The sequence below is a fragment of the Equus caballus genome, chromosome 9 (genome assembly GCF_041296265.1).
Source record: "Equus caballus isolate H_3958 breed thoroughbred chromosome 9, TB-T2T, whole genome shotgun sequence".
Classification (NCBI taxonomy): domain Eukaryota; kingdom Metazoa; phylum Chordata; class Mammalia; order Perissodactyla; family Equidae; genus Equus; species Equus caballus.
Genome location: NC_091692.1, coordinates 24198210 through 24263742, shown reverse-complemented (window position 1 = coordinate 24263742; position 65533 = coordinate 24198210). Strand labels below are relative to the sequence as shown.

General features: G+C 38.7%; 1 long non-coding RNA gene across 1 annotated transcript; it reads right to left on the bottom strand.

Annotated features, from left to right (window-relative positions):
* Positions 1 to 12182: 12182 nt before the first annotated feature.
* On the bottom strand, positions 12183 to 18233 carry LOC138915387 (uncharacterized). The gene is made up of 2 exons (XR_011421268.1): positions 18075 to 18233; positions 12183 to 13447 (listed from the first exon to the last, which is right to left on the bottom strand). It is a non-coding gene; the product is annotated as an uncharacterized lncRNA (long non-coding RNA).
* Positions 18234 to 65533: the final 47300 nt, after the last annotated feature.

Here is a 65533-nt window from a genome sequence, read left to right as displayed (position 1 = left end):
TTATGCAACGATTTCTCCTTAAGACCCCATCCATTTTGATAATGGGGAGTAAATGTTGAGCACACGGTAAATGCTCAATCAACATTCATTTGTTCCCTCCTCTCCCCTCCCCACCCCGGAATCTGCTATAACTTGTCCAACTCTCCTATTTCTATCAACATTAATATTTTTTCCCTAGTCTTAGAGTCCTAAGACCTTGAATTCTTCCTAAGCTATTCTTTCTTCACTCCTAATAGCCAGTCTTTCCTCTGTCCCATGGTGATCTTTCGTATGTCTCAAACACAGCCTTATCTCTCCATTTCCGCTAATGTCACATTCTAATAATAACTGGAAGTCCAGCAACAGCTTCAGATCTGAATTGTCCGCCCTTGATGTCTTATTGCCATCCAGATGATGCTCCCAACTTCTGCAGCCCTCCTCCTCCAAAATACTTGCAGCGTAGTCTCCCGCCAGGGCTGGTAAGGCTGCTCAGGTGTACTTTTTCATGTAAAGTAATCTAAAAAGTCTAAAGCCAAGCCTATGTTAATGCTGTTGTGAAACTAACCTTCTTAGGGGACCTATTGAGGGTTAAATAGCTAGGTAGGTGACCAGAAGTATGGTTGATAAGCATTCAGACGTTCAATGCATGCTTTACTAGGGCATTCCCTAAAGAATTTTCTAAGATTCTTTTCTCAAGAGATCTTCCTTTAAAAAGAAAGGGAGACAGAGACAGAGAAACTTTCATTTATCAAATAAGTTTGAGAACCCTCAAAAAATACTATCCTCCCAAGAGTAGGAATGAATATTAGCGTATTAAAGACTCTAGTAAGTTCTACAGTTAAGAAACCTGCTTAGGCCTGCCGGGTGGCATAGGGGTTAAGTTCACGTGCTCCACTTTGGTGGCCCGAGATTCACTGGTTCATATCCCAGGCACAGACCTATGCACCACTTATCAAGCCATGCTGTAGCAGGTGGCCCACATACAAAGTAGAGGGAGATTGGCACAAGTGTTAGCTCAGGGCTGATCTTCCTCAAAAAGAAAAAAGAAACCTACTTACCTTTTTTTAACGTACTATTCCACAAATCTATCTATTTAAATATTAAATGTCTTCTTTTTTGTTTTTATCCTTATCTTTAGCAAAATTATTAAAATCCTTCAGAATTTGTCTTTTAAAAAGTTTAGTAAAAGCTGCCTTCATAGGCACTATGGTGGACACAAATATTCAGTATTGTAAAGAATAATTATTACTAAATTACTACTGTTCATAAGAGTCTGGTAGATGAAGTCCAAAGTCCTTAACCTAGAATTCAAGATTCTTTACTATTTACTGCTACCTTATGTCCCTCCTTAGACTGCTGGCAGTGAAAATACTGGTTAAGTTCTGAAGTTCAGATCCCAGCTCTGGCATTTAGTAGCAATGAAACCCTCAGTTCCTCATTTGTAAAACGGGAATAATATCAGTACCTGTATTTCCTGGGTGGGCAGATTTCTGGACTCTAACACCGATCTACTGAATTTAATACTCTTGAAAAACGACCTGCGTTTTAACCTCCCCTGATGAACCTCAAGTGAGTAAAGTTAGAGAGAAACGCTGATCTAGAGGGGCTAAAGGATACTTAGTATCTAAAAGAGGAACATCACTGCTACTTTCAAGTGCTAGGAGAGGTAGTGTGCAAAACAAGAAGACATCTGTTTTGCCTGTGCCCAAGAGACAGAACTGGAATCTTGGTAAACGAGAGAAGAGGTAAATTTCAGCTCAGTATAAAGAAAGACTTTCTAATAACAATGGCTGTGCAAACACTGGGTAGGCTTCTTTAAGAAATAGATGTCTGTCCCTTGTGTCTGGGATTATTATTTAGTTGGAGCCTTTTCCAGGATATTTTAGAAGATATTCAGGCATCTCTTGGGGTTCTTAGACTACATGACTTCTAAATTTACTTTCCAATCTCAGGTACTATTATTCTGGACATGATATCACACGTGGAAGCAGACATTTACTAAGTAACCTTCACGCCCACAGCACTTGGCTCTTCCTCACCTTCACTCGTGATACAGTTGTTCAAAGAAGAATCTTTTTCAAAGATTTGGGTATTTGGAGTGTTCTTTAGAAGATTTCTCTGAATATTCTCAGCTCAAGACATTAAATCACGTATGCTAAAAATACTCTAAAAGCATAGGTTCATGTCTTTAAAAAAACACATAGGAAGCTCTCTCCCAGGAAACAGAACCCATCATGATGCTATGGGAGAAAACTCAGGAGCTTCCACTGGTGTCCATGTCCACCAGCCGCCATTCCTTAAACAGCTAGAACAAGCGCGCAAAGTTCTTGTAATTAATCCTTGAATCACAAAGGAAACAGTATGCTCCTCTCCCAGCTGCTGCCATGAGTCACATAAAACATCACCTTGGTTATGAGACCAGAACTTTAAACATGTATTAGGACTGAAAACACAGCTAAAAAGGCACAAAACCCAAATTGTTTCCATGCCACTGTAGCAAGTATTAAAAAAAAATACCTGCACAACTTTTATAATATAGATTTGTGAAATGATGAAAATGCTGCTATCATTTATACTTTTCTTTCAGAATGGACACATTCATAAATGAATGGTTCTGTAATAACCCAATGGCACCTTCATAAATCTCTCCAATGTATGGTACTCTGTAACACATCTGATGAGAAATGTGTTTACTCTTTCAGGATTAAAAATAGAAAAATACAATAGAACAAGTTCATTGGCAGGTTCAGGTGGCCACTTAGTTTATAATAGAATCAGGAAATGAAAGTGCCCTGTGGTGTAGTAAAAAACTCCGCTAGAACCCATTTTTAGCTAACGCAAGCAAAGCATGTTAGTGAGTTTCCTCAGTTGTCAGCATTAAAAAAAAAAATTAACTGTATACCTCCTTTCAATCAGCTAAATATTTATTCAAATCTTCAGCTTGTTATTTCTTCATTAACAAGGTTTCCCCTGCTGCTCAGCAGAATATGTGAGGAACTTTGCAAATGTCAGAAGCACTCAAGTTGAATCAACCAAAGGAAGTGATAAAAAAGCTCATAATCAAGTGGAGCTACAATAGTGGCACATTTCAAGCTGGGAAATAATAGATCAATACCCAAGGCTCTTTCCCACGGGATAATGCTGCTATTTGTTCTGATTTTGTGATTTGTTTTTACTCATCAAATCACAAGTACAATGCATTTCTGTGTTAACCTTCAATTTGTAAATGATCATTTGTATTCTAATCCTCAGAACAGACAACAGAGGAAAGAGCGTACAATTTTGAAAGAAAAGCTGAGTCTCATGAACAAAGCAGAGCAAAATAAAATAAGCAAAGCGTTTTAGGGAAAGAATTAGTGCTTTAGGAGCTCCTGGTTAGCGTGCGAATATCTCCTCCTAAGAGGTAAATCAAGTCTAATGATGTAGTTTATGAAACTACATTTGTATACAAATGAAACTATACTTGTAGACAAATATAACAAAGGTGCTCACAGAAAAAAGTTTTTAAAAGCTTCAGTCTAATCTGGCATTGAGAAGATCTAACATGTTCATTTGCTTGTTTTGAAAAAAAAATTGTGTATTATCTTGAAGTAGCAGATGTTTTACATTTAGTTTTGTGGTTCAGAGAGGATTTGGTTTGTGAGAGCTCTCCTGCTACTGGTCTAATATAAAATCTTATCGCACCAATTTCTTTTACATAATTCCATCTTAGCTTCAGCACCATTGTCCAATAATAAAACACGCCCTTGTCAATTTATCTTTTAAACCGGTTTCCTTACATCATTTCAGATGTATGTTACCATCTTAGAGTTACCAATTACTAAAAAAATCCTGGTTCATAAACATAAACCATAGCTATAAACCATAGATAAATCTATGGACTGCTATTTCTTCATAAAAAATAATGATTTATCAAAACTCAACTTCAAAATATGCTTCCAAAATTACAAAGAAGAAAAAGTTTCAATGTCTAGGTAAAGAAATGAACCCTCAAAAATTTGACAGTGTTGGTGCACATCTTCCTGGGTTACAAAAATTCGGTACATATATGTTTCTCTCTCCAAATATAGACTTTTCTATACTAGAAAGGTTCATTTAAAAAATAAGTATGTGACCCGCCATGAAAAGGAACAAGCGGCTCTTACTGCTGAGGACAGTGATTACAATGGGAGGACTTAACCACCTTCCGAAGGATCCCAACGCAAGAGGGAGAGTAGAAGCAAGGATGCTTAGCAGTGAAGTGCTGGAAAATCCCAAACTCGCCACATCAGTGTTTAGCAGGTTTTTCAAGTCTTCAAATACAGGAAGAAGAAGGAAGAGAGTCTGAAACCAGAGTTCGGGTAAAGGTTATTTTTCAGTCCCCAGTGCCCGTGTTCATTCATAGCCCACAGGAGTTCCCCTCAGCCAGGCCTTGGGGTACTTGCCTTGTTCCTCTGGGAGGGTTAGCACCATCCAAAAGGGCAAACTTTGTGGAAGGTGGATATGCAATGAAGGCAAGTTTCATTGCTCCCACCGTGCTGCCACCTGAAGATCCTGTCCGCAGGGCTGGACACACCAGCCCGATCTTCCCAGGCTAAGGTGACTGTTGATGAGATGGCAATATTAGGCCCTCGGTGAGGAGGGGAGCGATGGCTTACTTAATGAGAAGAAAAGGGGTATTTCAAGGAGCAGAGTTCAGTTACTCCTCTTTAGTATAGTGATTGATTTTACATGGCAAACAAATGAAATGTTAACACCACTTATAAACAAAATAATTGCAATGTCATCTTAGGATGAGGTCTGTGCATCAGCTACTTTGGTGGCCATAGGGAAAGTCAGCTAATGCTTAGATAAATGTCACCCTTTCCTTTGCATTCAAACTTTGTTCAAGATATTGCATAGGAAAGATCACTAAGTGGGTATTTTTTGCCCAATATTTCCTAAGGAAAGCAAAGATGCTTTACTGGACTCCAAGGTCCAGAGAGATCTGCCTTCAAGTGATGTTGTGAGTAGCTTTGTAGAATAAGCTGGTTTCTTTTGTCAAAGGAGTTCTCTTTCAAGGTGGCTGAGAGTTTATTTTTTACCTTGTGTGAAAATTCTACAGAGAGCCTAATAGCACAGAATGGAGTCCAGAAATCATCTGTAATACTCAACCGCAACATGGATTTTATTTTATGCCTCTTTCTAAATAAGTCTCTTCTAAATATATTTTTGAGGACTGACGGCACATAAAAAGGAGCTATTAAGGAGAACCACAGGGTGTCCGTGATGGGAAGGTCTGATTATCCCTGACAGCCTCCAACTTTGAATTCATGGAAAGGCAAACCACAAATATTTCACTGAGACTAGCATGCAGATAAATTTTATGCCACATTGCCCTTCTCCCCTTTTTCTCCTCTTTCCTCTCCCCTGCCTTCCCAGTTCCTTCTAAAATGGTACATCTGTTACAAGGTGTTCTTGGAAGCTTTCTTATGTCATCTGAATCAACATAATCTCAGATGCGTCAGTATCTCTTTAAAAGGTAAACTTACTTAGTCCTATAGCAGCATCCTAATTAGAAAGCACTCTATGCATTTATACTCTACATTGCATTATGAAGTGTTAGTTTGTAGTAGGTTATTCTGGGAAAAGCTCCGTGCTTTCCAAACACTGAATTTCAGGGAAGTCCTCTGCAAAATCTTGAAACGAATTTCAATCTTATCCTTCGTTCAGGTTTCAGTCTGTGACCTTGCACCCAGATTCCATGAATAGAACATTGTCCTCGCAGGGCAGAGGCTCAATAACTGGACATTTTCTGGGTCCCTGAATTTGTACAATGAGATATCAACTCCAATCTGTGAGCACAATGCTCCAGTGACTGCCAGGAATGGCTGCAATATTGATGCCTTTCAATGGAGATCACATCATTCACACTGCAGAGCTCAATAAAATGATACTGTAGTTAACAAGTTTTATAACACAAAGTTACTTTAAAACATGGAACTAATCAGAGGGAAGTCTGTTTATGCATGTCACCGCCACATTTAATTGTCAATAAATAAACAAAGATTTGCTTCACCTATTGTCATGTATATCAAGTAAGTCATTAATCTAAACTAATGAAGCTTAAGATATATGACAGACAGTTTTTACGGAGCGCCTTCTTAATGATATGTTTGCTTTTCATTTCAATGCCAAGAGCCCATTATCAAGAAAGCAGCACATTATGGCCCAAACGCATTGAAATCTACAGCACTACTCTTTGTTCCGAGTTCACAATACGCAGCGCTGGCACTTACATATTCATGTACTCTCTGAGATGAAAAGCATTAGTTAGAAATGAATAAAGGGAGGAGGGACAATGCATCGAATGCTCCTGTTCTGTGGTGGGTTTCCCCCCTTCAGATTTTTAAGCTCACCTGGAAAGAAAAAGGAAACTAAATCCAGCCCAATTCACGCACAGAGCCATTTTGAAAAATGTGAGTGAATAAGTATCATAAACACAATGAGTCCTAATCACTAAAGAACACCCTGAATCTCCGAAGAACGCAAATCCAGGATGCCAAGCTGCAGACAACGAGCTACTGGATAATGAAAGCAAGCATTCGACACTTATGTCAATGTTCACGTTAGTCCTAAAGCTCTGATGGTTTCCAAAGATGAGGTAATTATTGCTTATTCTGTTTCTAGTTTGGATGAGAATAATGTGGACAAATTAACATCTATCAAGTCATAATGATTCCTATACCTGGTGACATGGCAAATTCAAAATAGTTGGCCCTTTGGGCTGACGCCACCAAAAAACTGCTACAGGCTCCAAAGACCAAATGAACGATTCAGTCATGTCACAATTTGATTTACTTAAATCTGGAGACCTATGCCTTAAATGGGACCAGATTACAAAAGAACACAATTAATCTGTGTGCAGGGCAGAACAAAGGACTATCACTATGTATGGCCAGGGATCTTGATTATCTTGTTCCTCAATGTATTTCCAGCACCTTCTACAGTCCTGGCCCATGGTGAGTACTCGGTCAATATTTGCTAAGTCTATGAAAGCAACCATGATATAATGAAAAGAAGGATTTCTTTTTTTAAAGATTGGCACCTGAGCTAACAACTGTTGCCAATCTTCTTTTTTCTTCTGCTTTTTCTCCCCAAATCCCCCAAGTACACAGCTGTATGTTTTAGTTGTGGGTCCTTCTAGTTGTGGTATATGGATGCCACCTCATCGTGGCCTAATGAGCAGTGCCGTGTCCGTGCCCAGAATCCAAACTGGCGAAACCCTGGGCCTCCAAAGCAGAGCACATGAACTTAAACACTTGGCCCCGCGGCCGGCCCCCAGAAGGATTTTTTTAAACTTTTTTGGAAACACCTTCTTCTCCTCTCCTATCCCATTTTATCGCTTCCTCTGGTGAAAACAGGAAGGCCTTCACTGTCGAGAGCTTCTCTTCTGTATCTTCAGGCTCATGCGCAAAGGGCCTTTATGAAGTCATAAGTTCTTTCTTGAATTTTCTACCTGCTCAAACCAAAGCAAAATTCAATTCATTCCATCAAGAGATGCTCATGGAGCATACCATGGGCCAGACTGGTATGTGGCCCCTCGTGGAGCACAGAGACACACCCTCAGAGAATTAGAGAACTTGGTAAGCAGAATTTTAGAGCTGTGGAAATAAAGTCCTAAGTGACAGAAGAGGTTGACTGTGAGTGGAGGTTCAAGGAAGGCTTCCCACGACATGTCATATGAAGTCACCTGGAGGGTGACTTAGCTTTTGACAGTCCATGAAGAAGGGAAAAATGAGCAAATGAACAGAACATGATAAAGCACTGAGTGTTCAGGGATCAGGAAGTGGTCCAAGGGCCTAAGCAATGAGTATCATGACATGAGACTGAAAAAGTAAGCTGGGACAGATTATGATCAGTGATCACAATCATAGCCGTTGTTAACATTCCTTTAGTGCTAGTTATTCCAGGCACACAGGCATTTACTTTTCACAATAAACCTCATTTTCTGAGTGAGGGAACTGAGGCTTCCAGGGGAAAGAGCCTTGTCCAAGGTAACACAGCTGTATGTACGCTCCTGGACTCAAGTCCACATCTCTCTGAGTTCAAAGCCCAAGCTTAATCCTTGTTCTTTTCACAAATGCCTAGAGAGAGAAGCCTGAGCAATTGCAAGCCCTGGGCCTTTTAATGAAACTCCATAGGTTTCTACAGACCTTCTCAGGCCTTTGTGCAGAAGGGAATGCTGAGAAGGGAGATAAAAACAACGAAGAAAGGGTCCATTTTTATACTCATTGTTGGGTTTTACGAGGAAGGTTAAAATAGCAGGTGATCAAGTTGGCCATTTAAGGACATGTTTGGTTTTAGGGAAGTGCTATTTCCATGTTGTTTCCAGAACAACCATGTGTCTCTGAGGATGCCCAGTGCCACATCAGGTGCTCTGTGTGAAACTAGGTCCTAAGACTGGAAGTAAAAACAAAAAAACAAATATTAAAAACACCTGATAACCCCTCGTCCCTGTAGCCCAGCCTGTGCCACAGGCACCTTGGACACATTGAAACTGCCTCATTCTATAGAATTCTGGAAAAATGTCCCATATGTTCTCACTAATTTATTCCAGAACTTCTCAAACTTTGTGATCAAAAAGATATTCCTGATATGGAAGCCTCAAAATATATATTAAACTTATGATCCAGCAAGGTTGAAGAAAGGAGTTTTTGGTTAATACAGCATTGTGGCTGGTAAACTGTTTCTGGGTATAAAGAAAACTGGTTATAATTACCAAAAAGAAAAACCATAATATATTAAAATACTCTAGACCAGGCTTTCTCAACTTGAGCACATTGACATTTTAGGCTAGATTAGTCTTTGTTCTAGGGGGCTGTCCTTACACTGTAGGATCTTTAGCAGCATCCTTGGTCTCTCCCTGCTAGATGTCAGTAGCAATCCCCAGTTGTAACAACCAAAAACGTCTCCACTCAGAGCCAATGTCCCCTCGGTGGCAGAATCATCCTCAATTGGGAATACCTGCTCTAAACATTCATATGTAATGAACATAATATAATCTTGTTTCGGTGATTCAAAAGGCACATTAGAATCCAGTTGAGACTTTGATAAAAACACGAGAGCATGGTGAGAACAGAGGCAGTTTAGTGTTCTAATTAATGAAACATCAGATAACAGAGCTAACAGTAATAATAAGCAGCGAATATTTGTCTATTGGAGCACAATTAAATTTATCTATGAGCAAAACACTCATTATTTACATTATTTTGCAACTGAGAAAACTCAAGTCTCAGGGAGATGCCATAATTTATCCAGTGACGTATTATCAAGTCTCGGGTGAATGTTCTGGGCTCCCTGCAGGAATCCTAGGGGACTACAGATCCCGATTCCCTGTTTAAATAACATAGGGCTCTTGCATTTCCTTAAAATTATATGAGCCACGTGATGATGACCTCCACTCATATTGTCTTAAATTTCTTTTCAACTTTTCCTTCCCTATGTAACATATTTATAGTGCCAGAACTTCACTGGATGTGAGAGAGCAACTTGAATGCCAAGATGTGTGGGTACTTTAGTGCTTTGGGACAGGTAAAGAAAATTAAGATATCAAGAGCCCACAAAGATAAGAAGGCTTTGGACCTCCTTGGACAATGGGCAAATGTGTCAGGAGCCAAAGGCAAACCAAAATAGAAAATATATTTGGCTAAGACTTTGCAACAATATTGCAACATTGCTTTTGTCTTTACTATTGAAAGGGACATTTTCTCTATTATCTTCTTTATTTCAAAAGCACTTGATGTAGTACAAATCCATCCCCTCTTGTCCTAACTAGATGTCTTAAAAACAGCTATTTCAAAAAGAGCTATTTCAAAGTCTCTGTACTATCACCATTGAAATTGTTGAAGTCCATAGTGTATAATACTCATGGCTCAATGTTTAGCCGTGATCCAAGAAAATATGTCACCATCCATGACCATGAGTTGAGCCCAATGTCAGGAGTGTTTACAAGTGGACAGGTGCTGTGACCCCTGGGAACCCTTCTCCATGGCTCCTCCCCACAAATAGAAGCCATTCAACCATTTAGCTCTTCTAAACACCCTGCTGCTCCCATTCCTCAAAACTCACTTCTGGGTGATTAACCTCTTAGATATTTTTCTCCCAGGAGATAATGATCCAAGAAGTAAAATCTTCCTCCCTCAGCCTCTAGGAGAATTGGTCCCAAAAGAAAATGTCCCTCCTGTAGAACCAGTCAAAACAGAGAATTGCCAGGGCCTTTCACTCCCCAGGAGGAATAGAGTCACCAACACTGAAATAGTCCCCCTTGGTTTTAAAAGCTGAACTGCCTTTCTCATCCATCTAAGTATTTCTCCTCAAGGTCTTCCATCACCTCGCACTCACACTCTGAACTGCCTTCTACTGAGATCTCCCAGCTTACAGCTGGTGGGATGTGAGAAACTGGAGAAAAATCTCAGCTACCAGGTGTCCTCCGCACCTACCCTTTCAGGAGCTCTCCCATCACAGCTACACTCAGGAGTTGGTCCCACAAGCACCTTTTAATATTTCTTGATCAAGAGGAGAGTTAAACTCTTAGCTGCTAACTTTTACTACTTTATACTAACTTTTTTATATCTATTACTCTATGCCAGGCACAGCCAGCCCTGGTGACCTAGTGGTTAAGAGCTGGCATTCTCTCAGCCACTAGCCAGATTCATTTCCCGATCAGGGAACCAAACCACCCATCTGTTAGTTGTCATACTGCGGCGGTTGCATGTTGCTGTGATGCTGAAAGCTATGCCACCGGTATTTCAAATACCAGCAAGGTCACCCACGATAGATGAGTTTCAGCAGGGCTTCCAGACTAGGAAGAAGGACCTGGCCACCCACTCCTGAAAAAATCAGCCACGGAAACTCTATGAACAGCAGCAGAGCATCGTCTGATAGAACACTGGAAGGAGCAAGGATGGCACAAAAAGACCAAACAAGGTTCAGCTCTGCTGTCCACAGGGTCCCTAGGAGTCGGAATTGACTAATGTCGGAATCCATGACACTAACAACAATGCCAGACACGCTAAGTGCTTTATATGTATTAACTTATTAGGTACAACAATATTACGTGTAAGTTTCATTATTATCCTCATTTCACAGAGGAGGAAATCAGGTCTCTGAGTTTTAAGTACATGATTACACAGCTAGTAAGTGTCCAAGCTGGAAATCAAACCCAGGCCATCTGGGCCCAGAGTCCACAACCACGTGACCAGTTTCTCTTTGTTTTCTAGACTTCTCAAGGAGAATCTCAATGCACCGAGTTTTTTGTTCTCCTCACCAGGAAGCGCACTATGAACTCTCTCCACCAGACTGGAGGAGAATGTCAGCACCATAGGCACACATCAGAGATTCCCAAGAAGGTGGAGAGAGGCACACCTCAGAGGCTTCATCCTTTCTACTCCTTTCCCCTTAACAGTGGATCAAATCTGGGTTCTTGAAACTTGCTTAGGTTGCCTCCATGCGTTCAACCAGCACACATGGAATCACAAACTCTTTCCATGAAAAAATAATACAGGCACACTTTTAAGGTCTACATTAGTAAAGGCATCTTTGTCCCTTTCTTTTCAGGAAAAAAAAACACAGCCTCTGTACTGTGGCTCATGGTAGTTTCAGGTTTTGAGAGGATTAGTGAGTTCCAGCCTTTTACTCAAGGTCTCTCAACTATGACTTTCTCCACAAACCCTGTTGTGGTCCCCAGAACCAGGCATGGTCTCTCTCGTTAGAATCCCCAGCACACGGCATGATTTCCTAAGTCACAGCCGTAAGTTAGCCTTTGTCTAGCTATTTGAATTATTTGGCTGACCCCTAAATTTGTGTTTCCAGAGGACAGGTTGTTCATCTTGCTAAGCTTTGGAACAAAAACGGTAGCTGACGTTTATGAAGTGGTTCCAGCGTGACGGAACTTCTGCTCGGCACTTTAGATGGTTTCCCTTACTTGATCTTCATCATAAATCTGTGGAGTTGCTTTCATCATTATCTCATTTTTCAAATGGATAACTGAAGTTTAGAAGGGCTGAGAACATTCCCCAAGTTCCCTTTGTTGATAATTATTCAATTATTGCTCTTATTACTCAAGTTGCCTAATCTTCCATGCATCATATCTGTCTGTGTCTGTGGTTTGTGTATGAAATTAGATAATTAAAGTGCTTTTTGATGCAATTAAGGACATGCAAAATCATCCACAAGCAACTCAGTGAGAATTAATACACAAAGCTTTTATAGTTAATTGTATAGTTTCTAGATTAAATTCAAGTTAAGATAATATACATCTTCAGAAGTCATTGTAGGCCAACCAGCTTGCATTTCCTGAAGGGCAAGAACTCCTTCTTTAGCTTCACTTTGTCCTCAGGGTTGTATGAAAATGGATCAATTGAAGAAAAAATGGTGACATTCTCTGTTCATTCCTTTCTTTTCTTTGATTTCTCCTTTCTTCACTCTTTTACTCATTGGTGATCCTCCCCTCCTCCACAAAATAAAATTTTGCTGTCTATTATTTGTCTTCTTATTCACTGTCTACCCTCCTTGCCCCAAGAATGCCTCTCTCAATCAAGTCAAAAACTGTGGATGGCAGCCAACTATAATTCTTCACTGATTTAACAATTATTTTCCAGCATCAATGATTTTCAATATGTAAGCTCATCCACACTTTCAATCTCAACCAGTGGAATGAAAGGCCCTTTTTCTTATTAAAATAAATTTCAAAAAATGACATCAGTTGAGAGAAAGCATGGTCAGAAAAATTTTCCCAGAAAAAGTAAAGTCATCAAAGGACTTCCCTCAGCCCCGACCAGAAGTGCCAGGCCAAATGGTTGACTGCGATTCTACCACCTTCAAAGACCAGACGGCCTCAATGCTTCTTTAATTGCCCAAGGTATAGAAAATGAAGGAAATTTTCTAAATCCTGTCTATGAAACAAGCACACGCATTGTAATTAGTCTTTGGGTGGTGAACATCATGTAATCTACACAGAATTCGAAATATATTATGATGTACACCTGAAATTTATGTAATGTTATAAACCAATGTTACTGCAATAAAATAAACAAGTCCAACATATATACCTAAACCTGATAAAGATAATATGTACATACAAACCTACAGAACAATTCCACTTATAAATACCAGTGAAAAATTACTAAATAAAACATTAGCCAACAGAATCCAAGAGCCCATTTAAAAAATTATAAGACATCATGACCAAGTAAAATTTACTCCAGAAATATAAGAAATTATATCAATGTAATTCACCTTATTATAAATCCAAGTAAAATATAATATAATCTCCATAAATGCTAAGATATCTTCATTGAAATTCAATACTCATTTTAAAAATCCATTTTATATATGTTTACATAATGAGAAGTCACTAGACGCTTTCCCACTGAGACAGGAAGGAGGTAACATGCGCTCCACCACCACTACTATTCACAGCTGGGCTGGAGTCATGAGCATTGGCCATCTGAAAAAGAACACAAAGACCACAATTAAGAGCATAAGAACTGGGGAGGAAAGAAGGAAAATTCTCTCTCTTTTGTACATGACATGATAGTAGACCTAGAGAACCAATGATATAACTAACGCAAACATTAAAGGAATTGAATAATCTATCAGGATAGAAAATTAGCACACAAAAAGTAAATAGCCTTCACAAACACAAAATGATGCCAGTTAGAAGATTTATTAAAACAGAAAACCCGCTTACAGTAATGAAAATAAAAGATTCTTAGAAATAAATTTTAAAAAGAAAACTTTAAAACTCTCTTGAAGACAAAAAAGAAAAAGTATGAGAGAGAGAGAGAGAGACTAGCACAAATAAAAAGATATTACGTCTGCTTAGATAGGGCAGTTTAGCATATATGCCAGTTCTCCCCCCAGTTAGTTTACTAATTCATTGCAATCCTAAGAAAATTACCAACAACTTTATTTTTTTCCAGAACTATGTGAGTTAATTCTGAAGTGCATCTGGAAAAGAATCCAAACATGCCCAAGAAAATCCTGAAAAGTAAGAACAATATGTAAGTATTACTGCTACTAGATATTAAAACTCTAAAGATCAATAATTAAAACAACATTGTTCAGGTACATAAATAGACGGATAAATCAATGGAAGGGAATTTATAAATTTAAACTGGAACATCTTGTAACATAAAACAAGGAAGTATTCAAAAACGAACGACACAGATCAAAACAAAAGAGAGGCCAGCTTGAAGGGCTCCCATTGGCCAATTTTTCTAACGCTTTGAGTATAATAAAGAATAATGATCCTAACGTATGAGATATTAAAAAGAGCAAGAGAGAGGGTAAGGGAAGACCTTCCTTTCATGAGAACGCCAACTATGAAACTCAGAAGAAATGTTCTCTTGTAATTAATCTCAGAATACATTATTATTTTTGCTTAAAACAGTTAAAGACATTTTAAGAAGATGAATGAAAGGGAAAAAAGTCTTTTATATTTACCTACATATATACTATTTCTGGTATACTATATTCCTTTATAAAAATGTTTCCACTTCAGATCATTTTCCTTTAGCCTGAAAAACTTGAACACTTCTTGTAGTGCAATTTTGTTGGCAATTAACTCTCTCAGGTTTCGCTTTATTGAAATAAAAACACTTTTTGAAGGATAGTTTAAGGAATCCAGTATTCTAGTTTGACAGATTTTTTTTTCCTTTCAGCACTTCAAAGATGTTGTACCATTGTCTTGTGGCTTGCAAATTTCTGATAAGTCTGCAATTAATTCAATTTTTGTTTCTATACACAGTGATTCTCAATGTGGGTCAACTATCCCCCCAGGGACATTCAGCAATGTCTAGAGACACTTTTGATTGTCACTGGAGTTGTTTTACTGCCATCTAGTGAATAGAGGCTAAAGATGCTGCTACACATCTTACAATGAACAGGGCATTCCCACAAGAAACAACAATTATCCAGCCCAAATTTTCAGTAGTGCTGAGGTTGAGAAACCCTGCTCTGTTATAAAGTGTGTCTATATTAATCAAGCTGATTTTAACATTTTTCTCTTTATCACTGATTTTCAGCTATTTGATTACGATGGGTCTTGGTGTGTGTGCATGTGTATGTTCTGCTTGGCATTTATTGAGCTTATTGGATTTGTGGGTTTATGTTTTTCATTAAAGTTAGAAAATGTTTGGCCATTAACTCTTCCAATATTTCTTCTGCCCTTCTTTTCTCTCCTTCTGGGATTCCAATTACACAAATGTTAGACCACTTGATATTATCACACAGGTACCTGAGAATCCATTCATTTTTCAGTCTTTTTTTTTTTCTCTATAAGCTTCTTTGAGATTCTGTTTCTATGACTTCAAGTTCTCTGATCTGTTCTTCTGCAGCAGAAAATCCATTTTTAATATCATCTGGTAAATATTTATTTCATAAATTGTATTTTAGTTTCTGGAGGTTCCATGTGGCTCTATTTCATATGGCCTATTTTTCTTCTCCTTATGTGCATCTTTTCCTTTAAACAGCTGTACATTGTTATAATAGTTGTTTTGAGGTTCTTATGTGCTAGTTCCATCGATTTGCTCACTTCTGGGTCTGTTTCTACTGACTGATTTTTCTCCTGGTTACAGGTCATGTTTTCCTGCTTTTTGGCATGTCTAGTGATTTTAGACATTGTGACCAGATCCAGGACATTGTGACTGTTACATTACAGAGTCTCTGAATTTTGTTGCATCCTTTAAAGAATTTGCAACTTTGTTTTAGTAGACGTTGAGTTACCTGTATATCCCTTTGCTCCCTTCAAGACTTGTTTATAAGCTTTTCTAGAGTAAGTCTAGAGTAGCCTTTACTCCAGGAATGGTTCAGCATCCCTAAGTTATAATCTGTCTGAGGTCTCTGCTGAATGTCCTGGTGGATCAAACTCCACTTGACTGCTTGGAATCTGAAATTCCCCCACATTATGTAAACTCTGATAATTGTTCACCTTGCCGTTATCTGGTCATTTTTGCTCAGCCATGTGACACGCAGCATTCAGCAAAGTGTTAAGAAAATTCCTCTGCACATTCCTGGAGCTCTTTTTTTTGAGTAGTCCCTACCTTTCTGCAACTTCTAGCAACAACAGTCACCTTAAACTCTGATCTCCATCTCTTTGACTCTTGTGTGGTTCTTTTTGAGCTCCCCCTTCCTGTGCCTCAATCCAGAAATAGCTTCTGGGAAGAAACCTGGAGTGGTTATAGGGCTCACCTTGTTTGTTTCCCCTCTCTCTAGTCCTCTGCTATCTGTTGCTCAATGTTTAAAGCAGATGTTTTGTATATTTGGTCCATTTTTTAAGTTTCTAATGGTAAGAGGATAATTCTAGCCCTTCTTACTCCATCGTGGCTGGAAGTGGAGCAGCAAGCTCCTGTATTTAGGAATGAAATGTCACGATGCCTATAACTTCATTTCAAATGGTTTAGCCTAGAGACAGAGAGTAAAAGAGAGAGAGAAAGCCAATGTGAAAAAAAGTTAATAATTAGTAAATGTAGGTTAAGACTATAAAAGTAGTCATTGTATTACTCCTCAGCTCTTTTTATAGACTTGAAATTTTTCCAAATAAATAGTTGAAGAAAGAAATGGCAAGGCTATGCTATTGCTTATGGCAATAATCTTCTGAAAGTTTTGACAAAAATATTAGAAGAGTTTTCTAAGTATAATTTTAGTAGCTCCGTATAAAGAAAAACATCTGGATACTTAACTATGTTTTCTCTCATGAAATAACATCACCTCAAGTGCCATGAACAATACAAGAAGACATTTTATATCGAGACTATTGCCTGTCCCCTAGTAAAAGTCCAAGTCTATATTAACTATAAAACTTTGAAGGCTTATCCCCATTTTGTACATAGGAGGATGAGAGGATGGGAAGAGGTGTAAGCCAAAGTACTTTTTCTTCTCTTTCTCATTATTCATCTTTAAAGAACAATTCAGAAATTACAGCTCCCAGAAAACAAAAGGACTGCAAAAAGGGAGACTTTTTAGGAAGCTTTGCAATGAATTTCACAAAATTAAAGCTTTTATCAGCAAAAACTTAAAAATTTATAAATGGGGCCAGCAGTGCATGATGAAAAATACAATTTTTAGTGAATTTATTGCCGCTGCATGCCAGGGACCAGATATAAGGAGTCATGCAGGGAGGTGGTGGTTACAGAAGAATATCTCATCTTGTACAACAGAGCTGACTCAAGGGAAACTGCTAAACCTAATATCCTGGGATCTAGGTGCTCCAGCTGGCTGTCCACCTGCAAATCTGAGGAAGGAGTTCATCCTACTGTCAAGAAGTTGCACAGAAGTCAAGATAAACTGGATAGATTGTTTCACATTTTTGATTGATAAATATAAAAGAAATCAAAAAGAACTATGAAAAATAAACCATAGCAAGGAAAAGGAAATATCATCATGAAGGTGCAAAGGAGGGAGCAATCTTTAAAGAAACTTTATCACGGAAACCAAAAATAAATACTTTTCTTAATGTAGAACATCTTCTATAAATTACAAGGCAGATATCACCTCCATAAAGAAGTGCAGAAAGCCACAGGGCACAATAGGGTGATGTGTTTGGAAAGCGGGATGAGGTTAAAACACTAAGATCTAAGATCTGAAAAGGAAACAGATTAGGATGAGATAAAGATGAATTGAGAGAGCATTAAATTATCAGGCTTTAACCCCCATTGGAAGTTATTTATAAGAAACAAAAGAAAGTCAGATTAGTCATATAGAGGACAAACCGTAGAAGCATTTTCAAAATATATAGAACAACAAAATAAGAGATATGATAGAATGGAAGAATAAATATTGAGAAAAATAACCAAGACAATTTAAAAGAAGTAATAAACAGAACTGAAAGTGAAATAAGACTGTGAGATGCAGGCCAAAAGCGCTCACTGTGTCCCAAAGAAAATTAACACAAAGAAGCACATATCCTGACATAACATTAGGAAAAATTTTAATTTCAAGAATAGGAATATATTGATAAGAATACTTTCAGAAAGAAAAATTGTGCTATGAATCAGGCATTCCCAGGATCCTCTTCTTGGGTTCAATTAATTTGCTAGAGTGGCCCACAGAACTCAGAGAAACATTTTACTTACAGATTACTGGTCGATTATAAAAGGGTGTAATTCAGGAACATCCAGATGAAAGAGGGGCACAGGGCAAAACACGTGGGAAGGAGCGCACACCTTCCATGCCCTCTCCGGGCACACCACTCTCCCCACACCTCCATGCATTCGTCAACCCAGAAGCTCTCTGAACCCCAGCCTTTTGGGTTTTTGTAGAGGCTTCATTACGTAGGCATGGTTGATTACATCATTGGCATTGGTGATTCATTCACCTCCAGCCTCTCTTTCCTCCCAGGAGGTCTGGGGGTGGGGTTGAAAGTTCCAACCCTCTAATCACTTGGTTGGCTCCCCAGGCAACCAGCCTCCATCCTTAGGTTAACTAGGGGCTTTCCAAAGACACCTCATTAACATGACAAAAGGCCTTTATTGCTCTCATCACTTAGGAAACTCCAAGGGTTTTAGGAGCTCTGTGCCAAAAACAGGATGAAGACCATATACATTTCTTATTATAAATCATAATATCACAGGCATCTCATACACTATTGGTTAACAGCAATTTGTGAATAAGTATCATGAACCCCAAAGTCTTTATATTCTTAAAAATTACAGCTCCTTTAAAAAATCTAACCCTAGGAAACGTCGACACAAATAATCCATAATCAATGTATTAATCAAAATTGGGGTGAGTTTTATTACGAGCCAGGCCTAAGGACTAGACTGGTGCCTTCCTTCCTTAAGGAAAGAAGGGCATCAAAGAAGTGGGGCATGCAGAGTGGTTATATACTCTCTTGGAACAAAGAGCATACATCACATATGATGGGAATGTCCCTTTTACAATTGTCATGAGATTGCTCTGCCAGCACGGCAATTTGGTGAACACGGCAGGTCTATTGTCTCTAGGTGGGTGGTCACAAGGTGAGCACAGGTCAGCAATCAATCCCTAGTTTAGGGAGAGATGTTTATCCTTAAAGAAAGGTGATGTGGGGAAGTTACATCCTTATCTTTAAGGCTGTTGCTTTTGTCTTTGGGACACAGTAAATACTTAAAGCAGAGGTATAAGGCATCCTCAACCGCCACATCAGGCCCTTCGGAAAAACAAGTTCAGGCCAAGTTAGTTTTACACCAAATGGCTTCCTCAGATACTCCACTATATCCTATTGCTTGTCATTTATTCATAAGAAATAATACAAAATGAAATATTTCTGCACAAGGATATTCATCACAATAGCTCTTTTTTTTACTTTGAAGTATGTTTAAAATACGTAAAATAAGAAAAATATCTCCTTTAACAGGTATTAAAATTCTGTTATATTTTCTGAAGGCCTGTTTTATTTTTTATTTTAACAAAGTATTACGTATAGCTGAAGCTCCCCATGTTTTCCCTTTCCTGTCTCTCCTAAGATACCACTATTCTGAAGCTGTTGATGATCATGCTCATGCATGTATTAGTCTAGTTAAAAAAACCAAAAATTCAACTGCTTACATGTAAAGACCAAATTGGCTTTATAAAGTAATTCATGAATCGTGCAGCATCCTACCTAGCAAGTAGAAAGGCGCTCCTTCGAGCTGTGGACTAGGAAAGGTTTTTAAAGGCAGAGAGGTAGCAAAAAAAAAAGGAAAATTATTGGCAAAGAATGCACTGTTTCAGGCAAGGTCATCCTCCTAAGGAAAGGGGAGGGGATCTATCAGGGGATTACCTCCTAGTACAAACCAGGAAGTTCCAGGCTGGCTGGTTAAAGGTCACATTCTGGGGAGGTCAAAACTGAAATTAGGTTAGGCATTAAGTTTTGGTGGAGCTCAGTGTAAGTGGCTCCATTTGAGGCCTGCTGTCTCCTTTTCAACAGTTTTCTTGGTATATATGTATTCAGCAGTATTGGCTGAGAGTCCACTGTTGGAGCTGGGGCTTATTCTAGGTTTTTGAGAGACATCCATGAACAAAAGGACAGCAATCCTTGCTCAAATGGAGCCTGCTTTCTAGGTAGGGCGGAGACAGAAAATAAGCAACACACTTAAACAAATATATTCTAGAGTATTTTAGAAAGTAATAGACAAAATACAGCAGGAGGCGAGAGATTTGAAGGCTTGCACAACTGGTTACAGAGAATAGTATGTTTAGAGTCTGCCAAATTGGGAAGATGCCATTTGGACAAAGACTTAAAGGAGGTGAGCCATGTGGATATAAAGGGAAAGAATGTTGCACACAGAGGGAAGAGCCAGAGCAAAGGCCCTAAGGCAGGAACACACCTGGTGTGTTTAAGGAACAAGGGGCTGAGTGTAGTGACAGTTTAGGGAACAATAGGTCGGAATGCAAGCGAGAGACAGACTGAAGGCCTTTAAGCCTCAGTAAGACTCTTGACTTTAACTCTTAGAGAAATAAGGAGCCATTTGAAGGTTTTGAGCTGAGAAGTGATGTGATCAGGCCTACAATTTAAAAGCATCAATCTGGCTTCTGTACAGACTGTGGGGAGGCAGGGTGGAAACAAAGATGCCAGGTAGGAGGCTGGAGTAGTCATCCAAAGGAGAAATGGCAGTGGATGGAACAGGATGGTGGCAGTGAAGCTGCTGCACGTGGTCAGACACTGGATGTATTTTACAGGTAGAGCCAGTAAGATTTTCTGCAAAAACTGAATATGGGTTGTAAATGAACTGGAAGGAAGGCATTGTCATTAATTGGGATGGAAATGACATGAGTAGAAGATGTCTTGGGGAGAAGAACAGGAATGTTTTAGATGTCTTAGGTGACACATCCATCGGACATCTGAAACGTCTAGCAGGAAGACGCGTACAAGTCTTGAGTTCAGTAGAAATGTCTAAGCTGGAGATATGCATTAGAGAGTCATCATCCGCATAGAGGTGATATTTAAAGCCATGAAACTGGAAGAGAACAAAAGGATCAACTCAGACAAAGCAAGGAAGAGAAGCTGGGGTTGAGGCCTGAAGCACTCCAACATGAGGAGGCCAGGGAGTGGAGGAGGAACTTCAGAGACACCAGATAAGGAGGAGGAAAGGCAAGAGAACGTGGTGTCTTAAACCAAGTGAAGAAAACGTATCAAGGAGAAAGAATGATCACTGGATTTATCAATTTGGGGATTACTGATACCCTTGAAAAGAGCTATTTAAGTGGAATGAAAACTTGATTGTGGAGGGTTCAAGAGAGGATTGGAGGAGAGAATTGGAGACTTCTACAGATTTTGCTGCAAGGGGAGCAGAAAAAAGAGGTGTTAGCTAGCAGTGAGGGGAAGAAGGGTGAACAGTTTTTTTAAAAAATGATAGAAGTGGTCCATGAGGGCAGGAAAAATCGATGATGCAGAAAAGAGAGAGGAAAATTACTGGAGCAAAGTCCCTGAGTAAGGAAAAGGGCTAGCATCCTGGGCACAAATGGGAGGAGTGGCTGTCGATAAAATGTGGATATTTCATCTCTAGCATCAGTGGGGAAGGCTATTGGGTGAGTAGATGTGCCGCTGGGATATCCACAACAATATAAAGTATACCTGTGCTTTAACATTTTTCATAAATGATATACTACGAATCCTTTTGTCACTTTCTTTTTGCTCCTAACCTTAAGTTTTGGAGATTCATCCATGTTGACTCTCTATAGATCAAGTTTGCTCAATTTATACTCACTGTACTGTACTATTGTGTGTTAAACTTACCGTGCAAATCTATCCATTATTCTACGATATAAATAAACCCTAGTATATTCTATTATACCCTATTGATAGAACAATTAGCTACTGTAAACAATACAGCAATGTACACTTATTCCACAACACAACACATAGACAAGAGTTTCTCTCAAGTATACAACTAAAGCTCATTGCAAGACTATAGGCTAGCACACAGTCAGCCTCAAGATTTTATGGTGTTAGAAAGTAGCATCCACATTGTATCTGAGAACAAAAATGCAGTTTTCTTTTCCAGGATATAAACACTATCTACCTCAACCCACAGTTGTGTTGTATTCAGCTGCTAAATCTTTCTGTAGCAAATGATTCCCCAACATGTCAAAAAATTCAGGTAACAAAAATTACAAGTCACCTTGCTTAACACGCCAATCCTTCTCTAGAAAATGGAAGCTGGTCAAAATATAGCTGATTCAAGCAGACTTTGTGAAAATCCTGGGTACCAGTGCTGTCCCATTGACATTAGGAGGGCTCTTTCTTCAGAATCAAAGTAATGGGGTTTTTACTCTGTCATCAACAACAGAATAACACCTAAATATGAAATCATATCAGGGAAGACATATATTTTAGCTGTTTGAATATCTCTATTTAGAAGTATTCTATCCTCTAGCCCTTTATGGAAATGTCATACAAACTCACCATCTACTCTATTTTTGATACACAGAATTTAAACTATTTCTAAAATCATCTTTGGTTTGTGTGGCAATTTTCTCCCTTCACCTTTATTTCCCAATTTCCATGAGATAATAAAAAGAAACTTCCCTATTTTCATAGAAACATTTACATACAATCTTGAAGCGAACAAGAAGGCCAAAAAGTCTATTTCCATTTGTGCAAGAAACAAAGAAGAGCTTTTAACCTAGAAATGTCAGGCACCATTACTTTCTGTACGGTATGAAAATGCTACATCTGTTGATGTCAAAGATAGCAATATGTCTATCTACATATGAACATTGATGATTGTGGTATGCTTCAACAGACTCCTGACAGGCCACAGATAGTAATTGTTTTCATAAATGGCCAGCATAAAAACCAGTGCAAGATGGACTTTTTGCCACAAAAATCATCTACACTGACTTTAAAAAATTTACCAGTGAGCTTCTATTTATCATTAAAACATTTTGCAAAGAGCCAATGATAAGTGGAGATGATCTTAGTTTCAATAATGGCGAATTGCATCATTATGGGTTTCATTACAGGCGTGTGTGTGTGTGTGTGTGTGTGTGTGTGTGAGAGAGAGAGAGAGAGAGAGAGGGAGAGAGAGAGAGAAAGATAATATATATTTTATGATTCTACATGACAACAGATATATGTAGCGCAATAAAAATGCCCAGAGACAAGTCTAAATAGTTGTTGGTTATCATAGCAAGAATTCTCTTTATAAAGATAAAACTATATAGAATGAGAACTAGCAATAAAAAATACACACTAAAAAATCTGAAGGTCATATTTTAAGCTGCCTTCTCTACAGCCTGTTTATTTGTAGTTTCAGCTTCCGCCTAAAATGTCTACTACATATGCAGCAAATTAGTTGCATCTGAATGAAAGACAAACACAAATCAAGTATTTTAAAGTATCATTAATAAACAGAAATAAGTAATTTAAGTATGGGACTCAACCTGAGACAATAAACTTATCTTTGAATTTTCCAATATTTCTAAATAAATATGAAAAATATTGTTCATCCGCTGTGCAAATATACGATACAATCCCAACTCAAAAATCCATATTTTAAGCCTTGGTCATTTCTAAACTCAGCCAAAATGACAGTGCCAGCTCCAACTACCTGAAAGAATATGGATGGGGTCTCAAGGCCAGCTGGAATCAGGAGCTACTTCAAGTTCAAACTCCCACTCTGCTTCTCATGTCTCCCAGCAATTCATTATCTCCTATGCAGCCTAACCTCTTCCATGTAGGACGCATGGCTTCCTACATCTCCTGTACTCCAAGAGGGACTACTGCACTTTTATTTGCTCCAATTTAAAAAAGTGGAGGAAGACTCTGATTTGGGTCCTTTTGGATTATATATGTCTATTCCCAAACCGATGCCTGTAGCCATGGAATTGGACTTGAAACATTTACCTACTCTTCACCCGGACACTGTGGCGGGGAAGGAAATGTTCTGTAAAAGGATGGCAGCATTCCCTAAATCTCACGGTGAAGAATTGGGGGAAAGGCACTTTCCTAACAAGTGGATGGGTACTTTCACCAGACGCTGGGAAGGGTGTTGGCAAACCTGATAATGCATTCCAACAGACAAATACATTACTGCCAGCTTCGACTCATCAAAACAAATGTTCATACAATATGCTGAATTATATTTCCTTCCAATTAGTCAGGCTTTTAAAAAAGTAAGGAAATTGGAAAATATCTAAAATTCATTGAACATAGATTAGTCTTGCCCAGGCAACTCGTCTAGGACCAGTTTTCATAAAGTCCAATTTAAACTGAGTCAGATCATAATTATCTGGTCTAGAAAAATATAAATTTTGTATCTTCCCTGCTCCTTAATCTTATTTACTTCAATTTTCTTCTTTATCAATCTAGTTCAACAAATCTCACTCTCACGGTTACCTTGAAAATGTAAAAATCATAAATGCATTAGATACCCTATATGTTGTTTCATTGACATTACTAATAGGTGTGTTTACTTTGAAAAAAGTAAACTATCTATGATTTCAGGGATGTTTACTCCCATTTGTTGCAGACACCTTTGATGAATATAACTGCCACCACGGCCATAAGTCCTATCATAAAAAGATTGTCTATAGCTGTGAAATTCATCCTCTTCAACTGAATTGTAGATTCTTCATTTTAAGTATACTCTACACTCTGAAAATGCTTGCGACATAGTTGTGACCAAAAAGTCAATAGGCCTCATTGTTTTGCAGGTGAGGAAGATGGTGAGAGAAAAATAAATGTGCTAAAAAAAAATGAAATACGGTATTGATGGGTACATTGCTAAAAAATGGACTCCGGTTCCTGTTTAGGAGCTTGAAGAGTCTTCAACCAGCAAGACTCAGATCTAGCAAGTGTTGGTTAAACGCCTTCCTAAAACAAACAAAAGGAAAAACAAGAAAGCCACATTTTACCTCGCAGCTGGTTTTTTGTTTGCTTACTGTATCAAGGGAGTTTTTAAAATTATTGTTATGAATAGCAAGTGCTCATTTGCACACATCTCGAACCTTAATTTTCTGATTTTCTCAGAGATGAGTAGAGCTAGTGAGAAACATCTGTGAGCACAGAGGGAGTGGAAACCTCACTTTCAACATCACGGGCCAACTTCCCTCTTACTACAATTCTCTCTCGGGATCCAGGTCATACAGGAAACCCAGCAGGTGTGACTCTTTCTCTCTGATCAACTCGCTTTGTTTTCCTATTTTCATGCTCTCCTGAACACTGTATAATTAACTTCGCTAATGGTTCTAAAACTACAATGTAAATATACTTAATGAACTCCTATCCATGTTGATAGGGAGGAAATACGATGACTGTCAGATTTGCTCCTAGAAAATGCACCAATGCCAGCAGTTATTGGTAAAAATATCAATCTAGTGCATTGCAGATTCCAACCCAGTTTCAACCACACCCTCCAGCCTTGTAATGAAATGGTGTTAGCGACAAGGGAGTGGCAAGCTGGGGCAGGCATTTCTGAGAAGTTCAAAGGCATTTCTTACACTGTGCAAAGAGCAGGACACAATGGGACCCTGGCCCCAACACTTCATGCTCCCGCTGAAAGTGGAAGCATATGGGTAAGATCAAACCAAATCCTCGGTTCAACCAGCAAGCGTTTATTGAATACCTGCTGTGTGCCAGAACTAGTCTAGACACTTTCAAGGAAGTTGTCACAAAACCCTCCAATAACATCCCATCTCACTCAAAGTAAAGGCCAAAGTCCTTATATGGACCTGGAAGAGACCCCAGGATCTTTCTACCACCTCACTCCACTCTAGCTACAATGATGTCCTTTCTATTCCTCCAACATGCCTTACATACTTCCTCCCTAGAATCTTGGCACACGTGGTTCCCTCCACTTGGAAAGCTCTTCCCCAGGATATCTATGTGGCTTGGCCCTTCCTCCCTCTGGTTTTTGCCCAAATATAACCTTAGTGAGGTCTTCCCTGGCCATATTTCCAAAGTTGTGGCACTCGTGCACTTCTTAACACTTTTCTCCACTTTATTTTCTTCCCTAGCACCTGTCATTCTCTTTCATAGTATATAATGGTTCCATTATGGTCTGTCTCTATCAGTTGACAAAATCTTTAGGCAGGTGGAGATTTGGGGTTGTTTTGTTCACTGCTAGCTCTCAAAAGAGTGCCTTGCAGATAGTAGTCACTCAGTAAATATTTTTGAATTAATCAACCAATTAATACATTTTTTTGCATAACAACTATATGAGGTTGCTATTATTTCTTCACACCAATGAATAACAGAGGCTCAGAGATTAACTAACTTAAGGTTCCAGAATCCATGAATGGCAAAGCCCCTTGTTATCTCCAGATTTCTAGTCTAGGACTCACTCTTCTCTGCCACAACTACCTGGGAGTACAGCCCAAAGTTAAGGTGGGGTGGGGTGAAGTCAGATGTTAGAAATGGACACTGGGAGCAGCATCCGTGTCCTAAGGAGCAGGTGGGTTCCAGGGGGCCTGCACCATGTGGCAAGATGGATGAGTGAGGCTCCTGCACTTAGATTTAGATCTTGTGTTTATTGGAAAGTGGCCGAAAAATGTTTCAGGTTGCTATCTTATAAATTAAAAATATTTTAAAAATTATAGATATCCCCTTCTCTAACTAATTAGTAAATATCTACGCACAATCTAGACTTACTCCCGTGGAAAAGAAACTGCTTTCCCTCTCATCCACCTTGTGTAGTATGAACTCCACTGTGGATCAAATGAATACTCGTTTGAGCGACAAACCGGTTGCATTAGAATTCTTGTGATTGCCTGACACCTAACTCTTCTTTTAATTTCATATCAATGTAATAGTGCCATGTGGTGGGATGGGGGAGAGAAAAAGCTGAAATAAATACTAATCTCTCACATGTGGCAGGTTTTTAAATTTAATATCATTTTCTAGATCCTACACAACAGATTCATGTAGACACTACTTGGGTTTTAATCAGTCTTACGGTAGATCTAACACTTTGCAGAGTAGCATGTCACTCAAACAGGTGGACCAGCATTTTTAGTCAAGCAAGCTTATTTGGTTTAGCAGATCAATTTGCTTTTTCTAGTCCCTAAATACTTCTCCCTCGTCTATGTTTTTAAGGCTTTGTGAATCAAGACTCTCTTGTTTGAAAGTGGTTGAAGCTCAGTCAAACAAGCTTGAGAAAAAGAGGAATTTATTAGCAGATGTAGCAATAAAAAGGTCAAAGTATAGCTATGTCTTTGGGCACACCTGGAAGAGAAATGTGTCCCCTTCAAGGCTCTCCATCTCCTGCCTGTGCTGCTCTCTGGCTGGGTATATCGTTCTCTCTAACCAGCTTCTTCCGTGTTTTGAAAATATGGCCACCAGTTGCTTCTGTACCTTACACTTCATTGCTTTGCCCCCAGCTAGGAACTCTATCTCTTCCCCTTTTAATGTTTGCAAAATTTCTAGGAAGGGTTCTGATTGGGCTTGTTGGGGAGCCCACTCCTGGATCTCAACCGTCTGTGCCCTAATTGGAGTCAATAAGAAAATGGCCACACCATTCAAATTCCACGATTGGAGCGTCTAAGGGAGCCTTTCCCAGAGGATGGGGTGGTGCTGTTACCACAGCCCTCAGGAGAGGGAGGAGGCGCCTGGGGCTTGTTGGGTGACAAAACAATTGATGTTGCCTGAACAGGCCTGCCTTCCCAAAACCCATCTCATGCACCACATGCTCTTTCTCATTAAACTTTCCCTTCAAATTTCCGACAGTCGGCTAAATCATATTTCCATTAAAGTGCCAGAAAACGGTTTTGTCAGAGCCTCAGACATAGCCCATTTTCATCAATAAGTTAAATGAGTTACTATGAAGATTTCCAACAACTGATATTTAAATATGTCAATTTTACTTGAGCCCTTTTAGTCTACTTTTGATAATCCTTAGCACAATATAGTATACATGATTGAGTCTAAACTTCTTACTGACACAAGCTTTGTATGTAATTATTTCACCAGGATGTTTATATATATGTATACTCATTTACACTCTGTCCTCCTCTGTATACACTAAAACAGACCCAGCAGGTCTCCTGACATCTCACAGTGCAGGATGCCAGTACCTTTGGGTCACGCATGCATTTCTCTGGTATACCTGCTGTAGGCTCATAGTCACCTGCGTTGAGTCTAATAATTATCACATCTTGGAACATCATAAACTTGTAAAGATCCTTGCCTTAACATCATCTTCCTGTACGATTTATGTGGACAATGTTTAATCTAGGAAAATTGGAAATATATGCAAAATTGTTTTTATTTTTTGCCAGAAATGAGTCACAAGGTAAACTACATTCACAAATACTTACACACATGCGCGCACACACACACACGCACACATATCTACCTCTCTCTGTGCTTCACAATAACTACGTTAAGGAATTTCAGATTAGCTTTGGAAGAAAATGACTGTTTCTAAAGAGAAGCTTTGAGAACTTTTTTCCGGATTAAAAAAAAATGCCTATGAGCATGCTCAGCTTCTGATAAAGCTAGTGTTGATTCTATTCAATAATATGATTCATCTTATCCTACTACATATGAGAAAAATCAGAGTCCAACAATAGCTACAGATTTATAGAAGATGGCGTAAGGCACCAACTGAAAAATTGCACTTGCTGTGCTACAAATGACTACTCTTCAGAATACATAACTTTCCAAATAATAGTCACAGAACAAAGCAAAGAAAATTCCCTCTGTTAATCAATACCCAAAGAATACATTCCATTTCCATCTCAACCACAGAAATCCCTCTATTAAAAGGAGACACAGCCATAGTCACAGTCATTGGTGAACCCATCATTACTCATCAGTATTCATTATTTGTCATTTATTACCTTCCAGATGTGACGCATTTGCTAGGAACCATACAAAAGACACAGTTCCCACACCATAGGTTTACAATCAAAAAGAAAAGATGAGCTCATATTCAGTGAGATAAAAAAAAAGGAGTAAAAATAAATGGTGCAGGGAGAAGAGAAATTCAAAAAGGAAATCTAAGCCATAGAGGAAAGGGGCGTGGAAATTCAAATTCCGACTTGGGGTTAAATTCACCATCAAATATTAGAAGATCAATTCTAATTCAAGGGAGCTCAAATGCTTTAGGAAATATAATATTCCAGTGGACCAAAAGTAAAAGGCAAAAAATATAAGGAACTAAATGCCTTAAGCTCAGAGGTGATGGTTTATTCCTCTTTACATTCTCCACAGTCTCTAACAGAAGAGTAAGAACACAGAACACATAGTGGGCTGACAACAATTATTAAATAAAAGAATGAATAAAATCATTCTGTAAAGTAGCATGACTTAAACATTGTTCTGAGTCACATGATGCCAGCTAAGTGGTCTGTACACAGAGGGGTTTTTGGTCAAGTAAGCTCAACAGTAATGCATAATACCACATGCAAGATGCAGAAGGCCTATGGGTAAAACTCCTAGAAGAAAACAGGGATACAGATCCTTGCCATTGGTCTTAGCAATGATTTCTTGGATAAGACACCAAATGCACAAGCAAGAAAAGCTAAAATAAACAAGTAAGACTACATCAAACTAAAGCTTCTGAGCAGCAAAGAAAGCAATCAATAAATTGAAATGGCAAACTGCAAATCAAAACCACAATGAGATATGAACACCTGTCATCAAGAAGACAAGAAACAACAGGCGCTGGCGAGGATGTGCTGGAAAGGAAACCCTCATACTTGGTTAGTGGGAATGTAAATTAGTTCAACCACTATGGAAAACAATATGAAGGTTCCTCAAAAACTTAAAAATAGAGCTACCATATGATCAGGCAATTCTACTTCTGGGTATATACCTAAAGGAAATGAAAACAAGATTTCAATGAGATATATGCACTCCCATGTTCACTGCAGCATTATTCACAATAGCTAGGATGTGGAAACAACCTAAATGTCCTTCCACAGATGAATGGATAAAGAAAATGTGGTGTGTATATATATAAAATATATTATTCAGTCATTAAAAAGGAGAAAATCCTGCCATTTGTGACAACATGGGTGGACCTTGAGGGCATTATGATAAGTGAAATAAGCCAGACAGAGGAAGACAAATACAGTAAGGTATCACTTATACATGGAATCTAAAAAAAAAATCTGATTTCATAGAAACAGAGAATACAATGGCGGTTGTCAGGGACTGGGAGGAGGAGGCAATGGGTCATGTAGGTTGAAGGAAACAAATTTTCAGTTATAGGAAGAATAAATTCTGAGGATCTAACGTAAAGCATGGTAAGTACACTTGCTATTGTATACTGTACTAGAAAGTTGTTGAGAGATCTTAATCATTCTCACCACACATAAAAAAAGAGTTAGCTACGTGAGGTGATGAATATGTTAAGAATCCTAATCTTCGTAATCATTCCACAACATATATATGAATCAAAGCATTACATTGTACACTTTAAATAAATATATTTATCAATTATTCCTCAATAAAGTTAAAAGTAAAAGAAAATACATGCTCAGAGAAATGCAGCAATAAAGAGAATACCACATTTATTAATCCTATTTTTCTCAACTCATGTGACCTCAGAATCTGTATTTTTTTCCCCCATTTAACACCTACTGATGACCCAAAACTATTCCTCTATTGTAAGGCACACACTTTGGGAAATATTGCCTTAAAAATTCAAGGCATAAGAAAGAAAAGATTTAAAAAAAAATACTATTAGCTCCAAGAGGTCAGAGATTGTGTCTGTTTGACTTAATGGTTGTTTCTCCAGTGCCTAACAAAATAGTCAGGCACAGAAAGTGCTCAGTAAATATTTGATGAATGAGTGAATGGAGGGAGAAGGAAATAAGGTTAGGTTCGTTTGTTTAGCCTCATGAATTCTGGCTCTGTTCACCAAGATAAGGAAGATAATAAGTCCAGTATATGACAGGTTGAGTTTGAGGCAACTGTTGGAAATCCAGATGGAAATTTCCAGCTGAATGGGTGGGATTGAAATCAAGCTCAAGATCTGAGATGGAGCCAATGTGTTAGGAGTCACCAGTGTAGGATTAGTGTCTAAAGCTTTAGGATAGATAAGGTCACCCAGAAGAATAGAAAACTGAACCAAGGACACGTGCCTGAAGAAAACTTTGAGTTAGATGCTGCGGAGTGGTTAACGTCACAGGGAGGGATCCAGCCGTTGTCTTCCCACATGTTGTCCCACCTCTAGCCTCCATCTCCCTCCTCTCCTGCTCTTTGTCCTCTTTTCTCCAGCTCAGAAAATGGCACACAATCATCCTGTTCTAGAAACCTGAGAATCATCCTCACTTACAAGGGCCTCCCTCATCAACACTTCCAGACTCCAGCCGGAAATCTGTTTGACATTAACCGATTAGCACTAACAGATAGAATAAATAATACGAATGACCAGATTATTCTGCCTTTACATAGCACTCTAGAGCACATTTTCAAAGATACTACCTAATTTAGTTCTCACGACAATCCTGTAACTTACATCATCTCCAAGAGAAGAAAACTGAAGATAAGTAACTTTACTCAGATCACACACCAATAAGATCTAGGAATGGAAACAAGGGAACAGTTCATTGTCTCATTTGGAATTAATCAACAGATATCCATTTAGCACTTGCATCATAGAAACTCTATGAAATCAAAGAAATATAAGTCCTAACCACCTTCAAATGCTGGATCCCTGTAAATAACAAACCAGCCTGAAGATAAGGCACGTAGAGATGATGACTTACCATAGCACGGCAGAACACTATCTTACAAAGTCTTAGTAGCATCTTGGAGGGGACAGGCAAAGTGAGGATATTTATGAGCTTTTTGAATCTAGTTTAAGACAGAACTTTCAATGTGAAGGTTTGACTGGGATTAGCTAAGGATCATGATACAATAGTTTAGGATTGGTGGACAAAGCAAGAGGATGTTGATGCACAAGTAGGAGAGACTTGGGTAGTAAACAGTCATTTGACACTATCTATTAATTAGTTGAACAATGTGATGTCCATTTAAATAGAGTTTTCCACGAAGTTCCTGGTATAAATAATAAAGTTATTTTTATCTTTCTGGGCAAGAGTTTCCTGTAAGAGTAAAGTCGTGTTGATGAAAACAGCTGACTGATAAAGTTAAATTAGGGAAAAAAGCCAATAGTGCAATCATGTTACTATCGATGGCAAGCTGTGTGGATACAGATGGTTTTGGTTCTCATCGTCAAAGTAGTATTGTATGGTGGAAAGAACTAATACCTCAGAGTGATCCAGACTTAGGTTTGGAAAACCACTTGCCACATATTAGCTCGGTGAGCTTGGCCAAGTTACTTAACCTCTCTGAATACTACCACACAACGTAATCTTATTTAAGACGCTTTGTAGAAAAATGCAATCCATGAGAGCCTAGGAAAGAAAGAAAATAATCAAAACTAGGAGTATTTTGAAACAAAGGTGGACTACAGAGGTGGATCTAATTGCACACTCAGGTGAAGAAAGCATGATAAAGGTTACGAATTTCCTAGGAATCTATGCCTTTAGTTTCTGTTCCCTTTGAGTACCATTTTTTGATGGAATGGGATGAAAATCCCTTAACTATCATCAAGAGGAAAGAGGGCAAGGTGAGGCAATCCATCACAATTTATTGATAAACAATTTTTACCCAGGCTAGTGAGATTAATATTTTAAATCAAATATTGGAGTTCATTATAATCATAATTAGCACCACTTAAGTCCTATTAGTGTACTGACCCTCTCGACTGTGGAAATGTCAGCTAGTCCCAGGCATTAAAGAATAGGGACTAACTCCATCTCCTTTAAAATGTTAATTGAGCTCTACCAGAATACCTTTATTCGTAAGTACAGATTTTCTTATTGCTTTAAATGTGGAAAATACATGGCAGATTATATATAAATACCATCATTACTAACTGAAATATGAGACACTTAGAATTATAAAATGACCAACTTAACTAAAATTGTGCAAGAAAGTAAATGAGAAGACATTTCCTTTTTGAGTGACAAGAACACTATAAAGAAAAATATAAGGAAGCTAGTTATTCGATCAGTGCAATGGTATAACTTGTCACACAAAAAATATTTGAACAAAGCAATCCTGTCATATTTTGGAGAGGGGAGAGAAAGCAATAAATAAAGTAGTTTTGCGCTGTGGCAGCCTATCACCAGATCTGAATCAGAAAGCAACTGGGAATAGGGACTTTAGAAAATAAAGCTCTATTACCACTGAGAAAACTAAAGAGTTAGACACAGGGACTTACTGGATTGACTTTGGCGAAACTCAAACGCTTTGTTGTGACAACAGTTATTAACATTGAAACCAAAATTGGAATTGAAATAGTGCAGACACCAAGGACCAGAAAAACACTACTGAAACTGAGGAGCCAAAGCTTTCCTTAGAGGAAGTCAAATTGAACGTCGTTACTGTAATGAAACATGAAGAGATGATGTTTGGAATTATGTCCAAGAACTTTTTTGATTTAAATCAAAAAAGTTTTAAAGACTGTTTAGTAGAAGAAAAATAACAGTTTACTGGAAAGATATTCCCTGGATAACCAAAACAATGTTTTCCATGGCAATCAAGTGTTGATCAGGCTTAAGGAATAAAAGGTGAATGCGTGAATTACCAATGCAAATAAAGTATTTTTAAAATTAAGTCAAGTGAAGTTTCAAGGGACCCGAGAGTGCTTCACTTTACACACTGGGGTGTTTAAACAAAAAAACAATCATTTTCTGCCCATGGAATTAGTCTTGTCCAGGACCAGCCCTACAGTAGCAGAATTCCTGGCCATCTATGTGATCTCATCCCAAAAAATACCAAAACCCACCTGGCAAAATATAGCCCTACTAGTCAACCATCACCTTACTCTCCCCTTCTCTTTGGCCCACAGGTATTTCTCTGAGCCTCGATGCATTAATTCATTGACTCAATGGCTTTTGGGAGACATCTCAAATCATCTTATGTATGTAACTTCAGCAAAAGAGTTGAATGTAAAAACTGAAGAATGTTGAAATCCCGGTTATCTCACTGTGTAGTTGCCCTCATCTACAGCAGTTAAAACTCTGAGTTTTTTACATCTTGGGACAAAATACTCCGTCCTTCTCTATCCTTCTCGTGTTGCTACTTTTACGTTCTCTAGGAATCTCTCCTCTCCTAGATAGTTATCTCACACTCTCCTCTCTCCTCAAATCCCCAACACAGAACGCATTTCAGAGTATTTCTAGATTTTTTAATTGGCTGTGGGCAGGTTCTAATGCAATGAAAAGTATAATTCCACACTTTTATATCCAGGTGAATTTATGAAAGGTAATTTGACTTCCACTGTTAGGTCATCAGACAATGGCAACGTTTTAGTCAGATAAGGATCATCTGAGAACTAGTTGTAGTAAATCAAATCTATAGCATCAAATTGTAGGGACTCCCATGTTAGATAAATCTCCAAATCTTTAATTAGAATAAAGTAAGGATTATTTAAAATTGTCATTTCTCTGGCAAGCTTGTTAAATTAAACACAGGTGCAAGAATATAATATATATACATAGATATACACATACATACATACAAATAAAATCATAGACGCACCAAAAGAAACTATTTTCTTGGCAATTGAACATAAAGAATTCATTCTGAAAATTATATCTGTAGGAAATAAAGTCGTGTCTGATCTAGATAGCGTAAGTAAAATCTTGTGAATTGCTTTCTAAATTGTACACATAGAAAAGTGAAGGTGACAGGCATAGGATTATTTCCTAGCAAGCGAAATGTATACATATCAGGAATAAATGAGGATAGGAATAGAAATATAGTACATAAATACATGCATTAAAGCCATACGAAAAATAGCTTTAGGTAAACCAATTACATGGTTATAAAATTGAATTCTACTGTTAAGAAAAAGTTCTGTCCAAAATTGTCAGCAATAAATTTAAGGAGAAGCAGAGGAGAGTCCAAGCGGAAGTACCTAAAGCCTACAGATCTTTGAGAAATGTAGGTAATCTAATTTTCAATAAAAATATTTAATATTTATGGACTCGTCCCAATTTTAGGCACTTAGGAAGAGAAAAAGCAATGCCATTTTAAAGTGCAGGTTCCCAACCTTCAAGGGCTTTATCCACCTGGAAATAGTTAAAATCTCTGCATCAGGAGATGGAATTGGCTTTACTATTTTCACTGTTATTTCTAATTTATTTTAAAACCACCCTTTTCTTTCATATTGAGAAGAAAGTTCTAGAACAAACAGACTGACTTACTGTTAGCTGGCCAGCATTTCAAATATCTCATCTTTAATGCTTTTTTTCGTGTATAGTAACTGGCCAACAAAACTCAAACCAGTATTATTTATTTATTTATTTTGGTGAGGAAGATTGGCCCTGAGCTAACGTCTATAGCCAATCTTCCTCATTTTGCTTGAGTAAGAGTGGCCCTAAGCTAACATCCATTCCCATCTTCCTCTATTTTGTATGTGGGATGCCGCCACAGTATGGCTTGATGAGTGGTGTAGGTCTGCCCCTGGCATCCAAACCTGCAAACCCTGAGCCCTGGAAGTGGAATTCATGAACTTAATGACTGAGGCACTGGGCCAGGCTCAATATTCTTTTTTAATGCTTTTTTTTTTTTTCGGGGAAAGATTCATCCTAAGCTAACATCTGTTGTCAATCTTCCTGGACTTTTTTTCCTCCCCAAAGCCCTAGTACATGGTTGCATATCCTGGTTGTAAGTCATTCCGGTTCTTCTATGTGAGCCACTGCCACAGCGTGGCAACTGACAGACCGGTGATGTGGTTCTGTGACTGGGAAGCGAAACCAGGCTGCCAAAGTGATCGCTGAACTTTTAACCACTAGGCCATCAGGGCCATCATCAGTATTTTTGATGACAACATTTGAGAAACTGTAGCATAAGTCTCAGGAGCTGTCTTGGTAAGACAGACAAATCACCATGTGCATATCGTGACAATAGAGTCAAAGTTTTCAGTGCACTTAACATTCCACAGAGCATATCACGTACATTTTCCTTAGAAATATCAGCAACTAATACACAGCAAGTGGTTTATTTACCCCAAGATTAAGGGAACTTCCCTTTTGTAATTACAAGTTTTGTGATTTTACTTATTCTTTGGTATTCTCTCCATTAGGTTGCAAGTCAGAGAAAAGTATAAAACTTAAAAGCATGAACAGCAAAGTTGGCACTGTAAAACCCACAGTCACTCCCTCTGATACTCGATGGAAGCAGGATAGTAATACAGAGCCATCTGCAGTATTGCCATGAAAGCAACCAATCAGAAGAAAAAATAAACTCTGAGAAAACTTCCAATTGCTGTTCTCATTCATATCCACTAGGGTGAAGGTCCATTAAGTAAATGGACCATAGTTTCGCTCTGTGTCTGGAAATAGCCTCTTGGGAACCCAAAGTGAAAAAGAGACCAGTGGAGCAGCTGTTGAGTTGTACGGCTCATAGCAAGTGCCACCACGGCCCAAACGATGACTTCTCAAGCTTTTGGATGATTTTCCCAGCGTAGGAACCGATAGCAACAAATGAGAGCAAGCTTGGCAAAGGAGAGGGATCTAGAGGCTGAAATACTGGACCTTAGCCCTTCACGAAGGATGCTGAAGCAATAGCCAATTCCAGTGGGAAGAATTCACCCAGCCAAGATGAAAACACACAAGTAAGCAACACACATTAAGGTCATTTTGGTAATAGACTGATAAGCACCCATGAGAGAATTTATACCTTTGTGTGAAGCAGCAAAGGAACTCTTTCTGTAAGTGAACAGGAGATATTGAAAGAAATGCTACCCACTGCATTAGCAAGAGAAACGTAACATGTAACCAGATCAGATGCAATAACATATTAAAGCATTTATTACAGTCACCTGGAAACTAGTAGATAATTAGCAAATGCTAATCTCGCCACACTAAGATGAAAGATATAATTGAACATTGACATGGACAGAAGAACAGTTTTTCAACTCTCGCTTATTTTTTGTCTCTGTCTAGCCAGCTAAATCTTGCTTTTAAAACAAAGTCCTGGAAGAAATATATGCTTCCCTGATAATCCTCTCACAGCTCAATGTACATCAGATTAAAAATCCACTGACAGGTATGAAGTTCTAGAAAATAAACCAGACCTATAAAGATACCACTGAAGATGACACAAGCCAACTGAGACTCTGGATTATAGTAGATGTAACATCATGATGATCACTGATTTGCTCACTCATTCATTTATTCAACAGCATACATTCACTGCATACACAGGGCTGGCTAGGGGAAACTGAAGAGTAGGAACATGGAGCCCATAATGAGATGATATATGTAAAAATCCTTTGAAAAGTGTAAAGTGCCATAGACATGACAAAGTTGGTGCTGATGATGATGCAATCATAGCCTATTGGGGGAAAGGCAACATAGTCTCTTTAAATAAAGGAAAATCGTATCTGTCTATTAAGTATAGAAAAGGGATCATTTATTCTCATAACTTATTTAGATTTTCAAATAGCGACTGAAAAGATTCTGTAGAAAATCAATTTTACCAATTCAAATAGGTTAACACAGGATTGTGGGGAATGCTTTGTTTGAGTGAGAAACAGGTAAAAAGCAGACATTTCTTGGTATAGGGAAACATTAATTAGAATCATCTGAATTAATAGTTATGTAAATCAAAAGGAGATTTCAGGCCTTCCATTTAAAGACTACTCTCAACAAACTGGCAACTAAATAACAAGCTGGCTGGAGTCAATTAGATCTCCTGAGGCTGTGGCACGAAAATTGACAAATAAGTTTAATTATCAGGAATGAAAGGGGGTGTGTAAGGAGAAAATCATGGAACAATAGTTCTGAGAGAATAGGTTCCAGTGAAAAAACAGGAAAGAACCTGTTGTGATGTTGTTATTGCCTGTCTGTGCTTGAACTTGGTCATGGTTGTTCAGACTGTCCTTTCTTCAGTTGAGTTATGTACATTGTTGTTTTGACAGGTGTCATCAAAATATTTTAAAATGTTTTCGGTTTGCCATCAAAATGAAAGTGTGTTGTGAACAAGAAAGATACGGAAGCGGAGGAGAAGCGCTGGGTTTGATATTAGTCGAACAAATATTTCTTGTTGGAAGAATGACTACAACTCCAAATTTTCTTTGAAAGGGACAACAAAATGCATTTTTCAACGTAAGAAAAGAAGATGCTCACAGGTAGCTAAAGCTGGGATGTGTGTTGTTACTGAGGAACATGCAACAAGCTGGTATATCACACACTAAGTAATACAACTGAGGGCAGAAAACATTGCCCAGGCCCTTCAAATACAGGAAAGAAGTTCTACTGCAAAAATAGGCTCAGGAGGGGGCCGGCCCCGTGGCCTCGTGGTTAAGTTCAGTGTGCAGCCCAGGTTTGGTTCCTGGGCGTGGAGCTACACCACTCAGTGGCAGCCATGCTGTGACAGCCACTCACATACAAAACAGGAAGACTGGCACAGATGTTAGCTCAGGGCAAATCTTCCTCGAGCAAAAACAGGAAGATTGGCAATGAATGTTAGCTCAGGGAAAATCTTCCTCAACAACAATAAAAAAATAGGCTGAGGAAGCCTAATTTTGCATTCTCCAAAGTTCTTAATAGGACATTGAATCGTCTTTTAATAGCCAGCTCTTTTTCTGTCTTGGAAAAATAATGGTATTTCTTACAATCAGTAGTGTATTAGATCTAATAAAATTCAGTTGGTGAATATTTGGGGGGACAACATGTGAAAAGTGATGAAAATGTGCCGAGAAAAGGCCAAGGCAGGTGGGGCAGAGGCTGCAGAGGATGAACCAGCAAAGGTAGGGACATGCAGTACTCTCCTGCTTATCAGCGGTCTCACTTTCCACTCTTTCAGTTACCTGCAGTCAACCACAACCTGAAAATATTAAATGGAAAATTCCAGGAAAAAACAATTCATAAGTTTTAAATTGCTCACAGTTCTGAGTAGTGTGATGAAATCTCACATCATCCTGCTCTGTCCCACCAAGGACACGAAACATCCCTTTGTTGAGCGCATCCACCCTGTTAGTCACTTAGTAGCCCTCTTGGTTTTCAGATTGACTGCAAGGTATTGAAGCATGTGTGTTCAAGTAACTCTTATTTTACTTAATAATGGCCCAAAGCACAAGAGTAACGATGCTAGCAATCTACATATGCCAAAGAGAAGCCGTAAAGTGCTTCCTTGAAGTGCAAAGATGAAAGTTCTCAACTTAATAAGGAAAGAAAAAGAAAAGATCAGTGGTTGAGGTTGCTAAAATCAATTGTATCTTTTGTCACGGTGTGTTGTTATAATTGTTCTATTTTATTATTAGTTTTGTTGTGGATCTCTTCCTGTGCTTTGTTTATAAATTGAACTTTATCATAGGTGTGTATGTAGAGGAAAAAAACATTGTATAGAGAGTTCAGCACTCCGTAATTTCAGGCCTCCACTGGGGGTCGTGAAAGTATCTTCGGTGGATGAGGGAAACTGCCGTGTATCCAGCCATGCAGGGCCACATGGGAGTTTGGTGGTTGTTCTAAGAGCATCGGGAAGCCATGAAATGTTTCCAGCAGAAAGAGGGGTTATGGTGGAGGTAGTGGGAACAGACTTACATATTTAAAGCTGACTCTGGCTGCAGTGTGAAGGAACGGCCCCAAGTGGGCCTGGAGTGAATGGCTTGCGTGCTGGACAGAAGTTAGTCCCAGTACTCCAAGGCAGAGACAGGATAACTACGACTTGGGAAGTGGTGAGCAAAGAAGTGTATGTTGTCAGGAGATAGTTTAAAATATTTTAATAAGCATATGTAATAGGGTTTTTTAAACTTCTGCCTTGACCCAATTTTGAGGCTCTGACTAGAGGCTGGTCAGTCCTTCCTGAGCACTACGTCCACATCCCCACCCACCTCCCTTGTTGGGCTCTCACACTCCAGGCCATTAGTACACCTGCCCTAATCACCGCAGGGCAGATACAAGACAACAGCGACAGCCCCCACGCCCCAGAGCTCACTGAAATGATTCAGACTAGCCCATCCTCAGCTGCTCAGCCTGCCTCGCCTGTTCCATCCAGTGGAAACCACAATAAAGGTGCTGAATCACATTTTCCCCTCACTCCTTCTGCCTCATGACCAACCTCATTGCTTTCCCAGAGTGGTCCTGCGTGATGTGCTGTGTTCTCCCCAGGGAACCGTGAGCATGAGAAACTGTAAATCTCTTGCTAGCTTCTCTCCTTCAACCTGCATCTGGCCTCACCATACCTCACTCAAGGTAAATGGTTAAAACAGTAGAACCCTGCTAAAATCAAAGATAAATTTGAATTTCAGCATCTCAATTAATCAAAGTATTAGATGGTAGGAGGAAAAGGATAGTAGAAATCTAAATGTTGCTCACGAACTTATTGAAAACTCATAAGAGGGAGAGAATAACAACAACAACAACAAAAAACAGTTACAATGTCCTTTCCTATCAAATTTGCAGACAAGTAGCAGAATTACTTGATCTGATTTTCATTTCATTTCATTTCTCCTGTCCATCACCTGGCAGAGATGCTAAAGAACAATGAATAATTACATGTTCAAAAAGCAAGCAGAGAGGCAAGGAGGAGGAATAAAAGGCCTGTTTAATCTTCAAATTAGATAAGTAATAGTTGAATAATTGTGCTTTGACTAGAATAATAGCATAGCTCCTGTCCATAACAGACCCTTGATAAATGCTTGCTTGAGTGAATAAAATAACCGACAGGATTCTTCAATTGCAAAAAGTCATTAAATTAATGTTAATTATAGGATGGAAAGTTCATATAAAATATATAACTTAAAAATATATTACATTCAAGAAAATAAGACATGTCCCTTTGACGTGTTCATCTGTTAAGATTCCTAGAGTTGCATTCACAGTTTAATCCAACTGCCTTTATAGATCTACATATATACATATTCACATATTTGAATAATTTTGCACATATTCGGTTTGGGATGTATTCATTCAGCCTGATCACATTGCAAAGTCTGAGGTATTTGATGAGTATAAACCCAACAAGAGGACACGGAAGATAAAACCCATATTTCCAAATCTGTTTGCGATTCTAAGAAACTCTGGTTAGTTCAGAAGAGTTACTTCTGTTGACAGGGATCCAACTGGGGATTAAGATATTATGACATACACTCTTAACAGATCAAAGCAGGAAGAAAGACACCGGAGCTAAATAAGAATGTCAGGATGGATTGCACACCACTCTTTAGGATAAAATTTGGTCTTACCTGTGGGGAATCATCTCTAACGTATATGGCAAGAGAAATATAATTTGAGATTTTAAACTAGGGTTTCTATACATAAAATAAAATAAAGGTTAAAATGAAGTTCCTTCTGCTTTGAAAGGAACTCAAAAATGGCACAATTAACTAAATTTCTTGTGATTAGCTTGGTATCAATTGGTACCTAGACTACTTGTGCAGGGGGCACTCATGACCCTAGCCACATTTTGGCTGATCTTATAGGTGTCCATCTCTGGTTAGCTCAGTTTAACAGGATATCCTGCTAATAAGGCCACATGGAAGGATCTATTCTTCTTAAGCCATTAGTCCTTGCTTTGTCCTTGTCGCAGACTACAGCCGTCCCATAAAGTCATGCCTTGATCATAAACTAGGCTGGCTAAAGTCTGTAGCTAACAACTCTACCAACCAATTATAGAAGCAGCTCAGAGTGTATCTGTACTAATAACAATGGATGGCATCACCTAGCATGTGAAAGACAGCTCAACCTCGGCGTCACACTGGCCATCCATCCCCTATCTCCAGGAAACTGTTCAGAAGGTAAATCTGATCAATCTCTGCTTTAAACCTCTGAGATATTTCCCATTGCTCCACATGTCCTTGTGCATTACGCCCCTCAGCCTCATTTTCTATCATTTCTTTGCCTTCACGTGGCTCCTTCCCTTCCCACCCCTATTAGCCCCATCTCAGCCATACTGGTCTGTCTATGTTCCTTACATACATGAAACCCCACTCTTCGTCTTCCAATATGCCTTCTCTTTCACCTACTTAGAGGACAAAGCAGTGTATGATTTGGGGTGTACTGTTAGCTCCCCAGAGTAGCCTGTAACTCCATGAGAGTAGGGACAATGTCAATATCTGCCCCTGCTGTATGTCCAGGACTAAGCAGAGTTCCAGGGATTCAATAGGAATTTGATAAATATTTGTTGAATGAATGAACAACAACAGTTTCTAATGAATAAGCATCATTATTAAAGCCTTGTTTCCCCGTGAGACATGTCTTCATGGGTGTTCTCCCAGGACATCATTTTTAACATGCAACAATGCCAGGAAAGCATCTTGCCCCTGCTTTCTCCAGCCTTATTTCTCATCACTCTCCCTTACACTCTATATGCTCATCACTCTCTCCCCTCAAGCACACTAGATTTTCCCTATCATCTACCTGTAATTCCTTGCTCTCAACTTCACTGCCACTCTGCTTTCTTCACCTGGTTATTTTTTACTTATTCTTCAGGCCTCATATGAAATGTCCCCTCCTTGGGAATGCCTTCTTGGACAGCCAAGGCACCTCCAGCTCTCTGCATACCATGTTGTACATGCACTTATTCCAACATTTATCAAACATTGTTTACCTGAGTATATTTCCAAGTATAATTTTAGCTATTTGAGGGCTAGCAATATATCTCACTTCCCACAGATGTACACAATAACTTCTCAATAATACACAAATAACTCAATAAAAATTTTTAAAAATATATTTCAAGTATGTTTTCACAGTCTATTAATACTAAAATGTAAAATACATCCTGTAACAATATAAAATTTAAACCAGTGAATAAAACTGGGACTATTTTCTAATAGTATTTTATTCTATTTGCAAAGAAATAACATAAAAGATACTGTATTCACATAAACATAGCCAATCACACCTAGTCAAGCTCATTGAAACCCAGAGAGTCTCAAGATATCTGTGAATAGCTATCAATAATCAAAATTTTGCTTCAGTTGGTAAAGATCTAAGTGGTTCCTTTCATATCTCCAAACATCACATCAGCTATGTGACCATGCCACACACCCTGGCCTATGACAGTAGAGAAAATATCCAAGTCAATTCTCAAGTGATATTTTTGGTTTCTTTATTAAATATACATAAGAATGATCTGGAATAATAGTTTTCATAGCTTTCCAATAAAACCTGAAGAATGATGCTCATATTCCTAATTACTAGGCCAATTAAAAATGTTTTATACAACAAAAGTTAATGTTATCATCAAAATGTTAGCGCACTCTAGAGAGTATTTATTTTTCCAAAATGCATGAATTTTAGATTGGGCTAAAAGAACGTTCTGCACATCAGCTCAAAAGTATTATTAATAAAGATAGAATGATAGTTATCCTGGGAGATACTGGAGGGAAGATTTCATCCTAACAGTCTCCTGGGTTATTCAAGTTAAAGTCTTTAGCATGAGAGAATTCAACATTGACAGGAAAAGGAAGTATGTTACAGGGAGTGAAAATAACAGCTCAAGCCCAGCTAATGGAAAAATCATCCCATTTCCTTGCTTAAAATTGTACCTAGGCCAGCCTTGGTGGCCTGGTGGTTAAGTTCGGCACCCTCCACTTCAGCAGCCTGGGTTTGGTTCCCAGGCACAGACCTATACCACTCATCTGTCAGTGGTCATGCTGTGGCAGTGGCTCACATACGAAAAGAGGAGGATTGGCAACAGATGTTACCTCAGAGAAAATCTTCCTTAGCAAAAAAAAAATATGCTCCTGTCTCAGATGTTTCCATTATTTCTGTCCTTCCTGACATTTACTAAACTAGGAAAATAGAAGCTTCATAAGTTAACAAAATTACAAGCAACAATAATGTTTAAAGGTAATAGATGTTCACCGAACTTATAGTGGTGATTTCATGAGATATACATATATCAAATCATTATTTTCTACCCCTTAAGTTTGTACCATATGTCAACTATATCTCAATAAAACTGAAAAAACGTAAAGATCTGTAAACAGCAATACCATGGTAAAAATAGTAAAATAAAAAAGTAGAATATGATAAAAAATAGTTCTTAAAAATAATAAACTAGGGAGTGCCGTCAGCATCATGGCAGAGTGAACTTGCCTGGGACTCTCTAATCCTCCAACATACAACAAAAAGGAGCAACCATATTCCAACAGAAAATACCCTAACAGCACAAAAATCCCCAGAGAGAATGTAGCCACATGACGGAGGGCAGAGAGAGGCTGGAGCCCCCCTCGGAGATGCTGGAATGGGGTAAGAGAGAACTTAGCTCCCTCCCCTGAAGACTGGGGTTGCCACCATGGGAGGACCCATGAGGGAAGGATTGGGGGAGGGGTTGCACATTCACAGGATCACTTAGGACTCCCTAGGACCCTTGCTGCCTAGAGGGAAGCCCTCTAACGAGGTGAAAGCTTTGAAGCAGGGTGACTTCATCAAGCCAAGAACCCAGGAGACCAGATAGCAAGAGCTGATGGGAAACCCAGGACGGCACGCAGGAGAAAGTGCCCCTCCCCCCACCTGCCCTTCGCCATCTGGGCTGAAGGTGAAGGGCTCAGAATATGCAGCTCTTGAGCTCCACCCAGTGGCAATAAGCTGTAACTGCAACAGAACAATAGAATGAGAAAGACCCAACCTTCCAACATCAGACACTACAACATATCTCCAGGCCAGAGAGAAAAATAACAAGCACCCAGAGGTCAGTCTTGAGGACACAGAAATATGTAAAATAAACAACAATGAATTCAAGATAGCTATCATCAAAAAACTCAATCAGGTAAAAGAGAATATAGAGAAACAATTTGAGTTCAGGAGCTACTTCACAAAAGAGATTGACACTATAAAGAAGAACCAGTCAGAAATATTAGAGATGAAAGACACAATGGAAGAGATAAAACAAAATACAGATCTTCTGAATGCTCGTGTGGACATCATAGAGGAGAGAATCAGCATAATCGAAGACAGACATGTTGAAATGCTCCAGACAGAGGAGAAGAGAGAACTAAGACTAAAAAGAAATGAAGAAAGTCTCTGAGAAATATCCAACTCAATGAGGAAATGCAACATAAGAATTATAGGTCTTCAAGAAGGTGAAGAGAAGGAAAATGGAGCAGAAAGTATGGTCAAAGAAATAACAGCAGAAAACTTGAGGGAAATATGTGTGGAGGAAGCTTCCAGATCTCCTAGATTTGTCAATGTAAAAAGACCTACTGCAAGGCATATAGTAGTAAAACTGGCAAAAATGAATGACAAAGAAAGAATACTCAGGGCAGCAAGGCAGAAGAAAATAACCTGCAAAGGAAATCCTATCAGGCTTTCAGCAGGTTTCTCTGCAGAAACCTTACAAGCTAGGAGAGAATGGAATGACATGTTCAAAACTTTAAAAGATAAAAATCTTCAGCCCAGAATACTCTATCCAGCAACAACATCCTTCAGATATGAGGGAGAAATTAAATCTTTCCCAGACAAACAAAAGCAAAGGGACTTTGTAGCCATGAGATGTGCCCCCCCCCACCCCCCCCCCCACCCCCCGCTGCAAGAAATCCTCAAGAAGAAGGCCCTTGTACCTGAAAAAAGAAAAAAAAGGGAGAAAGGGGTCACAAAACACAGAGTAAGGAGATAAATAGGTAGACAGAATCAGAATAGGATAGCAAATATTCAACTACAGCATTAGGCTAAAGGGAAGGAAAACACCAAAAACCAAGACAATCTTCTCACTTTAACCACAAACTCACAACACAAGATGAAATAAGATATGAGAAAAATAACTTAAGAGGGCAGGAGGAAAGGGACTGAAGCAGTTTAGTCTAAGGAAATAAAAGGCCATCCGAAAATGGACTATGTTATACACGAGATTCTAAATAAAACTTCAGGGTAGCCGCTACACTAAAAAGCAGAACAGAGACACAAAAAATAAATAAGGAAAAGACAAAGAAACAGATAATAAAAAACTGCATAATTCAATGGATAGACCAAAACACACAGGATGAGAAACAACGGAAACCCAGGGAAACTGGAAAACGAGCAATATAGTGACAGCATTAAGCCCTCATATATCAATAGTCACCCTCAATGTAAACGGACTGAACTCTCCAAGAAAAAGACACAGAGTGGCAAGATGGATTAAAGAACAAGATCCAACAATTTGTTGCCTCCAGGAAACACATCTCAGCTCCAATGACAAACACAGGCACAGAATAAAGGGGTGGAAGTTGATACTCCAAGCTAATGGCAAACAAAAGAAAGCAGGTATTGCAATACTTATATCAGACAAAGTAGACTTTAAGATAAGGCAGGTAAAGAGAGACAAAGTGGGACAATATATAGTGATCAAAGGGACACTCCATCAAGAAGAAATAACACTTATAAATATCTATGCACCCAACACAGGAGGATCAAAGCTCATAAAGCAACTATTAACAAACATAAAAGAAGATATTAAAAATAATACAATAATAGTAGGGGACCTCAACACCCCACTCACATCAATGGACAGATCATCCAGACAGAAAATCAACAAGGAAACAGTGGAATTAAATGAAAAGCTAAAACAGTTGGACTTAATAGACATATATAGAACACTCCATCGCAAAACACCATAATACACATTCTTCTCAAGTGCACACGGAACATTCTCAAGGATAGACCATATGTTGGGAAACAAGGCAAGCCTCTATAAATTTTTAGAAATTTTTTTTTTTTAAAGATTGGCACCTAGGCTAACAACTGTTGCCAATCTTTTTTTTTTTCTGCTTTATTTCCCAACCACCCCCCCCCCGGGTGCATAGTTGTATATCTTAGTTGTAGGTCCTTCTAGTTGTGGGATGTGGGATGCTGCCTCAACGTGGCCTGACAAGCGGTGCCATGTCCACGCCCAGGATCCTAACCCGGGGCCACCGCAGCAGAGCACGCGAACTTAACCACTCGGCCATGGAGCCGGCCCTGAATTTTTAAAAAATGAAATAATAACAAGCATCTTCTCTGATCACAGTGTTATAAAGCTAGAAATTAATTACAAGAAAAAAGCTGAGAAAGGACCAAAGATGTGGAGACTAAACAATATGCTATTGAACAAGCAATGGATCATTGAAGAAGTTAAAGGAGAAATCAAAAAATATCTGGAGACAAATGAAAATGATAACATGCCATACCAACTCATATGGGATGCAGCAAAAGCTGTATTAAGAGGGAAATTCATCACAATACAGGCTCAACTTTACAAACAAGAAAAATCCCAAATAATCCCAAATAAGCAATCTCAAATTACACCTAAATGAATTAGAAAAAAGAACAAACAAAACCCAAAGCCAGCAGAAGGAGAGAAATAATAAAAATCAAAGCAGAAATAAATGCTATTGAAACAAAAAAAGGCAATAGAAAGGATGAATGAAATAAAGAGCTGTTTCTTTGAGAAGATAAATAAAATTGACAAACCCCTAGCCAGACTTACAAAGAAAAAAAGTGAGAAAGCTCAAATAAACAAACTAAGAAATGAAAGAGGAGAAATAACAACAGACTCTGCAGAAATACAACAGATTATAAGAGAATACTATGAAAAACTATATGCCAACAAAATGGATAACCTAGAGGAAAGGGATAAATTCTTACACTCTTACAACCTCCCAAAGCTGAGTCAATAAGAAACAGACAATCTGAACAGACCAATGACAAGGAAAGAGATTGAACAGCAATCAAAAGCATCCCAAAGAATAAAACCCCAGGACCAGATGGCTTTCCTGGGGAATTCTACCAAACTTTCACATAGGATTTAATACCTATCCTTTTCAAACTATTCCAAAAAATTAGGGACGATGGAACACTTCCTAACATATTCTACGAGGCCAACATCACTCTGATACCAAAGCCTGACAAGAACAGCACAAAAAAGGAAAACTACAGGCCAATATCACTCATGAACATAGATGCAAAAATTCTCAACAAAATTTTAGCAACCCGAATTCAGCAGTACATCAAAAGGATCATACATCACGATCAAGTGGGATTCATACCAGGGACACAGGAATGGTTCAACATCCACAAATCAATCAATGTGACACACCACATCAACAACTTGAGGAATAAGAATCACATGACCATCTCAATAGATGCAGAGAAAGCATTTGACAAGATCCAACAGCGATTTATGATAAAAACTCTTAACAAAATGGGGATAGAAGGAAATTACCTCAACATAATAAAGGCCATATATGACAAACCCACAGCCAACATCATACTCAATGGGCGAAAAGTGAGCGCCATTCCTCTGAGAACAGGAACAAGACAAGGATGCCCACTCTCACCACTCTTATTCAACATAGTACTGGAGGTTTTGGCCTCAGCAATTAGGCAAGAGAAAGGAATAAAAGGAATCCAAATAGGGACTGAAGAAGTGAAACTCTCGCTGTTTTCAGGTGACATGATCTAATATATATATAGAAAACCCAAAAAAAATTCATTGGAAAACTAATAGAAATAATTAACAACTACAGTAAAGTTGCAGGGTACAGAATCAAGTTACAAAAATCAGTTGCTTTTCTATACTCCAATAACAAACTTACAGAAAGAGAACTCAAGAATATAATTCCATTTGCAATCACAACTAAAAAATAAAGTACCTAGGAATAAATGTAAGCAAGGAGGTGAAGGACAATGAAAACTATAAGACATTACTGAGAGAAATTGATAATAACTTAAAGAGATGGAAAGAGATTCCTTGCCCATGGATGGAAGAATAAATGTGGTTAAAATGTCCATACTACCCAAAGCAATCTACAGATTCAATGTAATCCCTATCAGAATCCCAATGACACTCTTCACAGAAATAGAACAAAGAATCCTAAAATTCATATGGGGCAATCAAAGACCCCGAATTGCTAAGGCAATCCTGAGAAAAAATAATGAAGCTGGAGGTACCATAATCCCTGACTTCAAAATGTACTACAAAGCCATAGTGATCAAAACAGCATGGTACTGGTACAAAAACAGGCAAAGATCAGTGGAACAGAACTGAAAACCCAGGAATAAAACCGCACATCTACGGACAGCTAATCTTCAACAAAGGAGCTAAGAACATACAATGGAGAAAAGATAGTCTTTTCAATAAATGGTGTCGGGAAAACTGGACAGCCACATGCAAAAGAATGAAGGTAGACCACTATCTCACCCCATACACAAAAATAAACTCAAAATGAATCAAGGACTTGAAGATATGTCCTGAAACTATAAAACTCCTGGAAGATAATATTGGTAGTACACTCTTTGACATCGAACTGAAAAGGATCTTTTCAAATATCATGTCCTCTCAGACAATGGAAACAAAAGAAAAAACAAACAAGTGGGAATTCATCAGACTAAAGACCTTCTGCAAGGCAAAAGAAAGTGGGATCAAAACAAAGAGACAACCCACCAATTGGGAGAAAGTATTTGCAAATCATATATCTGACAAGGGGTTAATCTCCGTAACATATAAGGAACTCGCTGAACAATAAGAAAGCAAACAACCAGATCAAAAAGAGGGCAGAGGAGATGAACAGACATTTTTCCAAAGAAGATATACAGATAGCAAATAAATACATGAAAAGATGTTCAACATCACTAATTGTTAGGGAAATGCAAATCAAAACTACGCTAAGATACCACCTTACACCTGTTAAAATGGCTGTAATCACTAAGACTAAAAATAACAAATGCTGGAGTGGGCATGGAGAGAAGAGAACCCTCATACACTGCTGGTAGGAATGCAAACTGGTGCAACCACTATGAAAAGCAGTATGGAGATTCCTCAAAAAACTAAAAACAGAACTACCATATGACCCAGCTATCCCACTACTGGGTATCTACCCAAACAACTTGAAATTAACAATCCAAAGTAACATACGCACCCCTGTGTTCATTGCAGCACTATTCACAATAGCCAAGACATGGAAGCAACCCAAGTGCCCATCGATGGATGATTGGATAAAGAAGATGTGGTATATATACAATGGAATACTACTCAGCCAGAAAAAAAGACAAATTCATCCCATTTGCAATAACATGGAAGGACCTAGAGGGAATTATGCTAGGTGAAATACGCCAATCTGAGAAAGACAAACACCAGATGGTTTCATTCATATGTGGAATATAAACAAGTACTGGGACAAAGAAAACAGTTCGGGGGTTACCATGGGAGGGGGGATTGGGAGAGGCACAGGGGGTGAGGGGGAGCACTTACATGGTGACAGTCAAGAAATAATGTACAACTGAAATCTCACATTGATGTAAACTATTATGAACTCAATAAAAAAATAATAAACTATTTTTTTAAATAGTGAGGCAAAATTTAAAAGGCTTATAAATTTAAAATAAAAATTAATGAATTCAAAATATGTAGCATCAAATAAGAAAATAAGTGGCAGACCCTGTTAGCTGCCTAGACCACCATTTCTTCTCCCTTTTCTACTTAGTCACAGAGCCCTCATGGTCACTGGACACATTATCTCGCCAGAAAATAACATGATACTTACCAGCCTGACTTGTAGCCAGGTGCAGCCAAGTAAGGGTGCTCTGACCAATGAGTGTAAGCACAAGAGCTGTGTGGGCCTTCTGGAAGGCTGCTTCAAATGGTTACTCCACTGGGAAGGGCCCCTTTTAACCTTCTAATTTTATTCCTTTCCTAGGCTGGAGGTGCAGAAGCCATCGTGGACCACTAGTTCACCAAGAATGTAGAAAGCATATACTAGGATGTGCATCAGGAAGACTAGATCCTGTCCTTGATGCCAGTGGGTTACCCTGCCAGCCCTCAAATGCTGCCCACAGACATCTTTTGTGCAAGGGAGAAATCAGCTCCACTTCTATCTTCTTTCAGCTGATGCTATTTGAGATTTCCTGTTTTGTGTCCTTGAACATAGTCCTAACCAGTACAGATAGGAAGTTCAGAGAATCAGCGTGTAATAAGTAAAAATTAAAGCCGAAAATGAGCAAAAGTCTAAAACTATAAAACAATCACATGCGTTAATATGATAAAGCTTTAGAGCTATTAAGATGAAGAAAATAATCCAAAGACAAAAATTATAGTACATGAAACTGTTGAGTATAAAATAAAATTTAAACAAACTAAGATAAGACAAAATTTAACAAATGCGCTAGTTTAAGACAAATATGCTGGGTAAACAGGATTGAAAACAACCCAGTTATCCAACAGGATCACTTTCCTATGGCCAAGATTCTTTTTTTATTTTCTAAAGATTTTATTTTCCCTTCTTCTCATCAGAGCTCCCCAAGTGTATATTCAAGTTGTAGGTCTTTCTGATCATGCTGTGTGGGATGCCACCTCAGCGTGGCTTGATAAGCAGTGCCATGTCCGTGCCCAGGATCCGAACCGGTGAAACCCTGGGCCACCAAAGCAGAGCACACGAACTTAACCACTCAGCCACAGGGCTGGCCCCCCAAGATTCTTTTAAAAGAGTCTATTTTTGAGGTTCTCACATAAATCTCAAAGCAAAGGCTTATTATATAACTTCCTGCAACTTGTGAGGAAGTATAATTTTATTCTCTCTTCAGAGCAAAGTAATCCCACTATCTATGAGGTAAGGGGATATGGTCATAAATACAACTGCTCTAGAATATAAGAATATAAGAGTATAAAAACTCACATCTCTAACCAGCTGCCATGGGGCAAGAATAAGGCAAGACTTCCAGGCACATATTGGAAATTAATCTCAGATTGTCTTTCATGGATGCTTATGTTAATAGCTGTAACGTTTTAATAGAAGAAATAATACCTGTTAACTTAAGAAACTCAAAATTCAATTTGTTCTTTATTTGGAAGCAAAATAACACATTTGTTAAAAGTCCCAGATAGGATAGTCTTTTTCTAGCCTTAGAGTGTTTTCAAACTTGGGGTTTAAGAAAATGTTTAAGTAATATACAGCCTTTGGGATGAGTTTTCTTTCAACTTCAAAGTCTGTAAACTCCAAAGTTTTAAACAAAATTGCCTTTTCATAGGAGTAAGAACTTGATGGATCCTAAATTGAGCTTGAGCTGGCCGTGCGCAGAGATGCTTGATGAATATATCTGATGCTGGAGGGCTCCTAGCCCAGCAGGTTAGCTCACTCCCCCACTCCCATGGGATGCGATGGGCAACATTTTCCAAAAACTCAGGTTCTATTAAAATAAGTAATTTTTCTCCTCTAAGTGTCTCAGAGATACAATACAAAGAACAAGTATATTACTAAATTCAGCTGATTAGCCTATTTCAAATCAAGATGAGCATTTATAGAAAAATACACAATAATTTCTGTGTAATGACTCTCTTGTTTAAGATTATCATGGCAATTTTCCAAACAGCTCATTATTAAATGTGCATACCCATACCAGTGGTTGAAAGAAAAATGTTACTGTGTGAACATAAGATTTCTCACCCACCCTCCAATCTCTTAATTCAACATTTAACTTACACAATATTAACGAGGCTAAAGGCTATTATTTCTGAAGCCATAAAATAAAAATACTAATGTTCATTTCAGCTGCTGGAAGCCTTAACCCAGAGTCTTTGGCTCCGGCTCTGGCTGGCTTTCTCCACTGTATCTTCCTCCGAGCCAGGCTCTCCCATTCTGCCTCACCCAGGCCAGCTGGCTGGCCCCTCGCAGGTGCCAGCACACACCTTATCCCAGAGAATCAAGCTATCATGACACAGAGTAATGGCCTCTTCCACAAATACATCTGGTCAGACGGTGATCAAGGATGCAGCCAGGCGGCCTACATGTGGGGTGGAGATAGGAAGTGCAGGGTACGGGGACTTCAATAGCACAAACAGGTGGCAGCAAGAAGTTCAAGAGAGTCACTGGAAACTCCGTGAATTGGAAGTCAAAGTAGTATAATCCCCAAGATCAATGGAAAGACAAATGGAGCTGATCCAAATGGAATGCTCAAGATCCAGCATTTGTGTTTCTTTGTCTGAATGTAGATTGATGTGTGTATGTTGCGTGTGCAGGTGCATGCACATGTCTAGCCTTTTTAGGGAGTGATCTGTTCTAAACAAGTAACTTTCCCAATAACTCACGTTCTACCTGTTTTAGCAGCAACTTGTTTTTAAGCATTAACCACTTATGATTAAACTTTTTAAAAATATATATGTATTACACTTTGTTACCTTTCTAAAGAAAGCACATTGAAATACAACCCCAGCTTTTTTGAGGATGTGGAGCAATAGTAATTAATATTATTGGACTTCTGCCTATAATATTAATATAACTGTAGCCACTGAACCTGCAACTTAAAGTGCCCCACGCATGCGAGGAGCCCAGCCTGCCACGCCTCTCCCCTCTCACTCGTCTCCCTGGTCCCCCGTCCACTTGGCTCTGCTCTTATTTTAGCCTGACACCTGCTACTCTATTCCGTAGTTACGTACCTGAATCTACATACCTGTTTCTGAAGGTAATTCCTTGCCTAATAGAGAAGAAAGAACAAGGTGATTTTTTTGAGATATTTTTCTCCCTGCTGCTCTGCTCTTTCTCTGATCTCTGGGATGACTGCTGTGTTCAGGAAACTTAGAGCTAATGAAACCCCCAATGCTCCAGATAAGTCTGACTGTAAGCTGCAGTAGTTCTACTTTACAAAGCTACCAATAACTTGGCTTTAATTTAGAGGAATAAAAGTAGCCTTTTGTCTAAAAATATTTTTCCAGTGGTCTAAAAATTCCATCCTTAGGGACCCTTATTTGGATTAACACATTATCTCGTATCAGGTTATTAGCTAAGAGGACTGCCCACCATCGGGGAATGAAGTTCTGAAGGAGAGGAAAACAGGACAGCTGGTGTTGGTGGAAGGGCCAACAGTATTCTGGAAGAAAGACGACAGACTGAGTGGAGAATCTGAATGGGAGCCTTTAGGGGGTCAGGGGTGAGGCTGGAAAGCACCAATCATCCGGGAGAAAACTCCACAAGAGGCTGGGAGGTAACCAAGAAATCAGTGGGGTTACCTCTCCCAGTCTCTGCAAACCCATGTGGGGTTAGTGCTGGTGAGGAGGGCAGACTCAGAGAGGGGATGTCAAAGAGGAAGGCAGACCACCTCTCACACAGAGGCTCCAATATACGCACTGAGAGAGTCTTCTTGAAAAACAGGTAAACGTACCAAATATGGGTTAAAAAAGGATGGAGTTGCTTAAGCCCATGCCTGTGTTATCCCTGATGGGCCAATGGCAGGTGCCATGAGAATTTAACAGCTGAAAACATCACTATCTAGTAGTTCTCTTCAAAAGAAATTATTGCTTAATTTCAGCCATAGTTATTATTTTAAAAATCCCATTCACTCAACATACATGAAGTCATATTTTTGGCCTCATAAACAGCTATACTGGTAAATGTTGGGGGAGTGCTGGCAGCAAGAACGTCCCTTCAATATTTTGATTAGTTCCGCTTGGCTTGTGCAAAATTGCCCACGTTAAATAGAGCAATGCCTTCACAGCGACTTAGCAATTATTCTGCCATTATATTGCCCCCCCCAAACCTGCAGATTTTACCAGATAAATATTTTAAAGAGATCATCATTAGATGTTAACAATTTTATTCCCGGTAAATGCTATGACTGCACTGCTGTGAATATACCTCTGAAAACATTGCATGGCTAGAATCCATGAGCAATGTAATTGTTCCCAGACTCTCTGAGTAGAAATATCCCCCCAAAGATCACACTAATTCAAGCAGGCATGAAACAGAATCATTCCAGACTGAAAACTGGGGATTTATCTGTTCAAAAATAAGTGCTGATATGGGAATAAGCCTGTTAAACACAGAATAAAATTACAGTCTGATAGATATACAAATGGAATAAAGAGAACATTACGAATAAGAGGGAAAGCCTATCCTCATAAAATTCTACACATAGTTTCTTGTCATTTCACCGTCTCTCAATGAAGAACATGCAAACTACCTGAGTGTTTCAGTTATCAATCACTGTGTAACAAACATCCCTAAAATGTAGTGATTTAAAACAATGAACGATGATTGACCTTGATTCTGTGGGTGGCCTTGTGTTTCTTCTGCTCTGCGTGATGTAGGCAGCCATCACTCATGGGCTGGAAGGTCCGAGAAAGCTGGGATCTCCTCTATGGGTTGTCTCTCTCTCCATAATGTGTTCAAGTGGCCTTTCTCTCCAGTAGGATAGTCTGAGCTTCCTTACAGCATGGCAGCTGGGTTCCTGAAGGACAAAAGCAGACATTTCTAGTCCTCTAGGTAGGGAACTATGTGGCATCACTTCTGCCACAATCTGGAACCTCCAGATTAGAATGCACACTAATTAACAAACCAGCCCCCCCCCAAAAAAAATGCCTTATACAACTTCCTTTAGTATTCAAGAAAGCATACAAATAGGAAGTAAGAATCCATAATAACACCAAAAACCAAACGCAAGCAATGAGCTTACCTCAGAATCAAGGAGGAGTTACGGAATGTCAATAGGAGGAGATGGAAAAATGCCAGTAACGACTAATGCACCTTCTACCTCCTGAGTCAGAAGGATGAGACAAGGAAATGAGAGATACCAATTGTTAGTGCCGACCCCTAACACAGGGACAGGAAAGCTGCACTAACCTAGAAATAATAAGCACAAAAGCAAAAGAGAGAGAGACAGAAATCCTAGGGAAGTGGCATATTAAAATTTTAAAAATTAAGAATTTCTCTTTTGTTTTCTACCATCTTTCACTATACCAAACTTTTTATGATGCACTGAGCACATGGTATGTGGACGCAGATTATGGAGTCGTGAGATGAATACATGTTACTATGCACGGCACTCAAGATAAGCAGGGCCAGAGCAGGGGGCCTGCTATGCTGAGACTCTCAGCTTGACTGTGTAGGTACCACAAATCATCCTGTGAAGGCATTCCAACCTGAGATGAGGGGAGCAGGGCTTGAGGCTCATAGTCTGGTTTTAGAGAAAGACACATGAATTGAGGCTGAGGACTGGACACGGTGGGAGGGAGTGATAGCAGAGATGCTCATAAGGCAGAATCCACAGGACTTTGTGTGTGCATGTGGGAGCAGGGCGGATTGCTCTAAGAGTTAATGATGATGATCATCATCATCGTAACAACAATGGCAGCTAACACTAAGTATTGTCTATGCAACCCCATTTCACAGATGAAAAAATAGAGCCACAGAGAGATTAAATAACAAAGTTTTGGTTACATGGTGTAAAAGGCAGAGCCAGGTTTTGAACCCAGGTAGTCCAGAATCCACTTTCTTAAGCACCTCACCACCGTGTATGTACATACATGGTTTTGACCTGTGGCATATGCTCCAGCCATACTGAGTTATTGATGCTGGTTTCTGTTCCCATCAGTGGTCATCACATCCCTGGTACTCTGGATGTGCTCTTCTTCTAGAATGCTCTCACTACCAGGTCAATCTCATTCATCGTGCAAGGAAGCTGTAGTTTCCCTTCCCTTCTGCAACCTTTGGAGCTTTAAGCAATGATTTCCTCCTTTCTCTACACACTTCTGCTATGGAAATGACCAAACTATTTGGCAACTATTGGGCAGAAAGAGATTTTCACTGTTTAATCATAAAATATTTTAGCTTTTTTTTTTTTCCTGAGGAATATTAGCTCTGAGCTAACATCGCTGCCAATCCTCCTTTTTTTGCTGAGGAAGATCGGCCCAGAGCTAACATCTGTGCCCATCCTCCTCTATTTTACATGTGGTACGCCTGCCACAGCATGGCTCAACAAGTGGTGCGTAGATCTGCACCCGGGATCTGAACAGGCAAACCCCGGACCGCCAAAGCAGAACATAGGAACCACTGCACCACCAGGCTGGCCCCAAAATATTTTAGCTCTTTTAAGAGTAAAGGAAATAATACAAGTCACAACCACCCATGAATCCACCACTCACAAATATAATTGAGGCCTCTTGAGTACGTCTCCCTGATCCCATTTCCTACCCTCCTCCACCCGCCCCTGAGTCAATCACTACCCTGAATTGAAGTTTACCTTTATCGTGCATGTCCTTACATTTCAGCCATGTATGCTGTATAAAAGAATCAGGCAATTTTTAATGTCAGTAACTTTATTTAACCAGTATCCTATAAATATACTTTTGCATCTTGCTCTTTTCTACTCAGATTTGGTTTCTACGTTAATCCACGACGATCATGTAGTTCTGCTTCATTCATTTTAATTGCTGCATAGCGTCCTGTTGTATTACTAGGTCACAATATATCTTCTTTTCTCCTACTGATAGACATTTCCACTGTTTCCAGCATTTCACTCTTCTCAACAATGTTGAAATGACTTTTTTTCTCATGTGTGGTTGTGCTTGTTGAGCGTTTCTCTGGGTTGCCTGTATAAATCGCAGAGCATGTGTGTGATTGGCATTATCAGATTTTGCCAAAAGTGCTAGGGTATGGAAGATTCCCCATTGCTTCCCCTACTTGTCAGTCCTTTGTATTGTGGCACTTTATACTTTTTTTCAAACTGATGGATATAAAATTGTATTTCATGGTTATTTTATTTTTGTTTCTATGAAAATTATTGAGGTTGAGTAACTCTTCATCCATTTTTAGCCACCTTCATTTCTTATTGTGTGAGTAGCCTGTTCCTATCCTTTGCCAAGTTTTGGATGGAGGAGTTTGACTTTTGCTTACTGACATGAAGGAGTCCTTTATATTTCCTGGACAATAATCCAGGTAGGCATTTTGTCACTATCTTCTGGCAGTCTGTGTCTTTTCTTTCAGTCTTGATGGATAAAATTTTTTATTTTTATATGGTAAATTTAATCAATTTTTGCTTATAATTTTTACTTTTGTGTCTTGTTTAAAAAAGGCTTTCCAGGGGCTGGCCCCTGGCCGAGTGGTTGGGTTCATTCACTCTGCTTTGGCAGCCCAGGGTTTCACCTGTTCAAATCCTGTGTATGGGCATGGCACCTTTCATCAGGCCATGCTGAGGCAGTGTCCCACATGCCACAACTAGAAGGAGCCACAACTAAAAATGCACAACTATGTACCAGGGAGCTTTGGGAGAAAAAGGAAAAATTAAAAAAAAAAATAGAAGACTTTCCAATTTCAAGTCCATAAAATTATTGCCCTGTATTTTCTTCTTAAAGTTTAGGGCTCTGCTTTTAACATTTAGATTCTTAATCTACCTAGAATTGATTTTTACAAGTGATATGAAATGCAGGTTCATTTTTTTCCTTAAAAATGCCTCTGTATTATTCATTGAATAGTCCATTCATTGAATGTCCGTTAAATCAAGCTTTATGGTTGTCTTATTTTAGCTTCTCTTTCCTTCGTAGTTATTTAACAAACGCTTAGGTATTGATAACTCTGTACTAAATACTGTTCCAAACATCTGAAAAATATTAATTCATTGAATGAGTCCTCATTCAAGTGAGAAAACTGAGAATTAGGGAAGTTATCTGACTTGTACTACATGACACAGCTACTAGGTGGCAGAAACAGGATCCAAATCCAGTCTATGATTCTGAGTTAAGAGTCCATGCTCTTAACCATTAGTATATTTATGATGTTGCACTATAAAGGCTCATTTTCGCTCAAGTTTTAACAAGTGATTTGTTCACCATTCTTTTCTTCACCATTCTTTTCTTCCAGTTCCTCTTCCTGAATAATGCCCTATAGTAATACCCTCAACAAGAGTCTAAGTGTGGTAAACTCCCTCTTTCTCTCTCTGTCTCTTTTTCTTGCTCCCTCTCTCATATTTTTAGTCTGAAAATGTCTTCATTATCTTTATTTCTTACTCATCCTTTGATGAAAGTTTAGCTGAGTATAAAATTCTAATTGGACCATTACTTCCTCTTAATGCTTTCACAATATTCCGTAATCTATAGATTTCTTTTTATTACTGCCCCTCAGTCATATATCAGTTTAAGTACAGTTTCTTTGTCTTGTCTTTTCTTTTAAAAATCTTCTCTTGTATTTGATGTTATACATTTTTGCTATGATTGGACTATGTGTGGATTTAGTGTTTTTATCTTGTTTGAGACTCATTATGAGTCCTGAATATAAAAATCCATGTCATTCAGAAATTTATGAGAAATTCATACCTTAAATGCTGCTTCCTCCAATTCTCTCCAATCTCCCTGGAACTTCTACTAGAGGTATTTTAAACCTTTTATTCACCTTGTTATGTCTCTATATACTCTAAAGAAGCATGCTTCAGGAAAAAGCCTGAAAGTTTCTTATAAAACTAAAGGAACATTTATCCTATAATCCAGCACTTCTATGCCTGCTTATTTACCCGAAATAAATGAAAATACTTATGCACAAAAAGATCTGTACAAGAATGTTCACAGCAGCTTTATTCATAATAGTCAAATTCTGGAGACAACCCAATGCCCATCAGCAGGAGAGTAGATAAATGAATTTTGGTATATTCATACAATGGAATGCTGATACACACAATATAAATGAATCCCAAAAATATTATAAAAGTAATCCACATTAAAGAGTACATCCCATAAGATTCCATTTATATAATATTTTAGAATAGGTAAAATTTATCTAGAGGGTGAAAACAGAATAGTGCTTGCCTATAGGGATAGGGTTCGAGGTCAGGGTATGAAGTAAAGGAAATGTTCTGTGTCTATATAGGGGTTGAGTTACACAGACGTGTGCACCTGTCAAAACGTATCCAGTGAGGTATTTAAAATGTGTCGATTCCACTGAATGTAAATTTTACTTCAAGAAGAAACCATAAGGGGCTGGCCCAGTGGCTCAGCAGTTAAGTTTGTGAACTCCACTTTGGCAACCCACGGTTTGCTGGTTCAGTTCCTGGGGGTAGACCTACACACTGCTTATCAAGCCATGCTGTGGCAGGCATCACACATATAAAGTAGAGGAAGATGGGCATGGATGTTAGATCAGGGCCAGTCTTCCTCAGCAAAAGGAGGAAGACTGGTAGCAGATGTTAGCTCAGGGCTAATCTTCCTCAAAAGAAAAAAAAAGAAACCATAAATAAATATTTTCATTTACAATATATTTAATATTATTTACAAGAATGGATATAGCTAATGTAAATTTTTGCAATACAGTTAACAACCATAGTTAATAATACGTATGCTGAATTGATTAGGTGGGAAGAGCACTGATATCTGCAACTCAGTTAGAAAACATCAAAAAATAAGATAACTTGATGAATAGATAAATGAGATATGTTTTAAAGCAGTTGTAACAAAAGGTCAACAACAGCATAGTTTGAGATACGCACTGCAAAATTCTTTCAACTTTCTTCTATGGTTTCTATCTGAGCTTCCACTGTTCAGAGTTCCTAAGGATCAAACTCAATTGTTTACTGTGTCTGGCGACTCATTCACGGCAAATTGTTTCCTTGTGTATTGTAGCTGTATGTTGTAAATTTACCTTTAGATGAGCCTGGGTTGAGGATATTTTCTGAGAGATCGATTTTCCTTTTGTTTCAGCCTCATGTTCAAAGGTTATTTCTAGCTTGGAACATTTTAAAATTTTTTTAATGTTAATTCTCAGTGCAGAATTTTCAAGATCAAGCAGAGAGTATAAGTTCTTACCCAAATCTTAGTTATAATATGCTAATTTAGTTCTTCCTATCTTATCTTCATGCTCAGGACAAGAACAGCTTTCATCTTCTTGATGTGGCAGCCAATTATTTCTCTACTCTACCATTTAAAAGGTAGACATCCTAGAATTCTCAACTTTATGTTGCCTATCAAGCTATGCTGTGGTAGGCGTCCCACATATGAAGTAGAGGAAGATGGGCACAGATGTCAGCTCAGGGCCAATCTTCCTCAGCAAAAAGAAGAGGATTGGTGGCAGATGTTAGCTCAGGGCTAACCTTCCTCAAAAAAAGGTTATACACAAATACCAATAACAGTTTTGGAGTTTATTAGGGAGAATACATATGATATATGATATATATGAGACTATATGATATTTTTGGACTAAATTTCTGCATTCTTTAAATTTATTGAATGAAACTTTCACTTTTATTGAAAGAATATTTTATAAATATACGTATATATTTATGGCCTGTCCTCAGTGACCTCTATTTCTATTAAATTTAAGATGGGCCATAATACGTCAGAAGCCTCGTTTTCCAGCCTTAATGCCAACATGAATTCTCTACCACAGAGAACCAAGGCTTCTTGACCTTTCCTGCAACCAGCTCTGGCTTTTCCTCTTTCCGCTGGCTCAGGTTGTCTTCCACAAAGAATCCTGCCTGGCCTCATCTGATCGTTGCCTATAAAATCCTACGCATTATTTAAGACCCAACTCAAAAGTCTCCGTCGCTATAAAGCCTTTCCTGAGTCCCTCGCCTGGTCACGATTACATTAGTTTTGCTGACTTTTAGCCTTGGCAAAACCATTCGTGCTGTAGTGACGGCACAGCCCTAGATGAAGCTGGTCTTGAAGCAAATGGCTTTCTTTAAAGTCACTGGGTTTTTTGCTTGATTGGTTGGAATTTTATTTTGCAAATTTAATACAAACTTCTGCCTTTGTTATAATCTTCCCCAGTCAATAATTCGTATTAGAGATAAATGTTTTGCATAATTTTCATCACTTTTTTCACAATTTGCTTTTTAAATTGATCTTTGTTGTTTCTAAGTGGCCACACCGGCTATTCCTACAGTTCCATTTCAGCGGTCATCAGAGGTCTATACGTGTAATTCCCCACACCCACGCCAGATACCCCTCTCTTACTCTCCCTGAAATGCATCCATGATGGAGCATTGATCATACTATCTCATGAGGGCCTGATCACTTGTCTGCATCCCCCTCTCAACAGGGGATATGGAATTTTCTCATTCACTAAAGTATCCGCAGCACAAGATAAATATTTGTTAAATGGAAAAACGAGGGTATGATCACGATGAAAGTGTAGCTGAGGTCAGACTGGTTGAAACAATTATTCACCCACTTGGTCCAGCTCTCAGCAGCCCAGGTTTGCAGGAGCTGCTCTTGCTGTAAAGTGATGTCATGGGCGTGTTACTTCAGAATCATTTTTAGATTTAAAAAAACTGACAATGTCCATTTCAATACATTGTTTTAATAAAATGTCCCCAAAATACAATTTCTGACCCTAAAATTCACGTTTACATATGTTGTATGGTTTTTACAAACCACATCTGTTCAAATTAAACACAAAGCAAGAACATGTTTATGTAGAAGAGCTAAGTGCTCTCAATCTCCAGATCCTCCGGGAGGGTGTTGTTGACCTTGGGAGGCCAAGGGTCTTTTGCAGCGCTTATACACGCCAGGAAAGCCCTGAGGGGTGATAGAGGTAGCCTTAAGGTGGCAAAGTTGACACTGTGTCTACTCTAACTTAACCCCTTTACCCCCTGCCCGCCCCCCGCCATTCTCCCTTTTTACCCTTCTCTCCTCTCTTATTATTGAGCACAGGAGCTGTGCATGAGTGCCCAGCCCATGGTGCCTTACACGTACGAGGTACTCAATGTGTATTGAATTGCGTTTTAAATAAACTAAACTGGGTAAAGATCACTAGCAAATTCCAGATCTTAGCAAAGCAAAGCTCTTAAAATTAGGGATCTGCTAAGATGGTAATCAAAATGTCTGCACTGAAATCTTTAAAAGAATAAAGTGTGTTATTATATCTTTGTCTGAAACATCACACAGAACTTTTTTAAAGTACACAATTCGACTCCAAGCAAATGCGTTGGTCAAAGATCTTTGATCAACTTCCCTTTTTTCTGGCATGTTCACTGAATTGAAAAGGATTCCACAAAGAATTAAGAAGCCCAGGAAAACTGCCATCTAAAAGTCGGTCAGAGTAAAATCCCCTGTTTCTCTAACAGAGCCACACTGAGCAGGGGGAAAGGCTGCCTTTAAGTGTCCCAGCGAATCCAACTCTCCCAACACAATCATTCCATCAGCCTAATGCATAGTCAGGATTTTCAAAAATGGTGGTTTTCAGTTTCATTTTCAAAAAAGGCGGTTTTCAGTTTCTCAGGAATCAAAGCATCGCAATGTACTTTGTGCAAGGAAATAAAACATATTTTTAACATTTGTCTGAAACTTAAATCCTCAAGAGCCAAGATTCAGAGCAAATATTTCCACATTAATTGAAAATTTTATTGTCAAATATATTTCATGGTTTATTCATGCAGAGTAGCGCTTCTTGTCTTCCGCCATTCATTCCAATGATTTCACGGAGAAGCCAGAGGCTATTTTCAAAATTGGGTGACATTTAAAATCAGGGTGACATTGTTTTTCTCATGTGCAAAAATAATGATTTCTTCCTTTATACTGAACATCTTCTCTACCAGGTGATTTTGCTGATAATAGTATCTTTCTTGCTTAGCTCACAGGATAGCTACGAGGATCCAAAAGGAGATAACACATGTGAATCTGCAACATAAACTGTAGAGAGTTTTATAAATATTGTAGATTATTATCATTATTATTATTATTCAGCCAAAGTAAAACTCAAGCATCACGGACTCAGGGGATACGGAACTCAATTGAGGAAATTAATTTTGAAATGTACACGGAGAGGCGAAAGAGAGACAGAGACAGCCCTCTGAGGAAGGTGTTGTTCTGGCACTAGATTCTTGTGTTCGGTTCTGGCTCCACCCATTACTAGCTCTTTACTCTTGAGCAAGTTACTTAACCAATCTAAGACTCAATATTTTAAATTAGTAAAATAGCGGGAATAGTACTTTATCAGATTTCTATATTAGTAAATTAGAAAATTTCTGTGAAGTTCCTGCTATACACAAAGGTTTACTTCTTAGTTATTGTTATTTCACTAGAATACAAGGACCGCAAAAGTAGGGCTGTGTCTTTTTCATGAAGTCGTTTATTCATTTTCTAATTACCAAACTGGTATTACCAGGCTCTGTTCTAGGCACTGAGTATGCAGCAATGAAAACTGACAAGGTCCTTCCTCACAGACAATAAACAAGCAATTAAAGTCATTTCAGGGAATGACAAGTACAGCAAAAACCCTAACACAGATTAATCACACACAGCTACAGGAGCAGAGAGCTGGAAGCAGGTGCTTTAGACAGGCGTCAAAGAAGGGCATCCTAGAGGATCACCTTCTCATCATTCAGATGTTAGGTCACACGTGCCAGCAGCATAAAGATCTGAGGGAAGAGAACTTCAGACTGAGGAAATAACATTTGCAACACATCCGGGCCAAAAACTAGCTTGTTGTGCTCAGAAGACAGACGGGCCCCAGTCTGTCTTGAGCATAATGAATGAGAGGAGTCAGATCAGGAGAAGATGGAGAAACAGAGAGACCACATCGTGTGGAGCAGGGCAAGCCTTATTAAAAAACTAGATCGTACTTCAATTGCACTATAACTTGGAATTCCATAGTCCCTGGCATCTACTTCTTGAAGAATATAATTAATATGTACATAAGGTATTTTTTAAATTAAGTATACTAAGAGGTCATTGAGGATACTTAGAGACTTTGAGACTCTCAAGAGATGGCTTCTCCCAAGGAAAAATCAGAAAAGAGCCACGCATGCCATTTTTCAAACAGTGGTCTCTATCTAATTTGGCAGTGACTCTTTTTTTAATTGGGATATGATAGATACATAACACTGTGTCAGTTTTAGGTGTACAACATAATGATTTAATATATGTATGTATTGTGAAATGATTGCCACAATTGTTAGTTGACATCCATCACCACGCACAGTTACAAAATTTTTTTCACGTGATGAGAACTTTTAAGATCTACTCTCTTAGCAACATCATCGTTAGCCACCGTCACCATGCTGTACATTGCATCCCCAGGACTTATTTGTCTTATAACTAGAAGTTTGTACCTTTTGATCCCCTTCACTTGTTTCCCCCACCCCCACCCCCTGTCTCTGGCCACCAATCAATTTGTTCTCTGCATCTATGAGTTTGGTGCGTTTTTTAGATTCCACATGTAAGTGAGATCATACAATATTTTTCTTTCTCTGTATGACTTATTTCATTTAACATAATGCCCTCAAGTTTCATTTATGTTGTCACAAACGGCAGAATTTCCTTTTCTATGGCTGACTAATATTCCATTGTGTATCTGTACACCACATCTTCTTTATCCATTGGACACGTAGGCTGTTTCCACGTCTTAGCTATTGTAAATAATACTGCAGTGAACACAGGGGTTCAGATATCTCTTTGAGGCCGTGGATTTCATTTCCATTGGATAAATACACAGAAGTGGAACTGCTGGATCATATGGTAGTTCTATTTTTAATTTATTGAGGCACCTCCATACTGTTTTCCATAGTGGCTGTGGCAATGGCTCAATGCAACACCTCTCCTTTGTTCATAACATTCAATAAAAATGGCTATTCTGACCATACTTCATTGGCCAAAAGTGAGGTGTTTCTTTTATCCTGAGCCAAAGATTGTCACATTTGGGGTTATGATACAGATGGTTTATATCTGTGATGTTGGAAATATTCTATGTTTGTGCTATCCAAAATGGTAGGTACTAGCCATATGTGGCTACTGTTATTGAGGATCTTTAATTTTAATTAATTCTAATTTAAAGTGCTCTATATGGCTTATGGCTACTGTGGTGAGCAGAGAAGCTTGTATTCTTCTCTGCCTTTGCCATTAACCTTTTTAAAGTGGTTCATCAGACTCCTGCATCTCATCCCTGTTGGTATTTCTTCCCTCTCACTCACAGCGTGTGCTGTTGCCCATTGGCTGAGCTGTTCAAGC